The sequence below is a fragment of the Falco rusticolus genome, chromosome 4, assembly GCF_015220075.1.
Source record: "Falco rusticolus isolate bFalRus1 chromosome 4, bFalRus1.pri, whole genome shotgun sequence".
Taxonomy (NCBI): domain Eukaryota; kingdom Metazoa; phylum Chordata; class Aves; order Falconiformes; family Falconidae; genus Falco; species Falco rusticolus.
In genome coordinates, this window is record NC_051190.1 from 68193696 (window position 1) to 68254643 (window position 60948).

At 44.9% G+C, this 60948-nt stretch overlaps 1 protein-coding gene across 3 annotated transcripts; it reads left to right on the forward strand.

Moving 5' to 3' along the window:
• The first annotated feature begins 11760 nt into the window (after window positions 1-11760).
• On the forward strand, window positions 11761-60616 carry MKX (mohawk homeobox). Of its 3 annotated transcripts, XR_005104007.1 has the most exons (8): window positions 11761-11877; window positions 12122-12368; window positions 14469-14628; window positions 22395-22548; window positions 23763-24098; window positions 27791-27903; window positions 57837-57870; window positions 57983-58033. XR_005104007.1 is itself a non-coding variant. In XM_037386242.1 (7 exons), the coding sequence occupies exons 2-7, from the start codon at window positions 12187-12189 to the stop codon at window positions 57989-57991; spliced, it is 870 nt and encodes a 289-aa protein (XP_037242139.1). In that variant the 5' UTR covers window positions 11761-11877; window positions 12122-12186; the 3' UTR covers window positions 57992-58072. The 3 variants fall into 3 exon arrangements, 2 of the variants coding, with proteins under 2 accessions (XP_037242139.1, XP_037242138.1); XM_037386242.1 differs by lacking the exon at window positions 27791-27903 and having other exon boundaries at window positions 57988-58072; XM_037386241.1 differs by lacking the exons at window positions 11761-11877; window positions 27791-27903 and having other exon boundaries at window positions 12081-12368; window positions 57983-60616.
• The last annotated feature ends 332 nt before the right edge of the window (window positions 60617-60948 follow it).

Consider the following 60948-nt stretch of genomic DNA (forward strand, 5'->3'; position numbering starts at 1 on the left):
CCTCCAGCATGTCCAGACCCTGCTGCAGCGAGACCTTGAGCTTGCCAGCCCTGACAAGCAGCTGAGCCACGGGGGAAGCAAGACCACTTGAAGAATGGAAATGTGCATTTAGCTGCACGGGCTGTCTTGCCTCCAGCTCAGACTATTTCCTTCTGTCTCAGTCTGATAACTGCAGTCTCCCAAAACCTTCTCAGATGGCTGCTGTCTTGCAGATCCCAACAGAAGCAGGGTGAAAGAAAGCTTACAAAAGGCTTGATATCTCTCTGAGCAGTCTCAGTCTCTGGTAGATTAGCAATGCAAACAAACGAAGGCTTCTTGGAACTAGCCAGACACTTGGCAAACCCACGTGTTTGTGACTGCTACCTTCATTGGAGACAATTGACATGACTGTGTCCTTTCCAGGCATTTTGAGCATTTCTGTATTATCAGCCACCTGGTCCAGGGCTGCAGAGTCCATCCAAGGGAGGACTGAGGCATGAGGACTGCTTGAAGCAGCTCCATGGGCAAGAACCTTAAAAAAACCCCTGGATCTTTTGTGTAAGAAATCATATTCTTTGGCTGGTTTGTAAATGTTCATTGCAAACTATCTAGCGCTGCTGCCAGACAGAATTACCTTAACTGGGACCTTATGGCTCAATCCATGGAGAGTCTCCCACATAAACATAGGCAGGAGTTGAAGTGCCTTTTTTTATTGAGCGAACGCTTGCAGCAGGCCCAGGCGCCTCATTCACAGCCTTTCACAAGACAGTGGCTGTGACATTAAAAAGGGTTCCACAGTTGAGTTGTCTGAACTACGGGAGGCCCAGAAGCTATGCAGAGTGTCCTCAAGGGCTTCTTCAATAAAACCAGCAAGGCCAGCTGTGCACTGCAAAAGGCCATCTGTTCCCCCCAGATATCCACACCCCAGCCAACGGAGGCAGGTACTATAGGCCGCTGAGGAAGGATCAACAAATGTTGCGAAGGAGGTTGATTTTCAACTCCAGTAGTTTGTAGCCAGGTGGGTTTAGCCCTGTTATTGTCTGCAGAAAGGTGAACAGCAAAACCCTTTCCTAGGATTTGCTCCTGAAGTCCCCTCTTGATCTGAGATCCTGGAATTCACAATCCTAGACTGGATCTACAAACCCTGAACTTGATCCCGTAACAGGCCTGGCAGTTCATGGCTTGCCAGGCAGGTACCGTCACATTCCGATTCACCCATCTGGAGTAAGACACCAACACCTCGGCTGTCCTCGGGGACAGTCTCAGCTAAAAAGCAGAGGTCTCCTCTGGTTGTGCAACCATGGCCTGGCCCACCACACCTGACGGGGTGACAGCTTTCTAAAAAAGACCAAGGGTGTGAGACCTGGGCCTTTGCTGCTGCCCTGGGCAGTCTGAAGTTCTGTTCGCCTTCCCTGTGGTTGGAGACTAGTTTACAGGCAAAGTGCCTGGCTTCTCATCAGGGAAAAGCTGCCGGTGGTGGCGAGGTGCCCCTGCAGGTGCGGTGTGGACAAGCTGCTCACCATGTCCACATGTTTCTTTCCTTACTGAACCAGTGAAGAGAAAACATAGGCAAGCAAGGGATGCCCTGGTCCATTAACAGGGGCTGGGATATGCCTTGCTGCAGCCCGATGGAGAAGGTAAAGTCCCACAGGGCTTAGCTGACCTCCACAGCACCTGGGGGAGCACCCCTGTTTGGACACCCGGAAAGCCTCGCTCTGCAGAGCCCGCCATAACCCTGGCTGCTGCCACCGTGACTGGTGCAGGTGGGGTGGCTCTCTCCAGGAGGGGCCAAACCACTGTCTGGGCAGAGCACAAGGTTTGACTATTGCTCTCAAAAGAGGCAGGAACACTTCATGGCAGTGCTGTAAGTACTGCTGTGGGCACTGCCAGCACGGGGTGGGCACAGCACCAAGCTCTGCCCCGGCCCTGCCAGGGCTGTCCACCCAGGGCACATCCCACGCTGCAGGAGCAGGCTGCAGCCTTGCTTTGTGCTTGCACCTATTCCCAGAATTTACCCTGGCAGCTGAAGCAGGTAACTTTATACTGTTTTGCTACTTTGTGGAAACACGGTGAGGTGACCAGCACCTGAATCAGTTGACAGCTTTGAAGGAAACAATTTAATTATGCAAACCTGAAACTGATTCTGTCCTTAACGCCCTGGGGCACGTCCTGGCTGATGGCAGCTGTGGTCCTCCCTGAGCATCTGTGGGCAGCTTCTGTCCCAGTCCAGCGAACACTTACTGGATGCTTAATATTATACAAATGAGGAATGCTTGCAAAGCTCAAGGGACAGCCAGCAGGACAGCCAACATTTATGCGCACAATCAAATGTGCAATTTGGGTCTAAGCACTTTGTCATATTCTTGGCCTGTGTTAAAAAAAAAACAACAAAACATGAAAACCCACATATCACATTTAAGCTAACAATGATTTACTAAGAAAAAATACTGACAGATTTTTGAAGTACTGAAAGGGTTGAAATAGTCTGAATAGAATAAAAATTGACACAAATTTTTACCACAATGCAAAAGGAACTTGAACTATTCTAATAAGAGTTTGCTTTAATGTTCGTGCATGTCTTCACATCCTGCTTTTGGCAATGGCCAGAAAAGTACTACCGAAATACTGTGAGAAAAGCTGTTCTCATGTTATTTCTGGCCCTGCTGTAGTGCATGAAATCAGGACATCTCATGAGAGAGACTGATATTCAAGATTTTCAGTCTATTTTTCAGACAAAAAAGTCTGAATATATATCTAAATTTCTGGGGTTAGTCATGGCTAGATCTCAAAGCAACAAGACAAGTATCCCTGAGGTCACAAGTCAAATAGTTACAATAAAGAAGAAAAGATAATAGTTATATTCAAATAACTTGTAGGAAAAAAAGCCTGCAGAGCCAATATTCATTTATCATGCTAAGGTGGATGGCTCCTCATTCTCAGAATAACCCTTATTGCCATTGGGGAAATCCTGAAGCTCATTCATAGGGTGGATATGGGTTATGATCGAACCTAAAATGCTTGAAGACACAGGCAAGTGTCATAGGACTGGTACTGTGTATGTGTGTGGCTCTAATCTGTGCAAAAATCATTTTTGATAAACACCTTCAGGATCCAAAGAAATGAGGGCTCTATGAACTATATGGTTTCTGGTGCCCCTGCCAACTTCGAATAAATATTCTGTGTGTGTAGCCAAGGTCTTAGAGAATGATTTCCTGAAAACTACTTACTTTAGAACCAGAAGGAATTAATGAAGATGTGCCAGCTATTTCCTTCACTGGCTTGCATGCCTCTGCCTCACCAATAATAAATAGTAACAGTTTGTGCATGAGTTATGCTGCTACACCTCATGTTTTGCACCCTGTAGAACCCATCTATTCTGTACACAAGCAGGAAAGCACAGAGTATGAGTTTGTTGCCTCTCCTTGGGTATCGACATTTGAGGCTGGCAATAGCTATCAAATACAAACTGCGTTTTGAGTCTTTGGCTGTAGCCTCTGCTAAAATAGCATTTGTGTATTTTAAAACTATTTACAGAGATTTAACTTCAGTTCTACTAAAAAGGAGATAATACAGCTATCAGCACTGTTTAAACAGATTAATATGACTGGCTTGCCTTTTTAATCTCTTTGAATAAACAGATTTATTATTATCAGAATTTTTTAAGAAAACTAAATCATTAGAGATTTATGAATTATCAATTATGTAAGAGCTAGGGCAAATAAGGAGATGTTTTTATATGACTGCAAGCAATAAGGAAGGAGATTTTCAAACTCAGGCCAAAAACATTAATTGCAAGTCATCTTTAAAAAAATCTTTCTGCAGCCTTATTTTATCCTCAGATTTTCTCAGGTTTCCTCTGTGGGAAACCAACCCACTACTGGGTGACTCCCAAGCAGAGCCAGAGAGAGTGAGAGCCCACGTCTTGGAGGGAGGTATCCCCAGGCAGCTCCGGGTGCTCGACCCTGTACTGTTTTTATAGAAACTGGCATTAACTTTGAGGTTGTCCTTCAAGACACAAAATCCCTTCAATTACATCCGTGTTGCCGAGGCAACATGCTCTGACTCTGCCTGTCCTCTCTGGGACCCAACATCTACCAAAGGAGCTTCTGGACAGAAAACCATCAAAACCCTGACTCAGTTTCACAAGGTTTTATGCCGTGCAAGCAGCCAAGAGACAGGATATTTTGGAGGTTTTTTTTATGCAGTAACTGGAGGGCCATCAAACTGAAGCATGTTATGACTACTTCTCCCTGTTTAAAATCCTAAAAGTCAGCCTGAATCTTGTCTCCTCTCTGTCTTGTCTCCGGAAAATGCCTCAGATTTGGGGTTGAAAGTGAATACTCTCTGGGCTGACGTGTTGGGAGCTGCTACCCCGCACAGCGCTTTGTCAGTACAAAGGAAAGAGGAAACGTTTCTGCTGGTATTATTAACATGTCAGTAGCACTGATAGATTCCAACTGAGATCAAGCCCTCTCGTATTAGCTGTGTGCCAAAAACAGAGTAGGAAGCAGAGAAAGAGGAGGAAGCGTTATTATTGCCGTGTTACAGCTGCAGAAGAGAGGCACGGGGATTGTGAAAACCTCGAGATCACACAAAACTGCGTGTGACTCAAGTGGGGAATGGAGTCAGCCCCTCACAGCTGCCCCTTCTGTCCCCTCAGCCCATGCGCATCTCCCCACCTTGCCAGGTTCATTCACATTTTGGGGTATTTGGGGATGCTGGAGAGTTTGGGCTGGTAAAGTAAGTCCCAGGGGACAGGTCCCAGGCAGATGCCACGTGAATTGTCGTGTCCCTGTGCATTACTGCACCGCCTTTGCTCACACACAGAGGCGCATCATCTTTTCTCCCTGCCCAGAAAAGACAGACTTACTTGAGAAAAAACTCCTCATGATTTGAACCATTCTGCAGATAACTATTTAAAAATATGGGTTGACTGCATATATATATATGTATATATATATGTGTATATATATATATTGTGTATATATATCTGTAACACTGAAGAATATTGATAGTAAAAATACCTGACTTTATGCTTTCCAGTGGAGCTAGATGGGAAAACAGGAATAAATAGCAGGGAATTCAATAACAGAGTGTGCGGTGTTTATTTTTGCACTGGTGGCTGAAGAAAAATGAGAATTATAATTATTTTTATTATCAACTGTTTAATATTTATCCTTAACTTTTCAAAGCAGTGATTTCTGCAATATGACCTGCAACCATTAATGTTAAATCCAAACAAATCCACGTTCATTTTTCAAATGTAGAGCAGACATCAGCCATGCAAGATACTACATCAAATGGAACTGAATAATTCCCTGGCCAGTAAAGGCACCAAAGATGTGAATTTCCTCAGATAATATTAAATACAGATTTTAAGACTCAGTTAAAATAAACATGGTTATGAAAATAATCAAATACATAACATAGCAAAATTACTGATTTAAATTATATTGATACATTACACATAATGAAGAAAATCAGCCTATTTTGGGATGTTTCAACTCCTTTTTGTAGAGAAACAAGGGATCACGTGCATATTTAGGACTTGACTCTCTAGCTTGGTATTCCTTGGGGTGAGAATGAGCAGCAGAGGAGGGAGGATGCCGACTGGAGGAACCCACACAGCTTGGCTCCACAGAGAACTGAAGAAACCAGGTGGCCCACAAAAGCCACGAGTGGGGTGTCCTGTGGGGCACACACAGATCCCACCTGGGTCCTAAGAGCACGAAACAGAGAACGGCTCACACGTGAATGAAGCTCAGTAACAACAAAGCCTGATCTTAAGCCACCAAATCTGTCCCAGAGCAAACTGCAGAACTTCTCCTGCTAGCCACGTTTCCCCCTAATTAACACTGTGTTACATACTGTTGTCACTCCCAGGAAAAGCACACGGTCCCTTTCTGGAGCCCTTTTCCCTTGTGGCTGGTCACAGAGCCCTGACAGAGCCTAATTTAGAGGGCACTGGGAAAACACAGCTCCTGCAAACACCAGGGCCCTCCTCCTGCCTGTGTCCACTGCACCCAGCAGCTGAAGCACAGCAGAAACCCTATGGAAGATGCTTTGGATTATACAGCCCTGGGGATGGAAATCTAAAAAAGACAATAAAAAATGGAGGTGGAACAGAGCGGCAAGGAAAAATAAAGCCCCTGAGCACCAGTCAGGAGCTTGTTTTTCTGACTATTTGGTGGTGGTGGTGGGTGTCACAAGGAAGTAAAAAGAATTGATATCTAGTCCTTGGTTGGAGATCTTGCTACATTTTTGTTTCTTAATTCTTAGGATGAAGCACAACAAGAAGATGTAGAACAGAATGGGGTCCTCCACTCTCCTAGGTGAAGCAGCAGGTATGGGTTGGGGTTTTTGTTCTGGGGTTTGTCTGGGGCTTTTGCTGCCACTAATCCTACTGCTTTTCCCAGAGTTTGAGGGTGTCACCAGGGAGACCACATCACAGGGCCTTCTGCTTCTTTAACAGAATCAGGGGACAGCACTGCCTGCCTGCCACAGCTCCCAAAGAGGCACGTGTCTCCTCCCCACGTTTTCTAGCCCAGCTCTCTGCTTTCAGAGTGGCCTTGGTGTCCCCCCGCCTGACAGCCATGTGTAAGGCCAGGTTCGAGGCACAGCTTCACAGTTAATCTTTTCCTGAAGCTGAAGTCCTCTGGCCACTTCCCCTTGTCGTGCCATAACTCAGGCTCAGTGATTTCATCGCTGAGCTGAGCTAGAAGCCAGATGACAAAATATTATGTCGTAGAACATGAGTCCACTCTGCAACCCAACCTGCCACAAATAATGTGCAACCCTTGCTGTTTTGTGGAAGACAAGAACTGGACCTTCACACAAGGTCATCTCCCACTTTTGTACAGTCTGGTGCGGTTCTCAGCTTCCTCATCAGGTGAAGTCTGGTCCATCTTTCTGCAGCATTCAGCAGCCTGTAGACAGTGGACCAGGTCCCTTAAGGAACACCTTTTCTGGATGTAAATGGTAAGGATATATCTGAGTTGAGCACTGTTGTAGTGCTGAGTGCTACACTGGAGCTACGGTCTGTAATTTTTTCCTGGAAGTGACTTGAACCTGGAAGTGAAACCAGGGTTTGGTTAATGGTCACATCTGCCAGGCTTCAGGATGTCCTCTTGACAGCCTCCCCATTTCACCTCCTTGCTGTTGTTGCCCTCCTTGCTCCTCACAGTCTTTGGCCCTGTGGTTTAACAGTATTACCTGCCACAGCATCACCAGCCATCACCAGCACCACCAGCCACAGCACCACCAGCCAAGCTGCTTTAGGGGTGGTCACACATGATGTTGGTGCGTTTGCTTCCTGCATCCATGTTTCTATTTCAGCACGCCTTCTTAGCAGTTCCTCCAAACCAAATACCCATAGAGAACAGAATTAAACACACATTTTATCTTTCAGGTGCTCCTTCACTGCTATTGAGAAACCTTGCAAGGCTCATTTCTCCACAGCACGCAAAAAGGCCTGTAATTAGGTGGCAACTTCAGAGCCTATCTTTGCTTTCTAGTAGAACAGCATAATTTTCTCCCCCCTTAGATGTCATATGCCCAGTATGATGACCCCACTGCTCCCAAGGAAGGAGCACTGAGCCCCGTTTGCTCTAAGCTATTCTAGGCATTGGTCCTGTGATATGTTCAAGGGCAACAGGTCTTCCTTCCTTAGGATTATATTCAACAAAACTCCATGTAAAGAGATCTAACTTCTCCACTGCTTCATTTCACCCCAGTGCTTTGGGGGTTGCCAGACTGAGCAGGAAGAACCCCTGCTAAGCTGCAGCTCTGCCAGCTCCGGCTGCCCACAGAAGCAAAGCAAACCCCTTGAGGCACCATTGGAGCCAACCTCCTTAGGCAGGTTCATCCGTACCTACATGTGCCTCAGGACTTCGCTCACTGCTGACCCAGCTGCTGCCATGAATGGCAACAGGTCCCTGCAGCTGCTCTCCCGGCAAGGGTGGCTACTTTGCAGTGTAGATAACACCTCATTTTGCATAATCCTAAACAATTTCTCACCTACCCAACTTCTCAGGCCCTCTGACATACATGGCCATAGTTATTTAGCAGCCTAGCATTCCATAGAGCAGAGTGTACCAGGGACGTGAGGAAATTCTTTGAATTTCAAACATATATGTTTACTGTGAAGGAATCCACAGCTGGAGCGAGGAGCTGTGAGAATGCAATGCCAAGGAAATGTTTGCTGAAAGCATTTAAAAAATAACCAGAGTGCAAAATAAGGCACAAAAGCAACATTTTGCTGGGAGTGCAAACCAGAATTGAGGACTGTATTTAGGAGCATAGTTAGAACTCTACCAGAGCGGTTTTGGATTGCCCCCTGCTCTTGGGTGGAGAAGGGGGAGCAGGTAGCGCCGCGCTCCAGCCTGCCCTGGCAGTGCCAGGGGGCTGTGCGCGATGGCCGCCCACCTCAGGCAGCGCTGGGGCTGTGGCCTCTCCGCTGGCTGGAGCAGGGCTGGCACTGGGGAGCTCCATTGCTTGCAGCCTTGGGAGCAAATTCTCCTCTCAGCTGACAGCACGGTTGATTTTTTCCTGGCTCCTCCAGTGAGACAGATTAGGCCCCAGAGCACCACTTTTAGGCTCTTTCTGCACGATATCCCTTGGAAAGGTGCCTTGTTGCTGCTTACTGGCATGCCAGACCGGCCTACTGGCTGTCTGAGGCTGGGCACGTGGGCATGGACTGGCAGAGGTGCTGCGAAGACTGGCAAGGAGCTTCTTGCAGCTCCAGGCCGGCAGGTGCCCAAACTGCCCCTGCACCCTGGGCCTCCTGCCCCACTGCGGGATGCATGGGAGCCCCGGTGCTCCCGTCAGTCAGTGCTGCACCGTCCTCAGGGGAGCCGGCAGCAGGCCGCAGTATGCGGCCAGCAGCTATTGACTTATTTTTCCGTGCATGGCCGGGTAAGTAACCTTAATTAAAAACATGAAGCCCACAGTTTGTATCATATTCACGATGTTAAACAAGCTCTGGAAATAGAAACCCTGTTTTCATTTAAGCTTTTCAACTGTGATCTAAGTAATAAAATATGGAGGGGGCGGGTGTGTGTGAGATTTACATGTGATGATTTCGGAGATCTCGCTGCTTTAGAAGCTTGTAAGGCGCCATGGTGCCAACTGCTCCTGCCGCTGCCTTGCCGCGCTTGGCAGCGCCTGCCCGCACAGACTTTTGGTTTTTTCCAGAGCTGCTTTCCAAATGCTGATTTCTGCCCTCAGCTCTTGTTGCTGTGATTTATTCTGGGTGTGGGTGTGGGATCTGCCAGGCCGTCAGCAACCTGCTGCCCTGGGTGCCCATGCCCTGCCCGGCGCTGGCCAGGCGGGCATGCAGGGCAGCGCGCACCCCCACCACTCCTGGGGACCACGGATGTCCTTAAGGACAGCCACATCCCCTGCAAGTGCAGACAATGATCCCCTGAGCTCCAGCAGCACCATCATCAGAAGACACGGGAGAGGATTACCTTTGCCTTCCCAGGTTCCTCCTGAGCCACCCACAAGGCAGAGAACGAGCATCCATCCCACCACTGCGGGCAGGCAGGCAGGAAGAGAGTCTTTCCAAGGGCACCTGCTCTGTACCCTGCCGGTGCATGGGCTGACCCTGCTCCAGAGTCTGCCTCAACCTGCAGGCCCCATGGAAACCTGCCATGCCCCATCTGTGACTCCCCTCGGGAGCTGGGAGCCTGAGCCTGTGCCAGCCCAGCCAGAGGGGTTCGCCCCTGCCGTGCCAGAGGGGCTGGGAGTGGCAGATGGGGGGGGACACGGACGGACGACAACAACAGGGCAAATACTTGTCTAAGGCTGCAAATGGTTGAGATCACCTCTCCATTTATCTGGAGTGAGCGAGAGCCCTCAGGAGCTTGTTTGTGATCAAGCCTGTCACTTTCTCAGTCTACTTTTGCTGTGATATAATTATAACACCACATCCCAGGTCATAAACCGTTCCACTGGGCATGGCAATGGTTGGAGCTGCGTGTTTTGCAGCAAGCCCCTAATAAGCACGTTAGCACAGACTGGCAAGAGGCATTTGTCCCACGGTGTCCCTATGAGCCATGCAGAAGTGCTCCCGCGGTCATTTACACCCGTTTCTATCCTTTGTTTTCTCAGCCAGAGACTGGCAGCAAGTTATTTGGGGGGGATTTGCCCACCCTAGTGACAGCGGTTTTTCTCCCTGACAGGGTGCCTTCAGCACATTGCCCTTCCCCACCCTCCCTTCTGGTTCCCTTCAGCAAGCGGAGAAATCATACCCATAAGGGTGGGTGGTCCTTGACGCCAGGGTGCACTTCTTCCACGGGCCCCCTTCCCGGACATGTGTGGCTGTGTGACGTCGCAAAGAGCGGCCATGACGTCACAGAGGGGTGCAGAGAGGGGGCTAGGTCGCAGAGAGCACCCCATGGCGGGTCAGAAACGGTCTGGCAGAGCCCGGGAGGGGGGACGCGGCGGGCGGGCGGGGGTGCCCGGGGGCAGGAGCCGCCCCGCCGCAGACGGGAGCGAGCGCGCCCGCAGCAGGTACCTGCCCCCGCCGCTGCCCCGGGGCCGGGAAGGCGGCAGCCCCCAGCCCGTCTGTCCCCGCCGCTCCGGTGCCCAGGTCCGCGGAGAACCGCGTACTGCCTTCGCGGGGGCCTCCGCGGCCCAGCAGGACGGGAAGGGACGAGGCCAGGATGATGGAGAGGGGACGGGATAAAGCCCGCAGCGGCTATGCAGGCTCGGGTCCTTTGGGGTCAGGCTTGCGGGGACAAGGACGGGGACAAGCAGCCCACGGGGAAGCGAGGTGCCCTCGAGGGCGTGGGGGGGCGCTCACGGGGGTCCGCGCCGCGCACGTCCCGCCGGGCCCGCGGGCGCAGACGGCTGCTCCCCGCTCACCCGCGGCGGTCAAGTAACGTCTGAATTACATCCTTGTAAATATTGACTGTGGCCATCTTCTTCGTTTCTGCGCACAGTAACCGAAATGTTAAGCCCGGCGCTGCCGGGACTGGGCTGCTGCGCCGCAGGGCGGCGGGTGATGCGGGGCCGGGGGAGCCGGGGGGGCCAGGGCACATCCGTGGGAGCGGGCCGGGGGCGCCCGCAGACCTCGCCGGCGGCGGAGCACCGTGTGTCCGCAGGAGCGAGGATGCTAAAGCGAGCAGGCTGCCTCCGGCTCTGACTGCGGTCTGATTTATAATCCTTGTAAGGGGAGGCGAACGGGGGGACGGACGGGACACGGACACGGGACGACGACCCACAAGGGGAGACGGAGAAGAGTTGGGGGAGATGTTGCCCGGTCCAGCTTCATTAAACGCCAGCATTAATGAGCGGCTGAGGGCTGCGGCTGCCAGCACCGCCGCCGCCGCGCCGGCTCTGCCCCTCGCCCATCCCGCGCCCCCGACGGGGGTCGCTGCCGCGGGCAGCCCAACCCCAGCCGGTGCCCTCAGCTGCCTTTCCCGGGGGACCCCCCCATGCACACCGGGGACTGCCCAGCCGTGCACTGCCTCCCCCTCGGCTGCCCCTCGCCGGGCTCCTACCGCCCCTCCACGCACCGCCCCCCGATGCCGCGCTGCCCGGGCGGGGCCCGTGCCCTTGAAGGGGCTGCTGGGGTCCCCTCGCCGGCGGTGCCCCCCCCCCCCGGGGGGATGGGGAGCGGCGGTCCCGACAGTGTGAGTGGCTGCGCGGCGGCAGTGCCTCCGGGCGCCGGCTTTGCGCATTTGGTGGTCGTTAAAAACAATTTGTTTCCCTCCCCGTTTGGGGAGGGGGAAGGGGAAAATCATTCCGGGGGGAGGGGAGGGGAAGGGAAGGGAAAAGGGAAAAAAAAGGAGAGAGAGAGAGCGCAAGCGAGAGAGAAACACCAAACCAACCGAAAACCCGCGCTCCGAACTATTGCGACACGGTGCGAGCAGCGCGGCGGAGGCTGGCGGCGAGGTGCGAGTGGGAGCGGGCCGGGCCGTGGGAGCGGGCCGGGCCGAGGGGGCCGCGGGAGCGGGCTGAGGGGGGGGGGGGGCGTGGGACCGGGCCGAGCCGTGGGAGGGGCGGGCAGCCCCCCACCTCCCCCGGTGGGTGGGCAGGCGGCGCCCGGTGCCTCCGCGCTTCCCCCCCCGCCGGTCGCGCCGGGCAGGTCTCGGCGGTTCGGCGCGGCTGCCCGGTGACCGCTGCCGCCTCCCCGCAGCGCAGAGCGAGCCCCCGCACCTCGGAGCCGGCGGCCAGCCCGACGGCGGCCCCCAGCCCCCCACCATGAACACCATCGTCTTCAGCAAGCTCAGCGGCCAGGTGCTTTTCGAGGAGGACGCCAAGGAGCGGGAGCGGAGCGGCCGGCCCTACGTGGGGGTGGTGGAGGGACCGCACCACGCCGAGGTGCTGCTCCCCGACAGCCCGTCCATCAAGGAGAGCCTCAGCCTGCGCAACCGGCGGACGGGGTATGCCGTGCGCTCGTCTCCGCGCCGCGCACCGGCTCCGCGGGGCGGCCCTGCATGCCACTGCCGGCGCTCCCGGCAGCCGCGTAGCCGGTTTGGGGTTGAGAGACGGGTTTCTAGATGGGTCCTCCCCCACACCCCGGGTCCGTACTCTCTGGGACTCTTACTCCGCAGCCACGGTGGGAAATTCCGGTAATAGGTGATGCAGAGGCGTCCGATTGGGCTGGAATGTGCCAGACAAGAGCGCTCCTGTCCGGCGGTGTTTGACCTCTCCCTCTCTGCCTCGAAACACAAACAAACCGGGGAAACCGGGGCTCGTCCGGTTTGGTCGGGCGCTTCATGTAATTAAAGCCCCCAAGACGGAGGCGCGAGGCGGAACGCGTGAAACCGGGGGTCGGAGCGGCGGCGGGGCCGGGGCAGCCGGTTCGCGGCCGGGGCTGAGGCGGGCGGGCGCAGCGGGCCCCCCAGCAGTTGCCCCGCCGGCTCGGCCGGCTCGCAGCGCGCTGGGCGAGCGGCCGGGAAGACGCTGCGCTGTCGGTGCATTCCCTGGGATGGGAGTTAAAGCGGACTAGTGCGGTGCCAGGCGAGGGCCGGGCAGGGTGTTGTTAGCGTCGGTTTTGCTAAAAAGGCAGCTGAGGCAGAACCGCCTGCGTCTGATTTTTTGTGTGTGCTGGAACAGGTGAAGTAGGAGGCGGTGAGAGGACGTGTCAGCTCCGGCGCGTTGTCAGCTCGAACGGCTGAACTGGCGAGCGCGGGCCAGACATTTCGGGTCAGCTTTACAAAGCAAAGACTAAGGAGCACGGTCAGGAGGCACCGAAACCGAGGAGTCCCGAGGAGCTGTTTTTACTGCCGAATTTCCACCTTAACGATTGCATCAGCTCGTACTTTTAACGGCGGTGCTGGTTGGTAGGACGCAGGTTTATGTTTCATCGAAATGTTATCAGCAGCCGACCGCGGCGGAGCTGGGTTGCCGAGGGAGCCTTGGACGAGGCAGCGGCCGCGGTCGCTCGGCCCGGCCCGGCGCGGAACGGCATGGCTTGGCGCGGCCGGCAGGGCACGGCGCGGCTCGGCTCTTCTCGGCCCGGCGCGGCCCCGCACGGCCCGGCGCGGCTCGGCCTGGCTCGGCCCGGCCCGGCCCGTCTCGGCACGGCGCCGTGGCGCCCCCTGCCGCCGCCGCCCGGAGCCTCCGCGCCGCGCTGCCCGCCCGGCGGGTTTTCCTCCTGGTTCCTCTGGCTTCGTTCACTCGCTTTCTGTTCCGGACCGTTTTTCACAAAGAAACACCGTTTTCTTTTCCTGTTTTTTTTAGCGGGCCCCGAGCTTCACTGCCCCCGTTAACCTCTTTTCCCCGGCGGGCGTGTGGGGCTTTGGGCGCTGCTTGGTGCGGCTGCCGGCGGCGCTGGGGAGCGGGCACGCCGCCGCTGCCGGGAGCGCTCCTCGCCGCCGGCTCCTCGCTGGGAAATGAGCCGGGAGGTGCCCGATGCCGCGGGTACCGCTCAGCGTAACTGGCAAATAAATACGGCCGCGGGGCCGGGGCAGCCCGCAGCCGTAGCTCTCTGCTCCCGGCTGCGCCCGGTGCGCGGCGGGGCCGTGCGAGGCGGGCCCTGGCCCCCCGGGAAGCCCCTCTGTAAGCAGAGCGAGCACACGCCCGGCAGATGCCGAGCACCGAACGCATCGGGATACTCAGACCCCGCACCGGCGGAGCCCTTGCCCTGCTGAAACCCCCGCGGCGGATCCGGCCGGGCCGGCGCTGCGTCCTCTCCCCCAGCCCCTCCACCGGCGGTGCGGGCCAGCCGCGGGCACCGCCTTCTCCCGAGCAGCCGGCCCGGGGCGGGGGTGGCGGCCGTGGGGAGTCCCCGAGCACCCCGCGAGGATGGGGGTCAGCTCCCCCCGCGCAGGGCCAGACCCGGGCAGGGGGCACCCCGGGGCTGGGGCACCCCCCGAGCAGGGTCCCCCCCCGGGCAGGGCACGCATCCCTGCCCGCCTCCTGCACCCTCAGCGGCGGCCCCTCAGGGGAGCTCGGCGCCGTGCCCGGGGACGGGGGGGGACACCGGGGAGGTGCCCACCGCCCCGGCCGCGGCCCTCAGCGCCCCTTCTCCGCGGCAGGGCGCGGCAGAGCGGCGGGAAGGTGCGGCACAAGCGGCAGGCGCTGCAGGACATGGCGCGGCCGCTCAAGCAGTGGCTCTACAAGCACCGCGACAACCCCTACCCCACCAAGACCGAGAAGATTCTGCTGGCCCTCGGCTCCCAGATGACCCTGGTGCAGGTAAGGGAACCCCCAACCCCACCTCCGGCGGCTGCTCTCGGGCGTTTAGTGGACGGGAGGGACAGGGGCAACATCAGCCGAAGCCCCTCTGTGAGCTGAGCAAGAGGCAGCGCTGGGGGTCGGCGGAGGCATCGGTGCATCCCGCAGGGTCCTGTGCGCATCCTTCGCTCTGCCCTCCCCGGGGCTCCCCCTTCAGCAGGGCTGTGTCCCCCAAACAGGAATTCCTACATCTGGGCTATCCTGGCTGGGGAAGCGCTAAAGGCAATCGGCAAAAGTGTGTGCTTTCCCTCCTAGGAAAAGATGTCCTCATTCTTTAATCTTGCTCGTAAATACAGTGGAAAGATTTTTGCGTAGTCTTTAAAAATCTTCAGGTAAAAAAAAAATCAGTCATGGGAGATTTCAGCACAGAATAGGAATTGTTGAGGAAGTTGCAGGGAGCTACTCTTTTCGTTTTTGAAAATGGGATAGAATGGAAACGGTGACATTGTTTTGATAATAATCATCACCTGTTGCACAGACGTTCGTGTTGTGATGCCCACTGTGTGCTGTGGCTCAACGTGCAGTGACGGTGCTTCGCCATCTTGCAGAAATTATCATTATAGTGTAATTAGACATGGGGAGTAGTTGTTTTGCTCTCAGGTATAACTGCCCTGAAATGACTGGCAGTTGTGTTGCAGTAAGAGGCATAAAGCTGGCTGCAAATGTTTATAAATCTTACTTCTTTGTTCTCTTCGCCATCTGGCACTCTACTGAAATATGTGGTTAAATGCTATCGGTTGCTGAGTGATGCTATCTCAGGTCTGGATGCTGCAAAGATTTATGCATTGTGAATAATCTAATTTCCTTACTGCAAGCTACTGCTAGGTGCATAAAATGAAACACATGTGTTTGCAGGATTGAGTCCTCAGTGCTCTGCCTAACACATTATGTGTCACTTTGCAAAGGACATGAAGATATCAAAATAACATGAAGTACTAGGAAAAGAAGGTGGTAATTCAGCATTATTATTTTGAGTGCTCCTTCAAAAAAGCCTCTGCTATGAACTTTGATCCTAGTAATGGAAAAATGGGAAACTTTTACACTTTAGTACCTCGCTGTGAAACTATTGCGCTAGAAAAAACACTACAACTTTGACAAAAATAATATTAATGTCTCAGAAAATGCCAGTTGTAACTGGAAGATATAGTTAAAACAACTTCTCTTGCTTTTAAAAAATATACATGAAAGGTTTGCTCAGACTTTTAAAAATATGATTGCATAAGCACTATCCATTCAATGCCACAATTTGATAGTAGTTTATTAGACTGTGGCTTTTAGAATATTCCTGTATTTTTACATGAGATTTAAAACATACATCCAGAATATATTTTGGGATACTTTCACATTAATGAAGTCTTGAGGACTTGTCCTGTTCTTTTATAATTGCCTCAGAACGAACAGACAAGGGGAAAAAACTGGTGGATTTTTGCAGTATTTCTCTCGTGGCAGCTTTGATAAATCCTGGTGGGATATGCTGTGCTGTCCTCTATAAAAGCACCAAGTGAGACATGGCCAGTGCTCCAGAGAGTTTTACAGTCTACTTAAGGTGTAGAATAAAATTTAAAAGAATCATGCAGGGCTGCATTTATCTCTGTTAGACCCCCACGACTCCAGTAGCTTTATGCTGAAGAGGTATTTGACCAGCCTTATTTCTGTGAACTATAATATTTGAAAGAGCTGTGCAAACCAGCACATCTATCTTCATCTACAGAAGCACACCATCAAAAAGAAACCCCAGATGTTTCTTCCATCATTTGAGTGCAATGCTGTTTTAATCCACGAATATGATAGCATCTGTACGAGAGGTAAATACATAATGTCTGGCACCAGCAGTAATTCCTGAGCCTGGAAGAACAAAACAACACACACCCCACATCTACTTTTTGGATGCCCAGAAAGAACAAGACTGTAATCCAGATCAAATGAGAGTGAGAGAGAAAGCGCCAGGCTGTGATCTCAGTCACACTGGGTACATCTGAAATAGCTTCCCCAAAGGCTGAGTGGTGTAACCAAGAACAGGCTCAGGACTGGGCTGTGGTATCTGTTGGAAAGCTTTGCTTCTGTCCCAGGAGGGGCACTTTGCAAAAGCATCAGCCAGGGTCCCCTGTGACTGCTTTTCTAATCTAGTAACACCAGACATTGTTGGAGAACCAGGAATCAGTGTATGATGTTTTCTCCGGGTTACACGCCTTCATGTTCACTGACCTGTCTCGTATTTCCTACTCTTCTTCCATTTCTCAGTGCTGTCCCATGGTGTTTGCTCTTGGCGGGAATGTGCGCTTGCCCCCACAGCTTTCCACTCCTGTGGAGGCTGTTGTCTGCTGACAGCTGTTACCTCTTCTCAGCATCCCTCGTGTGCTGACGCCTTGTTGTTGGAAGCCCTAGGGAAGGCAAAAGATACTGTTGAAAATCCCTTTGAGTTTCTGCCAAAATGCTGTTTAGGGAATGAATGGTCGGGGTTGGTTTTTTTTTCACCTGACTGCTGACCTTGAAAAAGGTCTTCAGCAGCTGCCTGGAAGATGATGTTGGTCACAGTAATATTGATAATATAGCTGTAACTCTTCTCCACGTGCTTTTTTTTTTTGTCTATTGAACCTTATTCCAGCACGTACCATCTGTCCAAGGGAGCTTTTGCAGGACTGTGGCATAGATAAAACCAACCCTTCTATGAGGCAGGGAGGTGAGCCCTATTTTCTGCTGTTATTACTAGGACAGTATCTGCATGTCAGATTCTCCACAACTTTTTTTTATTAGTTTTGTTATCACCCGGTTGGCTGATTTTAAATGAATTTATTCTACCTCACTGATACTTTGGCTTCACCCCCTGTTCCTGGGTGCAGTGGGATGGCAAATCGGCAGTTCCAGCTGCACGTCCAGCAGCACTGCAGAAGGAAAGTCAAACCCTTTCAGGGAGGCAGGATTTCTCAGGAATCATAAATCATCATACTTCTTAATAAGTAGTAGCAAAACCTGGGGCAAATTCTGGGCTGACTTATTCCTGAGCAGGCCAACAAGGTCTTCGGGAGTCATCAAAGCAAATGTTATTGCAGCTTTCAGTCCAACAGTCCAAAGTTTCTTCCCCAACTGCCAAAGCAGGAAACCAAAAAAGCAATATAGTTTGAAAAGGCATTTTATGTTTTACTCCAATTAGATTCCAATTCAGAATCCAATAATTTGTCCTATTAATATGCTATTAATATGCTACATTTTCATTTGTATTATTACCACAGTGCTTGATTTATTTTATTTTAAATTTTGGTTAAGATGTTCCTGTGAAATAAAAAAGAAAAATGGTTGTATATTCCTTCCAGAAAGAAATATGAATGGCCATATTGTTGAAGAGAAGTTTTTTGCTATACTAGGATTAATATATTGGTCATGTGCTGCTATGGATTTAATAGCATTCAGATTCATAAAGGCATATCTGGATTACTGGAGGAGGAGAACCGATTGATTTTGGTTCCTTTTCTGAAATTTTGACCGCTCTTAAGCAGTGAAGCAGAACAAATTACAATAAGATTGAAGAATCTCTTCAGAAGTAAAGCCAGAGGCACAATATTTCACGATGCCGATATAAGTACTTGATGCTCTTTGGGAATGGTTGAGCTGCTGAAAAATACGAATGCTGGAGAGCACATCCATTATTGTTCTCTTTGGGTTTTGTCTTTTTACTTCTTGAAGAGCTACATGATTGTTACTTTACAAGAATAATGAGTTTCATCATGTGTTTTTTCAAGATACTTAGTTCTTTGGGGAGTTTCTGAGAAAAAAATTTTCCCCCTGGCTTGTATGTAAATCATTGTTTGGTTTTTTTTCATTGTTTTTGGAGGTCACAGTAGTGTAACTTGGGACCGTGATAAAGGATGGATGGCTTTTGGCAGCTTTCGTTGTTTATTTTTGTAATAGCTTAAGTGTGGTGGAAACCGGCACTTGTAGTGCGTGGGACACAGCAGCAGGCATGCAACTTTTTAAACACCACATGGATACACAAGGTAACATTTGGGGCTGGTTGAAATTGGTGACAAAAGCGTCCTTGGCTTTAAAGGAGCTAGGAATAGCTTGTAATAACCCAGGTTGTGGCTGGAGTTCAGGGTGAACGTGCTGTCTGGTACAGCCTGTAGCCATGCAGCCTCTTCCAGTCCACACACCTGGAGGCTGTCCAAGACTGAAGAGTGGGAGAGATGTTGAATCTCTTGATGTCTTAGAGATCAGGTTTTTCCAGCACCATACACCAGTGGCCAAGAGCAGGAAAGCACCCAGAGATACCACACCATAGATCTAGCCTAAAAATCTCTGAAGTGAATTTGTCCAACTTCTCTTCATCTTTAATGGGCCTGGTTGTAATTGCATTTGGGTAGGAGTTTCTGGAGTGAGTTGCTGCTTTGTGCTTTAGCAGGGGCTTATGTTGTAAATGCTGACTTCAGGTTCTTTCATAATCATAGAATCATAGAATTGTTTAGGTTGGAAGAGACCTGTAAGATCACCAAGTCCAACTGTTAATCTAGCACTGCCAAGTTTATGGCTTCACCAGCTTTGTTGCCCTTCTCTGGACACGCTCCACATATGTGTCTGTCTCCTAGTCAGGGCCCCAGAACTGAACACAGTATGGAGGTGCGGCCTCACCAGTGCCGAGTACAAGGGGACGATCGCTGTCCTTGTCCTGCTGGCCACGCTGTTTCAGATACAAGCCAGGATGCTCTTGGCCACCTTGGCCACCTGGGCACACTGCTGGTTCGTGTTCAGCTGGCCATCAGCCAGCACCCCCAGGGCCTTTTCTGCCCGGCAGCTTTCCAGCCGCTCTGCCCCAGCCAGTAGAACGCTGCTGGGGGTTGTGCGTGGGGTTTTTTTGACCCAAATACAGGACGCGGTACTTCTTCTTGAATCTCGTACAGTTGGCCTTGGCCTATCAGTCGGGCCTGTCCAGAGCCCCCTGCAGAGCTTGCCTGCCCTCCAGCAGATCAACATTTCCCCCAGCTTGGTATCCTCTGCAAACTGACTGAGGGTGCGCTTGATCTCCTTGTCCAGATCATTAATAAAAGTATCAAACAGAACTGGCCCCAGTACTGAGCCCTGGGGAACACCATTTCTGACTGGCCAGCAACTGGATTTGACTCCATTTTTTGGGCCAGGCTGTCCAGCCAATTTTTTACCCAGTGAACAGCATGCCCGTCCAAGCCATAAGCAGCCACTTTCTCTAGGAGGATGCTGTGGGAAATGATTTAAAAGGCTTTACTGAACTCCAGGTAGACAACATCCACAGCTTTTCCCTTATCCCCTAAGGAGGTCACCTTGTCATAGAAGGAGACTAGGTTAGTCAAGCATGACCTGCCTTTCATAAACCCACACTGACTGGGTGTCCTGTACATGCCACATGATGGCACTCAAGATGATGTGTTCCATAAAGAGCACGAAGACAGGGCGCAATACATTTATCTCATTATGAGATAATGATCAAATACTACTGTTTTCTCTTCTCATAGCAGAAGACTTAAAATATGACTCATCTTTTCGTATTGATATGCAGAAAGCAAAGCACTGGCATGGGAAGAATGAGCCCAAAATAAACCAAGAGTACCATGCAAAAATCACTCCTGCTAAATTTAATTGCTTTTATGTATGAGTCACACTTATACTACCCTATCTTTCTTTTCTGTACATGGCAATTCACTGATGAAATATTTCAATATGTAATGAAATGGAGCATAATGAAGTCTTTCTCGTGAGAGGTTAGAAAGCTGTCAGTTTTGTAAGACACTGCAGTAACTGCTGTACTGTTCAGTGGGACCCTGGACTCATCCATCTCTATCATTGCACAGTTGATTTCAGAGTTACACTAAATCATGCAGCAGCCAGGTGACTGCTGCTTCAGCTGAGCCGTCTGCAGTGCATTTGTTAATGGCATTAGAGAGTGGATGGATTCCAGCCCACCCTTTCTGGTTTACTATAATGGTTGCTCTGTCAATATGATGAATATAAACAAGTAGCCTTGGAAGAGAATGAAAACTACTCACTCTTTTCTGCCAGCTACAGTTTTGGTCTTCTAACCTGTCATAGTAAACGACATGGTTTGTAAAGTTACGTGTTTGGCGCCTGAGCGCTGATCCAGGGCTCACTGTATTTTCGGTGGAACCCTGTTTCATGTAAATGTGATTTTAAGTAAAATCAAAGTGACAGGCTTAAGGTGCTACTGCTAGGTTCTGAGTGGAATTCTGAACTGAAGTTTTGTTTTTCATTTAAGCAAATAGGGTTTATTTTTCTCATAATTGCCCTAGAAGAGATTATCGATCCAGAATAATTGGCCAAATACTATGTGATTTAAAGAACCTTAGCTACAATAGACAGTTGACAAAACTAGGGCCAAAATCCAACACTGAGGTCTACAGTTTGGCTCTTTAGTAGGTGGGGTAGCATGTACTGATAAAACATGTGTTAGCTTGCTTTGCAGGTTAGCATAAATTAAATGGTGTGATTGTTCCCAGATCTGAATATGGCTGCAGGTCTCCAGCTTCCTCACTGTGCACTCTCACAACATAAAGATGTGAGTGGGGCTATAGACTCCCGACATTCTTTACATTCTCCTTTGCAAGTAATGCTGCTCTGCCTCCTGCTTGCAGAGGTCATGTCAAAATACACTCACTCCTGCAAGAAGTAAATAGCATTTTTAAGACCTGATTTATCATTAAACAAATATTGTTAGATGTAGGTAGCTTGCCTGTGCTCTTGCTCGTAATAAGGTTATGGTAAGGTCATTCTGTCAGTATCAGTATTTCCTATTTTATGTATTTTTAAGTTATGGTAGAATCAAGGCCAGCATTTTCTCAGATGTGTTTTAATGCAAAGTTGCTGCAAGTACATACATACATAACATTTGGTGGTTTGATTAGCACTGCTGGCACAGAAGACTGTACTGTGCCCCTTCCGCTCCCTTGGTGCCTAAAGCAATGTGAATCCTTCTGTTTGAGCCTGACTTTGTGGTGACCCTGTATGCTAGAAGGGTACTAACTTGTATCCATTTTGCAATGTCAAGCTGGAAAATGCTCTGCAGCAGAGAAGGAAGATAAGCCAGCCTCCTGTTTAGTAGTCACCTGGTGAGGAGTCTGCGTCTTCACTGGTTTTTAGCATTTCCACAACAGAAAGAGTTCATAAAAGCTGCTGCTCTGTAGAGCATATGGTTGATTTCTGCAGTGACTCAAAGTACATTTCATTCTGTGTAAGACTTTCCTGATACCCACTACCTGTCAGACTTGGAGTACTGATAAAGCACGAGGGAGAATTTTGGCTTTTATATAACCAAATTCAGAATGAGTTTTTCTGTTCGGCAGCCTTATTGTAGCCTACGTAAATGTCAAAGGCAAATTACCAAACATCAGCTATTAGTTTTAATTTAGGATGTTAGTAATATATTGAAGGTTCATATTGAAAATTCAGGGCATTATCTTTAAAATAATAAAAGAAAAGATTGATCTAAAATGAGTATTTTGGGATACCTTATTAAAAACCTTGTTTATAATGAGGGTTTGCTAACACTTGTGAAACATGGGAAGCCTGAACGGGCTGCCTCGTCTGAGGTTCCTGCTCTGCTCAGTGGTAGTTTCGTGGGCTTCTGTTCATGTTTCCCTTGTTTGCCATTTTCTTAGGGCATACATAAAACTCATGAAAACTCTATGGGTTAGTTTTGTTTATTTGCATAATTTTCAAGGAAAACTAATACATTCATTTATATGCAGGTATCAAACTGGTTTGCCAATGCAAGACGTCGCCTGAAGAATACTGTCAGGCAACCAGATCTTAGCTGGGCATTACGAATAAAACTGTACAACAAATATGTTCAAGGAAATGCTGAACGACTCAGCGTGAGCAGTGATGACTCATGCTCTGAAGGTCTGTTGATGCTCTTTTTATCAGTTTTAAACCAATTAAAATATATTTTGAAAGTATCAGGCACTCTTAAGTTAGCTCTGATTTCTCACAAAACACTCAGTGGCTCTGCCTTTACTATTTTGTGAATTAGGTGCCTTTTTACAATGCAGCCTTGCAAAGCGAGATGGTGTTACTGGTGAATTGGGGTGACAGTCTGATTGCATGTTATTTGCCTAGCAAATATTTGTATAACACTGTTAGTAGAAAGATAATTGTTAGTTCATTAGATTCTATGAGACTATTCCTTTAATCTGTGTTAAAGGAAAAAATTGATTATATTTCTTGGTTTAAGGAAATAGGAGACCTCTTGACTTTTACTTTCCTTGATGGAAGGGCTATAGCAATATCGTATCATTAACAAGACAATCTGATTAACTTCAGTGGAGCTTATTATATGGTAAACAGGGTATTATTGTTATCTATTGTATGTATTTTGCCAGCAAATGTTGTCCTTAAAAGGTGCACTGAAATTCTCTTTCTTATCCAAAGTAACAAATGGAGGAATTTTTTTAATAGCACCCAATATTTTTTAATAGAACATTTGTGTTAATTATGTACATGGGTACTTTTTCTAGTCATTTTTGACAGGGAGATACATTGACAGGAACAAATGCTACAGAACATTGTCAGAAACCTGTATGACTTTTTAGAAGAATTTGTTTCAATTTGTACTCAGTTTCAATTAGCTTTGTCCCAATTTCAGTTTGTACTCAAATTTCTTTGGTATGCACTTCCCTTTAAAAGATCAGTTGCAGGACAATTAAAAGAATATAGTTTAATACACTTAAATATGCTATAGTATTCAGGGGGCCCAAATTTCAAGTTATGATAGCAAGAATTCAGTTTATTCACACGGATTTTAAAATGCTTATCATTGATCTAGGGCTCTTCTCATTTTTTTTTCTATCTGCCTTGTGTTGCTCATGAACAAATTAGACTCAGAGACTGTTTTCTACAGTTAATTAATTTGGAATAGCTGGAACATCTGAGAACCCTGGGAACTACTGTGAGAAATGTGTGAACAGAAGAAAATTAAAATCGTTGTCTAATGCTGAAGTCTAAAGTTATTGTCTAGTTTTAGTTATCTTTATAGCAATTTAAAACCTGTAGAGAAAGCCTCTTGTTCAATATTAGGTGTTCGATGTATTACGGTATCTTTGTTCTTTTGTCTTCAGATGGAGAAAATCCTCCAAGAAACCATATGAATGAAGGGGGATATAACAAACCAGTTCATCACACTGTGATTAAAACTGAAAGTTCAGTAATAAAAGCAGGAGTGAGACCAGAAACAAGTGCCAATGAGGATTATGTGTCACCCCCCAAATACAAAAGCAGCTTATTGAATCGTTACCTAAATGACTCATTGAGACATGTCATGGCTACTAATGCAGCTATGATGGAAAAAACAAGGCAAAGGAATCACTCTGGTTCATTTAGTTCCAATGAATTTGAGGAAGAATTGGTGTCTCCGTCATCATCAGAGACAGAAGGCAATTTTGTCTACCGGACAGGTAAGGGATTCTTTCTGTATCATTTCTAATACAGCCAGCTTTGGTGGAAAGTGTCACCTGATTGTGCCTTTTATGACAGTAGATAACTCCTGCCCATCGTCTCGTATGAGAGGGTAGCTCCTCTCCACCCTTTCATTCACTGAAGAAATTCTACCTTCAGTATTGAAGTTAAATGCTGTTAATGACTGCTAATGAAACTGGTTTGCTTTTTGAATGGAGTCATGGGGCTGATTTTTGAAATGACACTTACAGGCCGCTTTTGTCAGCAGTAAGACAAGCCTAAAATAGAAAGCTCTTCAGGGTAAGGGAGTTCTAGAGGGGGACTAAAGTTCTCCGTGGCCCCAGCTGGGAGGAGGAAGAGGGCTTTGAAATTTCAAGGTGGCTGTTTGTGGCACTTACATGAGCCATATGCCCTGTGATGGAGTGCACATGAACACCTTTCCCTGTTGTACCGCGTCTTTTCTGTCTTCAGTGCCTTGTCCAGCACGTGGCCCTTTGGTGCTCATGCATCCCTTAGGAATACATAGATTGTTTACACCGGTCTCTGCACTGCTCTCCAGACACAGTGCACTGAGCTAAGGAGCCACAGACTTGGCCACTAAATACCTTGGTTTAATGTTTTTTGAAGGGTTACACATAGTTTACTATTTTAATCTTCTCAATAAAAACATAAAAGCATGATTTGTATCCTCTGCTGTGTTACAGAGGAAAGCACATGGGACTGCCTGGTTCACACCAGTAAATTGCTGTAAATTGAGACAAGATCAGGACGTGCTCAGGTCCCTGTGGGGCAGGACATGCTGGAAGGCTCCTCTTACAAAGCTTGTTCTGTATTTCTTTGGGGATGTAAGGCAAAGGCAGTCCCTTATCTTTGAAAAAAATGAAGCTTTGCATTCCAAGTTCTGGACGTCTCTGCTAGCATCTCAGAGTTTCCACCCATAGCAGTCCTTTGCGTTGTCCGGGGGCCTTTCTTAGGGAGTTATTGTGCCAGGGATCACACTGAAGGCAGGCAGCATCGCTTTTGGGATGGATGAATATCGATGGAAAGTACTGGAGGGCTTTGCACTAAAGTTAATATAGATTTAGATGTAGTACTTTATTCCCCTTGGCTTCCCTGGCAGGCAGGTTCAGATGCCCCTCACTTTTGCAGCTCTCAAGTTTGCAGCCTTTGCCCTCTTTTTCCTGCCACACTTCATGTGATTTTTTTGTCCTTGTGGAGGGGACACAAGGATTTCAGGAGGCTGAAAGCTCTGGCGGGGGTTGGAGGACACTGGTGTGTGCAGGTTGTCAGGGGATAACCAAGGGGGGAGTGGGAGCCCCGTAGAGAAAGAGAATCTCCTCAGGATTAGAATAGTGCAAGCACAGTGAATAAGTTTCAAAATTTACACTCTGTTCATTCAGCTTTATTTTTTCAACATACCAAATAAATGCCTTTGGTCTGCATGATGGGCATATTGTCCTCCAAGTTTTATTTTTAAGTTATTCAAGAACAGATGCAGCAGCTCAGATATGTAAACTTCTGTACTTTTATACCATAACTTAAAAATGTACATGATGACTTTTTAAAAATTGTAACAAATTTGCTACTAGATTAAGTTCCTCTTCCCAAGTTTCAAGCTGCACTGAAAAATACAGTCTTTGATGAGAATGCTGAGACAGGCACGCTGCAACTGTGTGAGTTCACAAGCTGGGCTGGAATGACAAAACCCAGTATACTTGTCCTTAAAATTAATAACTAACATTCCTGGAACTCCTCTTAAGATCTTATTTAAGTCAGCTCTTAAATATCTTTATTAATATTTTGGAGTGCTGTGGCCTTTGATGAGAACACACCAGCAGTTCTCAGGGAAGTTTTATTCTTTTTACACTTCCAAAGCAGACAAGCAGTAGCCTGCTGATAGAAAGAAAAAGATTGTGTGCACGTACTACATTGCTTGATCGATCCTTCCTATATATGTGTGCCCATTTAGGAAATATGATGTACAAATAGGCTTTTTTCAGCTATAAGGTTACAGTCCCATTAATGATTTTCTGATGATGTTATAGCATGTGGGAATTGAGCCCTTCATGAACAAAGCAGGTATTTTCAAGTTACCATGCATTCATGCAATCTGTTTACAAATAGATGACATTATTCAAATGATTGTTAGATAGGAAGTGATAAATAAGAACTTTTTTTTTCCCTTTTTCTTTTCTCTGTAAATTGAATGCCTAGGATGGCAGTTCTCCATAGAGTTGTGTAGCAAACCTGTATCTGTGTTCTCAAAAATTTCTGTAATCCCTTTTGGTTAAGCAAAATAACAGGGTAAGGCTGACTGTAACACTCGTACCTTCCTGAAAGCAGCAAGTGTGTTTTTAAGGGAGATACCACAACTTAAAAGGAGCTCCCCGCTGCAATTTTTGTTAAGTGAAACAGCTAATTTTTAACACAAAGGGGTTGAAGCAGAATTGTGGAGTCACTCCTAGATGTTTTCGTTTATGAAGTCATTTTGAGTAGTATTTCAAAAAGCACAGAGTGAAAACTGATGACATTTTATTTCTGAGAAACATTTGGCAAGGTTGCTGTGCTCCTAGGAGCAGGCAATAATTGGTGTTGAAGCATATTCTTTGTTGTCCTTCCCTGTAAAAGCAACTTAGCAGAATGTGAGTAGAAAGTTTACTCACTGAATCTGATTTATGTTATGGGCTGGACACTGGTTTCAGGTACATCAGTGCGACTTTGCTCGCCTTGTACCTGGGGCCAGCGTGGCCACGTGCGTCTCAGCAGCCCACACCACATTAACGCGGTACGAGTGCAGTGTCCAGTGACAAAAACAAGAAATTGCAGTTTAAAGTTTATATGGAAAGTGGGTTGTACAGTTTCCTGTTTCAGTCATTAGCATGCTTATAAACACGGGACCATATGCTACTCTAGCTTCACGCAACTGGGAAATCCCATGTAAAGATCAAGGACAGGCTAATATAACCGACTGTCGGGAGAGCAGCTGAGTTTTGTACCTCCGCACGATTATTGCGAGCTTGTGGGAAGCAGCTCTGGTGCTGGGGCAGGAGCAGCAAAGCCTGAGCTGTTGCCCTGGCCGGTGCAGTGCCTGTGCTGCTGGCTGCCCCGTCCTGCCCCAGCAGCATGGCCCGGGGAGCTAGGGAGCTGCTGCGGGAGGCGGTGTGGGCGGCCGGTGCCGGGAGAATGAGTGGCCGGGAAAGGGTGCAGCTGTACTCAGATATGTCACGTACGTGTGTGTTTCTGTCGTAAGCTGATAGGCTTATGTCTATAATGTGACATACGCAAATGTGTTCACTTAAGGCAGAAAACTTCAGTTCAGATTAATTCTCATGCAGGCATAATATATAAATACATATAACTGGTCAAATACGTGTCTTCAGCTGACCACTAAAAGGCTTGGTTCAGTGTTTAGTTAGAAATCCGTGTTGGAGAACAAGTTTTCATGAATGCCTTGGCATGCTGTCATTAACAGCAGCTTCTCTGTGTGACATGATAACTGAACCCAGACTTGCCTATCTGTATTTGTTGTGCAAACACGTGCAGAAACAACAGTCCAACTGCAACAAGCACTCCAGAAACCTGTGAGGGAAAGATGTAATAATGTTTATAGTGAGACTGGATGTAAATGTAGAGCAGCAAGGTCAGTCTTTGGTTTACGGCTCACTAAAATGCTGACTTTTTCTGTAATCAGGCTGCAGTGCTCTGCGAGTGCCCTGTTGTCAGTCACCTGCAGGAACAAAATGTTCTGCGTCGTTATAGCACAAGGAAATGAAAAACTCCAACTTTCTGGGATATCGCTGCCTGGTGAGCTGCGTTTGGTGAACGAAAGCAAAAATTAAAATGAGAGAAAGAGAGATGAAATGGCAGGACAGGGAGTTTTCTAGCTTCTTTCTGTAGGCAGATTTCCCTTGATTTTACTTTGCATGTTACTTAGCACAGTAGAAAAGCCAGAACAAATAAAAACAGTGAGGAAACTAAAGACTTGCAGGCCTGGAGAGGAGGATGGCTTTTAAAAAACCTCTTGAATGACTGGTTGATTTTTGAAGATGTTTGATCCCTATTTTTAGACATTTATACTTGGGAGTGTGCTCTGTTACTGATGTTTTCATTACTACTGCCTTTTTCTTTCCTCTCACCTTCCTTTCTTTCTTCCATTTGGATCCTGCAAAGTTTGTGATTTATAAAGCATGATCCTGGGTCATTTATTGCAGCACACTGAGCACCTCTGATGAGACCCTCGGCACACTGCAGGATCAGGCCCACATTCATACAGAGCACTTAAATGTAAGGGTATAGCCGTGCACAGAAGTACTGTGGAGAGACATGTGCAAGCTGCAGAACAGTGCTGTGATTTTGTGTGGTCTTTGCCAACTTTTCCTCGCAATTTAACATTTTTAGAAATTAACATGTAATTTAAAAATGAGCTATAAAATTTAAAAGCATAATATGAACACAATGGAACCTGTTTTCAGAAACAACTCAAGGGACCCACAAAAACTGCTAGTACCAGTGACTTTTGCAAGTTTGATCTAAACGGTGCTGGAGACCTTGGGGATACTTTGAAATAAATGGTAACCTGGGAGAGCTGAAGGAGGTCCTTGTTGCAGATCCTAATGTCATCCAGAAGTGAAATGGAAAAGGGGAATGTCAAGTACAGTATTAAATGCACACAGCAGCATAACTGCAATTTGAAGGTTACACAGCTAAGATCATATTTCTGCAGGAATTTTATTATTACATGACCTGATTCGTCAACACTGAAATAGCATGGAATTGAGAACCGAGGAGAGGATTGCATTTAATTTGCTGTTCTGTTGTTTTTTTCTAAAGAACGATTAAAAGGAAACGGCTTTACTATAGGGACAGTGTCAGGTTTAATATACCAGATGTGATAGCCCAAACTTGAGAATTTTAAAGATCCTGCCCACGCCCAGCTAGTTAAGTTGGTTGTTCTCTTTTTGCATTTCTTTCTGTTTGAACAGCAAAAATCAAATAACTTGTTTTTTAATTCCCTTTAGTTTCTCAGTATTTGAGCTGCAAGGGGAATGGGTCAGGATTATTTCCACATGACCCTGGAAAACAGTGCTTCATCAAAACTGAATCTTTTTTGTGGAAAGGTAGCAGTTTCAACCTCTTAGGTGGGGGAATGGAGGAAGAGAGCACTGGGTGGGCTGGGAGCAATGACGGTGCTGGGGGCAGAGCATCCTCCCAGAAGCCTGGGCACCCAGGGGCTGCCAGCGGGCAGGAGAGGTCTTTGCCTGGAGGACAGGAGGGGAAGCGGCATTCCTGGCAGTGTTAGCTTTTCTGAGCCATTTCTCTCTGCTCCCTGCTTTTAATAGCCAGTTTTGGGGGAAAAGAGAGTACTTGTTTTCTCACAGGTGCTGCATGCAAACACTATGCATCCTTGTTTTATCTGTTTTCAAATGCAAATGGCTATGAATGTTTTGGGCTTTTTTGTTTTGTTTTTTTTTAACACAAAATATTTAAGATTCTGGAGATTGGGTGATGTGCGGGTAGGATGTGCTTCTAATAGCAGCATGTACGTGGATATAATTCAGGTATAATTGCCCTGGAGACCTCATGGAGCAGAGGAGGTGCGTGTGCACCTCTGCTGGTTTTGCTTCTGTTGATGTCATGGTAAATTTTCTGCGTACTTCAGTAAAAACTGGCTCGAGGCAGTTGTTTGGCCACAGAGGATTTTCTTCAAGTCAGCTTGCTTCAGGGCAGCACGTCTCAGGCCTCCTGACAGCTTTATCGTCACAGAGAATGAGATGTTCTTGCATGAATTATTTGAAATGGAAAAGATGACAACATCTGACCAAAAAATCAGAGACACCAAAAAAAATCAGGGGATCAGCCATGTTTCCATGGCCACAGGTTGCTACTGCCCATGCTGGTGTAGCAGCCTGCCTCCGTTTCTCTGAGACCATTAAAATTTCCCCAATGCAAATATTCGCAGCAGCGGCCAAAAAAGCAGCAGACCCCTGCACTTGCCCAAGACCTCTCTCAGACACAGCAGGAAAAATGTATGGTGCTGTCACCAATGGCTAACAACTATATATTTTAATACTCCTCTTTAGAGTCTGCCAGTTCTCCAGGCCTCAGCGAGCTGTTCCCTGGCAAGCCTTGGGCCTCATTCATTTAGCAAAGGTGTGTGTTCAAAAAGAAAGTAATGTTTATCCACGTTTTTCTATTGTTCAGAACGTCTTCAGAATTATGCTCAGTCTTAAAATCTGGGGCCAGCCCAAATGTGAATGTTTCAGGAAATTATGTGCATGGAAAAGCACATGATCGTAAATCAGACTGTTTTCCAGTTTTAGCTGTAGACTGCATGGCTAGTAATGAATATAATAGGGAAATTAGTAAGAAAATTAGCAGTTAATTTAAGGAGTATTTAAAGAGTGTGTGAAACTACAGCTTGGGAAAACTGATTTAGTGAAATGGATGGGATTCCTTCTCCCCTTCCACTGCCTGAGCAGGATTTTCCCCAGTAGCCAAATTTCTGTGCAGGTCTCTTACAGCAGAAATGGTAGGCTTCCATGCTGCCTTACACCAGTGTCAGCTGCCATGGCTTTTGCACTGATTCAGGGGATCCTCAGCCTTGCAAATGCCAGCCAGCTGCAGCCACTGCTACTGTGAGCAGTTGTGTGTGTTGCAAAAGGAAGCACTACTCAAACTAGGAGAGCAGAAGGGGGCTCAGGGGGGAGATAATGAGATGAGACAATAGGGAATTGCAGCAGCCCAAACAGAGAAGCAGAAAGCCCTGGGCACTGCAGCCCTGGTGCCACAGCCAGGGATGGCGAGGTGCAGCATTGGGCAGGAGAGTAGGTGTGCATCCCTTGGGTTGTCTCTGTAGCCTGGCCACCCTGTGCTGCGTTGACATGCATGCAGAAGGGCCCTGCCACTGCAGCTTGCCCCTAATATGCTTCTGGGGGCACAGAGGAGGGTATGTCTGCTCTCTCTCCCACCCGGGGAACACGGCAGCAAAATGTGATTATCAGCTTGTGCCAGAAAGGGGATGTAGGCCAATGAACATGAAAAATATGGCACAATTTTAAACATGGAAGAGAGAAAAGGAGGAACAAAACAGAAGAGGAGTGTTTGCAAAGACAGAAAGGCAGAGATGCGTGCTGTCAGCCCATCAGGAGTGGCTTTGAAATCACACACTTAACTTTCTTTATCACTGATTGGAAAGTATTTTTGAGTGCAGAGCCGTGGCTGGAGGCAGATCGCCCTGGTGCTGGGTTGTGAGCAAGACTTGTGCAGGCTCTGATGCCAAAATGTGCCCATTCTGCTCCTCAGGGCTCATGCTGGCTCTGCCCCAGCACCAGGACAACTACCCGTGGCACCTGCGTGGAGAAGAAAGAGAAATTACTGGGACTAAACCCTTCCTTTTTGTCCAGTGAATTACTTTTACATATGAAATCTATCATCTCCTTCATGAATAACTGCTGTCTTTGGTCACACTTATTAACACACTATTCTGTGTGCCATGCAGCAGAGTGTGAGCAGGAGGGGATGGGGTGCAGGAAAGTCGGTGCAGGTGGGATGGAGTAGTAGCAGGAGGGGGACGAGGGCTGGACTTCTCACTGTCTGGGGCAGTAAATTTCAAGGAATGGTGAGCCCATAAAAGTTTCACTTTTTTCTGGAGAAACATCTGAATTGAAACTTCATACCTAGTGTGGGGTTCCCACGTGTCCCAGCCTCCTTCCGCTGCTGGGGAGAAATAACGTGACTTTGTGTAACATCCTGGTAGATTCTTCTTGTAGCGCACTGTCCCCTGCACAGTGTTACAGTGCTGCTGTTCATGTTGCTGTAGTTAAGGCTGTGTCTGTGTTTCCATTAGAACCTTTTTAATCCGCAAATTTATGACCCAGCTGTAAAAATTCAATCCAGACTGAAACTTGGCATGGGCAGTGTTCGTTCTCCCATCTGTGGAAGGGATTTAAGCAGGTACATCCCAGTAATAACCATCCGAGTTAGGCTTGTAAATTTGGAGCATGGTGACTGCTGAATAAAACTGTGAGCTTCTCAGTCATCCTGGAGCTTGAAATATTTTATGCCCATGGTGAGACTATTGAAAAGCAGCTTGTTTGTATTCAGTCATACAGCTGTATATAAAGAAAATGTTTGGGGGTTTTCTGCATTTGTTTATATGCACAAGTGCATGCATTTTCCTTACCGTGGAAATATTCTGATGTGGGTGGCTAATGCTTGAAACCTGCAGGGTCTTGCTCCAAAGCAAGGTTTGATCACTCCCAGGTAGTGTAAGAAATTGTATTCATGCAGGTGTGAACAGGACGATTTATCTATTGATCGTAATAGAAAAAAAACGGGGGTATAAAAAGACCAGATTGTTTTCTTTTGAGTAGGATTTTTGATTGGATTATTCTTAAAGTATCTTCAAAACCGATTCAGGATTGAACTGCAAAATTACTTTATTCACCATCACTTCCTCCCATTTTGATTTTCTTTTCTAAAAAGCTACACACTGAACGTGCCTGACCAGATAGACAAGTAATCTTATCTGATCCAGCAAATCCTATTTCCCTTTGCAGGTTTGTGGTTTTTGAAAGTCATTCTATAATTTAAAAAACTCCTTTATGTGTTTAACTGAAATTTTTTAGATCATTTGTCCATAATGTGAATACCAGAAACATAATGATGAAAGCAGTTTAGCGAGACCAGACTTCTGATCTTCCATGTGTATTCATGGAGAAGCTTTCGGGAGGGTTTTGGCACAATCTGAGAAGTGGATTGAAGGGGTCTCTACACTGACTAGCGTTAGGCTGCGGATGAGTTTATACCCAGTATTTGGAAAATATGGGGAGCTTGTGGGTTTTGTTTGTGTATGATATTTTTGCCATCTTGATGGAGGAAAGTGAATGCTCGTAAAAACACCTGTTCCAGAAAAACATATCTCAACTTCATCTGTGAAGTTCAATTTCTAATTATCTAAAACCAGAAGAGCAGAGCTGGATTCAGTTTTATTTAATCCACTTCACTCCAAACCTAAAAATTTGGGTATGAGATACAAGGGGTAGATGTGGAAATTATCAGTGATTACTAAAGACAGTTTGGGGTCTTTTATGCTTTATGGCATTACATTGGCATCAGATAGACACTTCAGATCTGTTAAAGGAGAAATATGTCCTAACAGTCAAAGCACGCAGAAGGCTTGTAGGCTTGTATAATATAAATGAGTTTTATTGAGCTACAAAAAAAAAAAAAAAAAAAAAAAAAAAGAGAGAAAAAAGAAAAAAAAAGAAAAAAAAAGAGCAGGAGTTCAAAGCAGGAAAGTAAGTTGGAGAAGTAAACTGCATTGTAGAAAATCTGGAAAAAGTAAAAACAATTCAAACAGAAAGGGATCAGATAAACAGCTAAAGCTGGAACAGCTGAAAAGGAACACACAAAAATAGGTAAAGTGAAATTCCAACGAGCCATGAAATGTGTTTTCCTTAATTTTTCACAGTGGCCTTGAAACCTGATGTTGGAGACTCTATCTCTGTTCTTTCACTGATGGCCAGAAGTTGAGGTTATGATGACCAGATCGTTTGGTATGGCACTGACATTTCAAGTTAAAAGGGATTGCCAAGACTCTCAGTTATGACACTGAAATATACCGCTATTTCTAGGGCCAATTTTCAGTCCCTCCCTCATGCCTCCACATTGATTTAGGCAACAGATGCATGAAAAGCAAAGCAACATTCAAAATAATCCCTTAGCTGAAGCTGGGGGAAGGCTGGCTAGTGGGCTGTAGCCAAAATTCCTTAAATGTTACAATGTTTTACATTTCTAAATGTAAAAACTTTCTTTCCAATGTGAGGTACCAGCCAAATGTCTTAGTTACGGTATCTCGGAGTAAAAACTGGCGTATGGCCTTGTGGTCATTTGTGGGTATTGACAGATTTACACCGTTGAAGATCAAGTTAAATGTTGTCGGTTTCTCCATCTCCCCTTTACTTTGTCAGGCTTCTTTTTTTTTTTTTTTTTTTTTTTTTTTTCTTCTCTCAGTTACTATTTGTCAACTTAAATCCAGTTTGCTGGAAAAATGAAGGCTCTGCACGACCTGGCTCTTCAGGAGCAAATTGCCTCAAATTCTTTCTGCTAGCCAAGGTATTTTGTAATGCATTGCAAAACAGCAGCAGGATTGCTCTCCTTCGCACTAGATGTACTTTGTGGGCTAGACACTGTGGGCAGTTTTAATGAGATCTTGGTGTGCTGGAGAATTTCTCTCGGCTGTTGACTTCAGGGAAACTTTCATCCCAGGTCCTTGCTCTTCTAATTGCTCTTCCCACCCCAAGGAGCAGAATCTGCCTCTGCCCTGTTGTGGGCTAAGCCATGGGGAGCCTGGGCTGGTGGCTGCTCGGGGGGCAGGTCCTGGAGCTGGTGTGCAAATTAAACAGTCTGCTCCTGACATGGCAGCTCTGCACAGGAGAGGCGGTGGGTTGCCTGTTACACAAACACACTAAAATGCATTGTGCGACTTTTCTCCCTCTCATGCTGTCTAGCTGGTGTAGCTGTTGGTTACTACATCGCTAATTCATTTCCCCAAGATCATCTTCAAATAGGAGTTTCCTCCAGGAGGTGACGGCCTTTGTTCCTTGATCAGGGAAAGCCCAGGGTAGCTGTAGCACTGTTTGTGCTGGCAGTGACAGCAGTGTCTGTCACAGCCCAGAGCCCCGTGTAGCCTGTGAGACTAATCTCAGCAGGGGGACCATGGGTGCTGGGTGAAGTCTGGGGTCCTTCCTTGACCACAATATTAGAATTGCAGTTGTTATGGGCTTCTAAGTACTGAACCTCAGTAGTATGTTTAGTTTAGCATGAATGTTTAGAGACATTTACTGAAGTGGGAAGAACTCTGTCTCTCTGCACCCCCCCCCCACCCCTGCCCCACCCCCCACCCCCGTTCCTTGGTGCTCTGTTACCTATATATCATCTATTATGATGATATCTGTGGAATTCAAGCCTGCTGCCTTGCTGTTTTGCTGTGCTTACTCCTTCAGCTCAGAGTTGTGCAGTAGTTCACTGTGGCAGTGAACTTTGAAAAGATAAAAGGAAAGACGCTCCCAACTGTGTTATCCACAAATGATGAGCTATCTCCCTTTCAAATCCCAGACCTCACTGAGGTGCTTGCTCCAGCTTGCCCAGCAAAGTCCAAAATCCTATTCTCTGAGGTCAGCAGAGAAGAACGGGACTGATCTGCAAGTATCAATCCCTGTGATCCTTTGTTTTATGCAAAGGCCTTAACAGTTGCTTAAACATCTTAAATGAATAAAAATGTCAGGTGTTTATGTAAACCTGTTTCCTTTTCAGTACTGCCTCCCAGCATTTTTGCTGATGTTTTCACTCCTCGTCTAGTAAGACTGTGAGCGGTAATTTCTCCTGCCTACAAGTGCACATAAGCATTAATTTGTGTTTGTTACATTTGCTGTGGATCTATATAGGGAAGAAGTCATTAATATTTCTCAGTCCTCTATCCTTAACTCACAGATTCACATCCCTGATTCTCTGCCCTCCTGTTTCAAAAGGGGCTAATAATTACATCTGATGTCTGACTCAAAGTGCCTTTAGTTTCACCTGATAACTGATAGACAGGCACTCAGATATGTTTTAAAACCAAGCCTTTAGAAGTGCTTTATGTTGGACAAAGCAAGAATCCAGTGTGCCAAGATCTGGTCTGTTTTTTGAGTGTTTTGGCCCCAAAGCACACTACATGGTTTGACACACAATGTTCATGTGTTTGCAAAGCTTTCCAAACTTCATTTGGTGAACTGCAGCTGCTTTCAGTGGGATCTTTGCTCACAGATCAAAGACTGTGACCCCCGGAGAATGTAAATGCTCATATTTGGGTACTGCTCTTCCTTCATTCCTTGAACAAAATAGGAAAAATAAAGGCTGAGCCTTTATTCAGCACCATGGTACTGCTGCACTTGCTGAGGTTTGAGGAGCTCTGTCATCTCTCTGCGGGTGTTGTGACTGCTTGGAGACACCCCTTCCCTGCCCAGAGCAGCAGCAACACCCACCCCAGTGTAAGCCCACCAAAACCCTCTCCTGCCTCATGGCCATGTCCTTTTTCCATCCCGTCCCAACAGCCTCCAGGTAGCTGCTCCATGCTCCCCACAGGACCAAAAAACCTTTAACAGGGAGTGTGGGACATGGCTTTGCTGGGGCAGACTTGGCACGAGGTGCCAGCTCCTGCCCACCCTCACCCAGGGAGAGCCTGTGTCCCACCACCGAACACCTCCTGCATATGGAAAACCAGCTTGTGGCCCCAGCTGGGGGCAGGAGGTCTCGGCAAAAAGCCACGTTGAGCTGGGCGAAGGGCAGCAGAGGAGGGTTGGAACAAGGTGTCTGAAGGGGGTAGTGGGGAGAGGTGGGTTTGCGCTGCCCCTTGAAGTGTGAGGGACATGCACGCCATAGGTTACCTGATAACAGGGCTCACCTGCATCCTTGGCAAGCTCTGTTTCATCTGAGGGTTTTGGTCTCTTGGCCTCTGCATATCTTTACAGCTGGAATATGGGTTTAGGGAAGTCAAATGCCCTGAGATGACAGATGCAGGGTAACTGTTTGTAGAGGAGAGGAGGAGGGAGAAAATCAACGAATTCATGTGATATATTGTATGTCATCTGTACGTGACACTCTGAAACCTTCAAATGCTTAAACTAAAGACCTAAATATAATTTAGTTAGTAAAAATATACCTTAGTTATAATAAAATGATAATAGTGGAACTTGGCAACAGAGCAGCTAATAAATACTACACTTCTGAAATGTGCCTGGGATCCAAGTACGTACTCTTTTACTGTGTAGTTAAAGCATGTGGCAGGACATGCTAAACCAAGATTTTCTTTTTGTCTTTCCAGTGGAAAACTAAAGTTCTTTGTTTAAGTGAAGTCTGTTGGGAATTTTTCTTAAGTAAAACAAGGAGCTAAAGAATTCCATTTCTTTTTGCCAATTTTTTTTTCTCCTTCAAGCCAAATTATCGATTAATGGGGCATTAAATATCAAATACTGCCTAGTTATAGTCTTACCCTTTTTTATTTAGGCACCTTAAATACTTTGTTGTTGGTGCTTCAAACACAGCTGAATTAAAAGATGAGGCAATTACCGGGAAAATTCTAACCCTTTTGGGCCTTATAAAAATAAAGGTCAGTAATCTGAAAGCCATTAGATTTGCACACTTAACCCTATTTCTGATTTTTTAAAAGAAAAAAGTATCTGTGCTCCTTTAAGATCTTCTTCTTTCTGAGCTTCATTCTTTGCCTTCCTCATTAGCTGTCTCCATTTCGGTACCCTATCGTTTTGCCAGCAGAGCAGCCAAGTGAATGCTTGACCATATTTTTGTCTGGCTCTAGCAAAACCGTGATCTGACAATAGAATACTTTTCTCTGGGTTTTCCTTCTTCCCCTGGGGAACCATACTTCAAGGGCAACCTGCTTGTCCAGCATATGAACATGTGGAAAATCCACTGCTATGCACTAATGATTTTCAGATGGGCAATTGTTGCTGAAAATCATCCCAAGAGCAGCAGCTTCTCCATTGTAGCACCTAACCACTTTGGGATCACATTGCTCGTAGCTGATCTGGAACAAACCCTTTGCACTTATCTACAGGGTGGTGACATTTGCTGCATCACACGTATGTAGCACCAAAATTTAGGGAGAAGGGAGGGAAAAGTTGCAGTTGTGGTTCTTTTTTGGCCATTGCAATGTGCATCAAAATCTGATGCTTATTTTAGCTTGAAAGTATAAGGGTAGGAAAAAGTTGAACTATGCCAAAAATCCACGACAGCAAGGCAGAAGCTCCCTAAATATTGTTCACAAATTAATCGCTTTCAAACTTTTGTTTTAAATATTTACGAGGAGACTTGTCACATGCTGGGAGAGAGAAGAACGAGTTTTAAATTTAAAATCATTTCTATTACTGTTCTTCTCAAAATATGCATTCTTTTTAAACAACTTTCACTTTTAATCTGTAATTAAAGCCGACGTTTTCTTTTAATTTTAAAAGCTTGTCCTTGGACTAAAATAACATGGAACATTTTTAAACATTGATCCAAGCTGCTGTAGATACATTTTATTTAAACCACAGAGCCTGCAGTTGGATTCCTCGCCTTGCCAGATCGGCTACGAACTGTAAGTGTGGCAGTAGTGACTGCGGAGTCCTGGATGCTGTGCTACCAGCAAGCAGGGTTGTTTTTCTGGAGTTGTTCCTACCTTTGGGCCCTATTCATGAATGACTTAATCTCTGTGTATGATCAAATGTTGTGCAAGTTACTGTGCACAGAAAAATCAAGGAATGCTTCTCTTCCCCACGTTCCTTACATGGAATTGCTGTGCCTGCCCGGCAAGCAGCTGGAGAATGGTAAGGGTGGGAAGTGAGCAGCAGCAAACACACACACGCACACCAGAAGCAATATAAAAGAAGTGAGACAAAGAAATCAGAAAATATTTTGAAGGATTGGGTGCGCAAGTGGGATTGGGCTGTGGATAGGCAGCTGTAGCTTGCCCAGGCAGCACCAGCTGGAAGGGGGAAGCCAGGCTTTCAGATGGGAGGGTGTTACGGGGGCGTTACGTTCACCATGAAAAACAGAAGTGTTCCCCAGTATTTTCTCTGCAGCAGTGGCTTTAAACATGAATTCCAGTGCATGTTTCTAGTAGCTTGTTTCGTCTTGGAAAGCAAGCAGATGTCAAGAAGTTCAGGGAATCAGGGCTTCTTATCCTCTTGACCTAATTGCTTATGTGGTGTAATTCTGTCCACTCACAGGATGTTAAACCACTGCACTTGAAGCCAAGACAGAGATTTTTGTTAGCTGTGATATTAATTACACGATGCATGCCATACAAGGAACTTTTCTTGTGATGTTTTGGTATTTTCTTAGAGATCCATCAGAATCGGAGATCTGTTCAGGGGGTGAAGCAGAGTGCAGCTGTCTCCATATTTACACAGACCTCTTCCTTAGTCTTTTAAGTTTCAACAAAGTTTTTGCCTGTGTTTAGGTGTCATTCTTAGTTCAGGGCAAGGAAAGGACTTACATTATCTAAAGTGTTTTTCTCATCACCAACACCCGGTGGCCACTGCATGAAATTCTGTCTGTCTCTCCATGCCTTGGTGTGGGGACGGGTCACTCTTAGCAGGACTCCTGTGCCAAACAGTGACTGGTGGCAAATGGGGAATAACTTGACTCAAGCACTGAACTCCTCCAGCTGTCAATGGGAGTTACACTTGTTTGTCCAGGACAGTGACTGGAATAGTCATTTAGCTCTTTTTGAGACACTTTCCATCCCTTTAGTACTGACAATGGGCTTAAAAGATGTACCTCACTTTTCGGGGGGGCTATGGCTGGAGTGTCAATTTAACTCCAGGAGGCAAAAGATAGAAGAAAGGATGGGGAACGAAGGGAAAAAGCAAAACTGACAGCCAGGAAATAAATACAGGTGGGAAAATAAAGAACAGAAACTTTTGGAAGATGGTAAAGAGAGGAGAGTGCTGGGAGAGGGCGAGGAAGGGGGTATGCAGAGATGAGGACAGGAACAAAAAGGAAAAGGAAAGGGGAGGGCAATGGAGGGGAAGGAAGAGGAAAGAAAAGACATCAAAGGGATGAGGTAAGAAGAGAAAGTACTGGGGAAGCACATATGATGGAAATACTGGTAGGAACCTGGAGTGCAACGAGGAAGGGCTCTAGATTAGAGAAGCATAGGAGATACTAGCAAGCGAGAAGTTTGACATTTTTCTTTTCAAAGTGTTTGAGAAACAAGGGTAGATAAGTTTTAAGATACTGCCATTCTTCTTGGAAGGCAGGTTTGAATCTAATTACTATGTCTTGGCATTTTTTTCCACGTTACACTGTGTAAGAGCAAATACACTTCTAGGAAAGGGTATAACCTTGCTTACAATACAAAGCAAATTAATCCAAACCATTGCTCACAACTCGGGGAAAAAACCCAGAATTTAGGCTGGGACTGGGAAATGCTCTCGTTCTGATGGCAGTGGTGGTAGTGGTGGGGCTGTCTGTTTTAGGGGCGTGGTTATGAATTTCCCAGTTTCCCAGTGCATCCACAATCCTTGACTAAGCTGGACACAAAAGTATAGAAGACTTTTCATACCTTGGCTTAATCACACCCAAACGAGAGTTTGGCGAATCCCACCAAGACCTGTTTTGAAAACTATTAAGTAGTTTTCAGGCTACTGTAAGACAGTTTGGCCAAGTATGGAGGCTTCTTGGACCCTATGTTCCTGAAAGTTTGAACTTATCCCAAGTCTACCCCTTTCTGTAAATTTTTCAGATCAGGTATTCAGTTTGAAAATTTTTCAAGTCACCATCTATAAGTTGCAGGCAGAAAATTTTCATAACCTATTGCATAGCTGGCTGAGGACAATGTCTTTGTGCTCCTCTGAGATCAGCATCGGTTAGCAGCGTAGAAAGGACATCACTCAGGATGGAACGATAGTTTGATCCTGCACAGCAAATCATGCATTCCTATATAGTTCATGATATATATGAACCTAAAATATGTCATGCCAAATCAGATTATACATACAATTTTCGAGTTCAGCGAAAGGTTTTGTTTCTTTTTCCCCCATCATTTTTTAAAGAAACAGAATTTATCTGAATTAAAAACATGATTGGTGATGACGAGTGGGTGGTTCTATTTACCCTGCCACATTATATAGTACCACTTTTACTCCTTGTTTGGATAGCAGTCACAAGACCCAGATATCAAGCTGTGAAAGTATTTTTCTTGCAGCAGCCTTTCTTTTTTTGGCAGGCAGTGGCTTTGGAGATGCCTTGCGTTTTGTCATGTGATTGGACTGCTGATGAGGTTTCTGTGCTGCCTCCTTTTCCTGGATTCCATCTGAATTAACTCTTCTTTGGGTCACGATCTTTAGCGCACTTCTGAATGAGTGGGCCTTTGCACTGTAGTGTAATGAGCTCCTAATGCTCAGTTCCTGTAAGGAAACAGCCCGTAAAGAAGGAATTCGCTGTGTTTGTTCCACGTGACAGAAATCTGTTTTCTGTACCTCCGGCTGTCAACATCGAAAACACATTCCTTCTTCACAGTAATATTCCATCCTAAAAAAAGGGAAAATGAGGGGAAATTACTAGTATATAATCGTTCCATCTAAAAACTTTCAGCTTAGTCTTGTAAACGCATAAACTAGTTCTTTGTAAACAAATGTGTTAATTTTCTTTAAACTGAACATTTAGATGTCAAAGATAGAGAAGCTCAATATGTCAAACATATGGTTCTTATTGCATCAGAGGCTTTCTTAATTTTGGTATTCTAATTGAAAAGACATGCTATCTTTCTAATTGAAAGCATGCTAACTTCAAGAGAAACTAAACTATCTGACTCTGTCGGGTCTACGTTTTATTCTTACATCTATCACCGCATTCTGGAAACATTTTCCACTTTAAATGTACAGCAGTAACAATATCCCTTATGGACTTTCAGTTGCCCTCAGTGCTTGACGTGGAGGCATGGTTTGGGGTGGCGGATGCTGGGGAGCTGACAGGGGCTTAAAGGGGAGAGAATCAGGAAGAGTCATCAGGGAAAGAATGGGAGTAGGGACTATAATTTATTCATAAGTTTTTGCCTTATTCCTGGACAATTTATAATACAGAATGCCCTAGGCTACGTAATACCTTTAACTGGACAAAATTTCTATCCACATTGGAGAAATACTGCAGGTCTGCCTTAAAATATAAGCTATTTTATAAAGGTCATGAAACAACTACCTGTCTCGGTTAAAGCAAAATTTCAGTTTGGCATCCAATATATATTCATTTTCCTCCTACACATAATAGGCAGAAAACTATTAACTTTACATCGGAAATAGGAACATTTGAAATAAAAAACACATTATTATCTCAGGCACTGCCATTAGGCTTTCCGCTAGTGCGGGCTTTAACTGCAGGTGCATGCTCTGCAGAGAGCTGAGCAGTGTACGTGTGCTTGCGGATTTTGATGGGGTGGGATGTCTTGTGGAGCTGAGTTAGAGCCCCCTCTCAGCAGCACCCTGAGCCCTTTGCAGCGCAGGTGCTGGGCTCTGACCTGCTGCACTGAGTGCACCAGCTGTGCCACTGGCTTTGGTCTGAATACTGTACAAATCCATCTTTCCTAATCATACAGAAAATTTAACAATACGTTACCTTTTTTTAATCCACTAACATGGACAATAGAAAGTCCACAAAGGTCACTGAGGCAAATTTATTTATTAAATGGAAATACTTGGGTCCAAAAAACATTATGAATCATTTTGGTGTTTCAAGTTCAGGATGCAGAGTAAATTATTCCAAAAATAATGGTAGCCAAATGTCATTCCCTCCAAACATTTGTGTAATATCTATTTATCTGTGGGCAGATGACTCCTATGTATAATCAGAGGCAGACTTTTGTCAAATTGAGACTAAGTAAACACAGCTGAACACAAGCAAGTTGGACTACAATTTTCAGTTTTGCCAGCACTGTTATGACCTTGAAAATGAGCGTTTCTTCAGAGCCATCTGCTTTCAATACGGGAGGATTTTTAGTGTTTCGAATTAACAAGTGTTGATTGGAAATTTGTTCTGTTTAATTTTAGGTTTTTTTTTTGTCCGCATAAATGAAAAGTGTGTCTTTGCCCGAAGGAGGGCATCCTTTCTGCTGCTTAGAAAGTAGGAATGTTTTGTAAAGGAACGTTTCTTGCACGTATCTATGAGAACAGGAACAACAGTTTGAGAAAGAGCTGTGAACTCATCTGAAGCTTCATTATATGAGAGAAAATTTTCTGTTGTTTTCTTGAGCTATAATTTTTTTGTTATTGTTGTTGTTGTTATTATTATTATTAAATGTGCTGTGCAAGTAAACGTAGCATTTAAGAAGTAGATTTTACACCACTACATATCTAGATACTATTTTCATCATCCTTTGAAAAGTAGTACTTCTATTTATAAATTTTGACCTTTTTTCCAAAACAGTCTCCTACTAAACATTTTCAACAGATCTTGTTTTCCTCTGAGACACAAAAAGAAACTAGTCTGATTTTATTGACAAACAGGAGTACAATTTAAACGTGCTTTAATATGAAATTTTTCTGCTTTTACATTACCAATAATTTAAAAAGAAAACATTTTGCTCCCTTGATTTTAAAGGGCACAGCATTTGGAGTCTGGAGGAGGCTTTGGACAGAAGTCAAATAGGAGTCTTGCTCAAAACTTGGTCTTTCAGTAATTACAACAAGTGAGTCTCATCCATTGCCAATCTCTGTTTCAAGGTGCTTCTTTCAAAGGGATACTTTTTTCTATTTAAGTGCTGTATACAAACCCAGCTTATGCACCAAATTCAGGGGTAGACATGTGTGCACCGCATTGTGGCCAGGGGAAACCTTCCCACAGTCCTTGTGCCTCATATCCACAAGTCATGCTTCCCAGTCTGCCTTTTTTGGGGGCAGTGATTACTATTTTCAAATTTCTAACAAATTTTTACAGTAACAACAGTTTAATGCCAGCAGCCAAGCATACACAGCACCTTGTATTTGATGCGTTTCTACAGTATGGCTTTGACTTTGCAAGCTAAGCACCGTCTCAGCAGGTACTTTTTTTCTCAGCAGGTAGTCTTGGATTTTTTTGAAAGAATGGCAGCAGAAGTCTCTTCTTGCTTCCGTTTTCTTTTCCCCAGTCATAGTAGCAAAAGAAAAATGAGGATGCAGTTGGAAATGGGGAGGAGGTGGAAAAGGAAGAAGATGATAGAAAACAACATGACTGAGAAGCTATTTTAATTGAGAATTGCAAACAATGGATATGCCTGTACATTCCTATACATCCTTATATTTGGTACTGAAATGCAGATTTCAGAAACAAAGCAGGAGACGCTGCTCCAAGGCCTGGCTGAGCAATGCGGCTTCTTAACATTAACCAAATCATCTGGAAAAGGCCTTGATGCTATGATTTTTAGACACTTCGTTGTTTCCCATGGGCAGCTGCCTCTTGGGGACTGGGGGTGCAGGACACTGTTGGCATCCTGCTCCTTGTTTTGTTATTTCTACTTCACCACAAAGGCTAATGAGGCTTGTAAAAATAAAAGTAAAACCAGAATGTGCCAGGTGTCATCTAAGGCCACAAAGTGAGCCTCTGGGTGTTCGGAGGGTGCAAGGCAAGTACTAATTACAAAGCTTGGGACCATCAGGCAGAGCTTGCCTTGAGCTATAAGAGCTTGTGGCAGCTGGCTGTGCTTGAGGTGCCAGAGGAGGGGGAGAGCCTCGATGCAGGCAGGGGCTGGGGGTGTAGCAGCCTTCAGGGCACATGGAGCAGCCCTCTAGATGCTCCTGCCTGAGATGGTAGTCACCTAGGAAGTGCTATCAGAAGAGTATTTTTAAAAAGATATGCTTAACCTGGAGTTGCAGCGGGGGTTGGTGGTGTGTGCCGGCGCCAGCTGTGTCCTGCCTGCAGGCAGGGTCGGCCATTCGCTCAGCTGTGCTCCGGGGGGCTGCTTTTGCCAGTAGCTTGCTAGTTTGTTCATCTGAAGTAAAGTGGTTGGTGGCAGCCGACTAGGTAGGTTGTATGAGGGCTTTGTGTGCCCTGATGAATCTGTACGCTCAAATATAACATTTTCTGGTGGTGCATGGTGTGTTTGGCCACTGTTGCAGGAGGTTGGGGATGAAAGCAGGCGTTGTCCACACATGGGATTTGCTGTGTCTGCTTTGCAGACCCTTTGCAGATCTCCATAAACATCGCAAACTGTGATATAGGCTTTTCTATGGAAAAGCTTTGGCTTACAGGCCAAAGTAAAAACTCTTTCAAAATGAAAGAAAAAAGCTTTTATTGTTTTAAAAGTGGAAACAGAAGTGCTACTAGTAATAGCAGGAGTTAATTAGAGAACATGCAACACTTCAATTCACAGAGCTTAAAGCCATTGTGTGGTAGCTGCCTGGCTTCCATGGCTGCTGAGAGGCTTCCTCTCATCCTCCACCCAAAGGCTCAAAGCCTAGAGTTGGCCTATGTTGGAGGGGTCAAAGGATCTCAGGTTTTTTCATCATAATTTTTCCCCAAAACAGTATGAATGTTGTATAAGTCTGGAACCATGGCTTCCTGTCTCATTGCTTTTCTCTATAGAAGTGGAAATTCAGAATCTTAATTGTTAAAAGGGAGGTGAAGATGCAAGGCTATCTATACAAAATATGTGATTGTTGCAGATGCTGCTTACCCTTAGGAAAACATCTAAGCAAGTCAGGGAAGACACATAAGGAAATTACGGAAGTGTGAGTTACTCTGAAGTAAAGTTAATTTGGTTGCTTCTTGAGCAACAAGTCCACAGCAATTTCCAATTGCATGTGTGTGAGGAATTGCGTTCTGTGAATGCAGATATTTTCTGTATTTTTATGCATATATATGTAGCCCAGTTTTCCCTGATTGCACACCCTGCTGGATGAAGGGGTTTTTTTTGATTTCTGGTAACAGGAGGGAAAGGGTTTTTTTGATTTCTGGTAACAGGAGGGAAAACTGGTTATTTATACACGCTGATAAAGCTTTGGAGTTGTTTTTGATCTACAGATCTTTCAAATTATTCAAAACTCATATTTTTTGAAGTATGTCAGTTGATTTAACCTTAAATACCATATAGCTTTGCCATAAATATGTATGTGTGTTTTAAGTCTGATATAGCAAACTGTTGCAGGAGAGAAGTCACTAACAGAAATCTCGTGACTTCCAGGAGACCATGTATGATCTAATGTAAAATATGTAGTAAATATGACATTATTGCCTTCTGCACCTGTCTTACATATTTTTGAAACACCCTGTCTCTGCACCAACCTGACATTTTTAAACAAACGGTGTTCATCCTATTTGCAGGGAAAATGTTACAAGGGGCTGCTTTAGATACCATTGTGTTTGATCTTGGAGGCTAATAGCCGGCAATGCATTTAGGTTTTAGGGCGCTGCTGTTAGATCATGGTGGCTATTGCAACTTGGGCTACACTGGTCACAGTAGTCAGTACCTTTTGGGGAGAAATAAGTTCAACATTCTGCATAATAGATTTCTCCCCTGTGGTAATAATACATTGTGCTTCAATAATTTGTCATTTTTTGAGCACAGAGGCACAGATTACTTTTTATCACTCGTATTTAAAAGATACATGTTATTACTGTCACAGTTATTGTTGCTACTATTTTGGTGTAGTTGCTCTTTAGGTCCAATTTCCAGTGGCCGGTGTAGCTTTTTGAGGTGAGAACTGTTTGCAGTGATCTCAGAGAATCGGCATCTTCACTCAGAGAAACAGCCTGGGCATATTGCCCGTGGTTTGGATACTCTCTGTTGGAAAGCAAACCTGTTTGGCTTGAAATGTTGTAGTTTAGGGTCCTTTACAGCTCAGCAATTGCATCTTTACGAACAGCTCTTCCTGGGATGAATGGCAGAGGGTTTGAATGTGCTCGTTGTTACGCAACGTGGCCTACCGTTCGAGGAGCCAAATGGAACAGTAATAGTCTCTGCAACCTCATGGAGTGTGTTTTACACAGGCCCCCAAATTCATGCAATTGTGCTGTACCAAGAACTGCAAGCAGTACATCAAGGTCAGGGTGAGCTAGCAAGCCCTGTCACTCCACAACAATCTTTGCTATGGTATAGGTCCGTTAATGTGGTGTAGCATTGCTGGCACGGCTGGGGCAGTATGCGGTGCCATGTGGATACACGATGCCCCCGCTACGTGGTGCACATTGACTCAGGCGTGCCTCAGTGTCTGAGGCCCTGAGTGCTGAGAAGATTGAATTCAGTCCTGTGTTGTTATCAGTTGACGATGCTTCCCTGCTGGTTTCTTGAAAATCACTGTCTCCAAAAGCAGCAGTGTGTGTTGAATAACAACCCCCTTCACATTCAGACACTTCAAGCTTGGGAATGGAGCCAACATTCTTGAAGAATGATTTAGGGGCCAATAAACATCTGCAAAGTCTGTAAGACTGTCAGAAGCAGTAACATTGAAAGTAAAGATCATATCAGTAGCAATTCCACTGTCCTGACAAGGCATTCAGTGCAAATATTTGTTCAGTCATCCTTGCTCTCATTCGAGTTATCACAGACAGTTTCACATGTTTTGCCAAAAGATTCCATCTTCTTCCCCAGAGCTGTTCACATCCAAGGCCTTTGCAATGTTAAATACCGGCCTACTACTGTTTCAGGACCTCCCACACATGCTCCTTTGGAGCGCAGGAGCCTCATCTGTCTTACACAAAGACTCTGCTGTGAAGGGCTCTTACAACATTCAATTAGTGAGCATCTGCCATGTTAAGGTTTTGCTGCTCCTTTAGGATTCAAGCTCAGTTTGGGTGATCTATTACACTGCACCGATCTCCGTGATAGCTAGGATAGTCTTTGAGTTCTTTGAAGTACAGTTCTCCTGAAGAGTCATTGAAATTGCACTGCTCTAGGACTCAAACCGTGTTAAACATGAGATGGTATTTGGAGAGGAAGGAGGTGTTTCTTCTTCAAAACCTATTGGCATATAGGTACATCTTCCTGAATCATTCCAGGTATGCGATTCTTCTGCTCCAAGAGCCTTCTCCCTTTTGCCTGGTTTGCTGCACAGCCTCTCACTCGCTCGATGAATAGGGAAAGTGAAAACACAGCCCTTCTTGAGATACCTCCCAGTTTACTAGAATCTCTGAGGGCCTGTTCAGAAGGTGTCTGGGAATACTTAGGTTTGGGAAGAAATCCTGTAATGGAAATAATAACAGCGCAAGCTGTGGTGAGTGAGAGCATGAAGACTGCAATCACTTCACAAGGGAAAGCAAAGGGAGAGGAACTAAGAACTGTACTCAGAAATAATGCAGTGAAACACTAAAATAATTTGTGTGCAACTGGAGGTGAGAATAATCCACAGGCAGCTATTCCCCCTGTGGCTCCCTCAGCAATGTTTCTTTCTGCTGGTTATTCTGCATATGGTCAGGGGTGTGTGTGACTGCAGCTTTCTGTGTAGGTTCATGTAATTCCTCGGGATGATGAATAAAGGGGTTCCCATCACATTTGTAGCTAGATGAGATAAGAAGTACTTTTCTGAAATCCACGAGCTGGCCCAGTTTGAAAGAAGCCTCAAAACCCAGCTCACATCCTCAGAGGATGCTTGTTGCTGCTTCTCTTCTGGCAAAGCACTAACATGAATGCAGCTGAGCATCTCTGAGGACAGGATCGTTAATTTCATGATGTGTTGTTCAGTGCCATTTGATACATTACATCTGGTCCTTTGCAAACTTCACTAAAGTTGTTTGCGAAAGGTGCCTGTTGGATTTCACAAACGGGGAACTGAGGCACCAAACAATTACAATCTGAAGTAATTTTAGATACCTAAGACCTTGTGGATGCTCATGATTTCATGCGCAGCTCTTGTTGACCTCATTTGCACCTGCAGGTGCTCAGCACTGCTGAAGATGAGAGCCCAGACTCTCGAGTTGGAGTCCAGAGACTGGGGAATGTAGCGCAGCATCTGTGAAAAGGTCGAAGACAAACCTGTACCATAAGCAGAGAGACTGTCAGTCACCAGTATGTTTTACTTGGCGTTGTTAAATCTATCTGACCATCTTCTTGTGTTTCCCTCCCACAACAGCCTCGATGCTGCTGTGCCGTGGCACGGAGGTTGCGCAGGGCAAGGTCTCACCTACTGCTCCATGTTCAGCCCTGGAGCAGGTCTGTCCTGCACCTTTGGGGAGGCAGTGACCACAGAAAATACCGCTTGTGATTGTACTGCTGTGTCTCACAGTACACTTAGCAGGAGGGCAGACTGCTTAAGTATTCCTATTCCTGTTTTTATGCGCACATAATATAGAAGCAGATACAGATATGTATATATGTGAATATGTCTGTATCTCCTTATAGATCTATTTTTTTAAACGTCATGTGTAATACCTTGATTTGTAGGATCTGTTGTGCAACAGTTGTCTGAAATTACCATGAGGTTCTTCTGCAGCTTGTAGCCATTTTTACAGCTGTTTGACTGTTGGAGCCCTTATGTGTTTATGCACTTCCTTACAAGCTGCTTGAATTTTTATACTTGTGATAAGTTTGGGATGTAACTTATGTACCTGGGGTTTAGTATTTGGACATAAGTATTGCGCACATCCCAGTACCCCATGCTGTGGGTGGAAGTAGCTATGTTTAAAAGGGTCATACTTGTCAGTCTTTTTATCTTACAGGAGAGTGAGTGAAAGAAACAGTGAATTTCCTCTCTCTGACAGACTTACACATTCTTTACTCCATGCTTCTGGCTAAACACACCCTGGAAATCAGTTCTGGCATTCACTTAGAAGTTCCTCCACTTGCCTGAAAATGCAGCACCTTGTAATTTAAATTGCCTTTGTGCAGCATATGCCATGTCTGAGCCCGCCTAGCTCCCAGGGGCAGGAGAGGAGCTGGCTCCTGCGAGTGGGGCCGCAGGAACAGGGGGCACGTTTCTCCGAATTCTGCAGGAGGCTTCTGAAAATATCCTTGTGCATGCATTCATATCATAACGTTACACCGCATATGTAGGGTCTGCTCCCAAACCCACAGCCAACTAGCATAACAAAATCAGATTTTACTGCTGTAGTGTCAGCCTTGGGTTGAAATACGGCTTTGAAACCCTCCCTTTCACCCTGCTTTTTTAATGAAAAACAATCGGGCTGGAGTGTAATAGTGCTTACCCTGGCTGCATTTGACTTTAGCTTTTTACTTTTAAAGCCTTATTTTAGGCTTTAAGAGCTCCCAGTTAAACTTTTTAGATCCAGAGTGAAAGCCTGAACGTGCCTGCCTGCACAACAGTGAGATTCCTGGGTGGGAAAAAGATATTTTAATATTAAAAATAAAGAAAATTAACATAGTGGTATGTTTTCTCCCTTCATATTCCTTACTCTTTTTTTCCCTAATGAATCTTCGTATGCCATTTTCTCATTATTTTTTTTAACTTCTCCCATACCCTTTCTTTTATTTTTTTTCTTCCTCTTCTCCTTTCTTCTTTTTTCTTTATTTCACCCTCCCCCTTTCCTGCTGTCTAACTTGGTTTTCACTGTTAACCCATAACAGTTTGCAACAGGAGGGCTAACTACTTCATCCTTCCAGTCAGTACAGCACGTGCTGTAAATCCCTTTCTAAATAAAACAAAACAAAACAAAACAAAAAAAAGAAGCCTACGTTAGATATTTGTTTATCCATTATGAAATACATGTGGGAGACTATCACCAAGGAATCTGACAACATTACACTATTAATTACATGCCAACTTAATGAGGAAAGATTTGATTTCAGTCAGCTTTGCAGCAAACTTGAAAAGAAAATAATACCCTATAACCATCAGTTCGTTAACAGCTCGCCTCCAACACTACACAGCCCTGACTCTCATTATAAGCTCTACTGAAGTCTGGCTAAGAAAACAAGTCTCACACAGTGCCCTGCATCTTACCAAGGAGAACACACTGTCACTGGTCATGGGAAATTTAGAGCCAGCCGAGACAGCCCAAACAATGAAGTGATTTACACCAGGTTTGTATCTAGTTTGCTAACTCATAAATTCTTACGTGCAGGTGCATAGCCCAAGACTGTAAGACCGTTTGCACCGTGCCTACTATTATGTGAGGCTTTCAGTGCACTTATTAATGCAAATATTAATATAGAGTTGCAAACTCAATTCTCTTTTATGGTTTATAAAATACACCTATCCCAGTCTCTGTGGGCATGTACACTCATTTTATAAAAATCACATGTATTAAAATGTAACTAGATGCCTACTCCCACTTCAGCAGGCTCCAGGCTGCACAGGGAAAAAAAGCCTTCAAGTTTCCAGGTATTCAGGGAAAAAAACCCTTGAGTGGTACCAATCACTCCCAGTTAAAGCTTATATCTGCTGTTTCGGTGCAAGAAGCAAATTTCAGAGATTTCCCTGAAGAGGCTTGATCCGAGACTTGATGGCAAAGGAGTATTTCCAATACTGGCAAGACCCAACCTGTGGGTCTTAATAGAAGAGGTCAGACCAGGGCTAAAGCTGTTCCTGGAAAAAAACAAACCAAACAAACAACCCAAAAAACAAACAACGCTGGGAGAACAGGGAAAGATATTCACTGTAGCTGTCACTGTGAACATAAACTGTCATTATGCAGTTTGTTCATCTGAAAGGACGTAACAGCTGATGACAGGTCTGTTGTTGCACTTGGTGTCACCTTGAAGCCAAAGGAGTGAGGTAATGGGGTTGTGGGGGTGACTTCATTACAAGCTGCTCCATAACCTCCTCCTGGAAGAAAGAGAGAGCAGTGGTAAATGAAAGCTTTGCTGAAAAGGTGTTTTCTCTAGGGCCTGGACCCAGAGCTCGTTCCTGCAGGTTTCTGACAGCTTTCCTCCTCCCACCCAGCAAAAGGACACAGTAATAAATCTTTGTCAGTAGAAATCCAGTACCCTCCTGAGATCAGACCAGCTGCGACTGGTATCGTGCACACTCCCAGGTCACACTGCCTTCCCGTGCCTGCAGCCACAGGTCATCTGAAACTCCAGCGGGGACTGTCATCCCTCTGCTGCACTAGCACCGCCAGCCCTGGCCAGACGGTTTCACACGGGCCAGGAGCTGCTCTGGGCAGGAGTGCCTTCACAGTGCAACACTGAGCGGAGACCCTCTGGAGGTGGCCCAGGGTCTATGGGAGGTCAGCCACCGGCATGGGTTTGAGGAACATTTCTGTAGAAGACTTTGTGGTTTGGAGTCTCTTCCAGTGTGAGCTTTCCTGTCTGCACTTCTCCATAATTCATCCTTGATAGGTCTGATGTCCCTGAGCAAACCTGGGAGGATGGTGCAAAAGGAAGAGGGTTTTAAGTGTTTCTGTGCTGGATCAGATGAGTCCTGTCTGTGTGTAGAAAGCCTTTGGTAGCGTGGGTTCTGGCTGAGCAGTATCCATGTTCAGAAACCCATTTGTCTGTTCACATCAGGCTCAAGATGGGAGCCCTGCAGGTATAAGCACGGGAAGGCCAGCTCCTGCTTCCTCCAATTTAAGCTAGAGGAGCTGAAGTTTACCGTGCTGGATTTTTTGAAAAGATGCTACAGTCTTTGTACCAAGGTAAAATGACATTTTTTACAAGAGCAGAGGGCCTGCCTGGTGTTTTGGGCTACAGTTTTATATACTGTGGAAAATTCTGGTCTTACATGCTCCCTTGCACTGCTGAGCAGCCTGGACTAAGCCACCTTCCCTCCCCAGGTGGGGGTGAATGTAAGTGATGTTGTGTGATCCATGGTTTACTTTGGGGTCCTTCAGGAGGAAAGGAGCTGTGTCAATGCAGAAAAGTGCAAGAATATTAACTCCAGTTCACCCAGGTTTTTTTTCTTGGAGAGCCAGAGATCTGAAAGTTGTATGTGCCATGAAATTGTGGCTTGGAAAATAGTTACTAGAGTCAAGGTGTATGTGTGACCTACAGAAATACCTCATCTCACCACTAATTTACTCACACATGTAAACTTCATTTTTCATTCAGCTGCCCCAATTTATTTCCTGTTTCTCCCTCTTTTTCCTCTTCTTGCTTGTTTTGAAAATGCTGGTCAACACATGTTAAGCCAGAGTCTCCAAAACCAACAAAAGAAAGTTCAGGAAAGGCAGTGAGAGAAACAGCTGAGTAACATTGCCAATTTTAAAATGAAGATAAGTTATACAGCACCTTTTATTGAACCAACAAATATTTTATAGTGTTCACCATTTGAGGCCAGCAGTTCTTTTTTCCCCTCTGCTTTGAGCTAGAGTAGAAGGTGTGTAAATTCGTCAGGAACAGTCATGCGGGACTGACCTACTGTGTCTTGACTTCCATGTCCATTTTTTCCCCACTACATAATGTTCCGTACCCTTTCCTCTCTGTCTTGTTCCCTCATTCACACGTTCTTTCCCCTGTTGGTTTCAAGCCATCTTTGCTTTGTCAGTGTTACCTGATAACACAAAGCCGGGGTTTAAGCCAGTTGTTGCAGTTCGGCTTGAGCCGTGTGTAACACCAAGCGGGGGAGCAGCACGGATGCTTCTTGGTCCTACGTAAGTGGTTGGTCTTTCCTTTGCTCTTCCCAGCAGGGCCTTTAGGTGAAGTCAGTTCACCACCACACATGTGTGATATTCTTAGGTCAGAATTCTTAGATCCAAAGAATAAAATGTAACTGTAATTAACACTACTTAGCACGCCCCTGAAGTCATCCAAGTATATAAATGTTATTAGCCTGGACTCGGCCAACGGTAAGGGTCTGAACTGAATGTGCCACAAGCACCACATAGCCAGAGAGCCTTTGCATGGTGTATACTGGTGTAGGCCTGTGTGCTATGGCATTTATGTACTGGCTTTCTTCTCTGATAGCAGCTGCGGTGTGTAAAAGAGCACTGTGTATGTACTTAGATGTGTATCTTCCTGTGAATTATTTCTGTCCTGTTTTGACAACAGCCAGGTGTAATGACAATGTACTGGAGGTAAGTGATGCTGTTGTCCAGTTTAAGGATGGTTGCCTGCAAGAACCCTGGTGTTTTGGTTTTTTCTTTGGGTGGGCCTTTCTGATAGTAGAAGAACAAAAGAAAACATTTTAAATATAGGCGAAATCCTGGAAAATTCTGCTCTTAAATGCTTTTGAAATGGTCAGAGTATTGCCTAGGCATGTTGTCTTTGGACTTCTGAGACTCATTTCCATCTCTGCTAAAATGGGACTGCAGGCTACCTTGTAAGAGAGCTGTCAGGATCAGCCAGTGAATATTTATGAAGAATTTTTGTGGTGAAAAAAAATATATATGCCACATATATTATTAATAATTATGTGAGTCCTGAAAAATACCATACTGTATCACAAAGCTGGTATTGTCTGATGACTACACTCTTGGCACTGCATGCTACAGTAAACTGTATACTGAAAACTCATACTAATGGAAAGGTATACAGGATTCCATTGGTAAGTGATTTATAGTGACTTCCTATTATAAACAAGAGGGAACAAATATCCCGTCTTGCTGGTTTCTTTGGGCGGATGGTGAGAGCAGAAGGAGACATTCCTGGCCAGGCAAAAGCTGATTCTCTGGATGCTTACAACTGGAAGCAGAATGAAGCACCAGAAAGTGAGGTATAAATGACAATCCCTAATTATAAATGATTGAGTTTCCACTTTCATAGTGCTTAGAACTTTCCAGTTGTAGAGCAAACGACCACTATTTTAAATGATTTCCAAACTTGTACCAGGAAGATATTTAATATTAAGTAGACTAACTACAGGATCTCAATATCTGCTTACCTTCAGCAGGTAAAAAAAACTTTTTTTGGGGTTTCAGTTAATAAATATGCTTTTGAGCACAACTGTAATTTGTTTAGGAAAGTTATTTGTGCTGGCCAGTGGTTGCTGTTGATACAGCTACATTCAGCGTACACCCTATCAAATAAGTCTTCGGAACAGTGGGGAGTATAATAACGCGTGAGCATTGGCTTTCTCTGGAGACACTTGACACATTGATCTGAGGTTGACTAGTCTGTAGGGGTTTAAGTTTGTGTGACAGCCTGCCTTGATCCAACTTGTGAGAGGACCACACTTTTTCAGGAGAGACAGGTGGCTGCCACCTAAAGCACGTTAAATTGAAGTTAACCACAGTGCTTTTTTCCATTCCTTCCATCACCATTTGCAGAGATGTTACCCAGTCCCAGTGCCATTTCCTCATTGCCTCAGAGAAGAAATCTAGGAACATGTTGTCTGATGATCAAGAAACTAAACATGTGCCATATGGAGAATGCAGTTCTTTGATTATGTTCATGAAATTGTCTCATTCAATGTCATCAAGTCTCATTGAAATATAGTTTGCAATTGCTGTGCAGATAGGTCAAATATAAAAAGTATTAATTATCAAAAGCTTTAATTAGTAATCCGGAGTTGAGCAGGTAGATTGTAAAAGATGAAGAAAAAGCAAAATTTGGGCAAGATTCACCTTTTTTTATTATTATTATTTGATAAAATTTTGTCATCTGTGTTCCCTCTCTGGTTAGTGAAGAGCCGGACGTGGCCAGACTGCTTTTCTTCCAAGCTGAGCTAAGCAGTTAAGGCTGTAGTTATGCCACCAGTTCAGTTTCCAAAGGGGAGATATGGTCCTCCCTTCATCCAGCTCTCAGCATATCCGCATGGATGGTAATGCTGCCCAAAGGGGAACAGTGGGAGGAGATGGCCATAGAAGAGGGCTTTGCAAACTGGTTTTGCAACAGCACTCGGACGTTGAATTGCCATGTTAGGTGGGCTGAAACCATTTCTTAGAAGACATCTCTTGTTTGTGAATGGAGGCTGGATGGCTAGCCTGGATAAAGATACATGGCTTAGATGGCAGGTTCATGGCAAGTGAGGTGAACCCTGCTCTTCCTTTTCAGTTGGATCAAGTTGGTTTGACTGGCAAGACATCAAGGAGACCAGGAGAATGGTCTTCGTCTCTCTCAATGTGGTTATCCCCATTCAAAAAAATGATGGTAATACTTACCTCCTTCACTAAGGGCTGTTCAGACAGATGTAAACTGCTTGGATGCTATGGTAGTGCGAACTGGGATATGCTGTCAGAGGTTTGGTGTAGCAGAAAAGGACTTTTGGCCAGAAAAAGGGGGCCTATGCTTTGAAATGATGGATTTTCAGGCTTCATTGTATTAACATGCTTTTGCAGCAGTTATTAGCAAGAGCTTTGCAAATTATCAATGATGGTTTTCTTGTAACCCAGTTTCGAGTTTCTTTGACATAAATTATTTGTTTGAAAAACCATAAAATCTGAATGGTATAAAAAAAAGACTTGTAATTCAGGAAAAATCTTCAGCAAAGTTGAAGAATGAGTAGCTCTTTGCTCCTGGGTTTTATTTTTTTGCTTTGCTACTGCTTTTATGTACTATGGGCAAGCCTTTTTCTTTTAGAGCTGGCTAAACACCAGTAAAAAATATTTGCAAATACTCCTTCAAATAAACGCTGGAATTGGAATGTGTGTCACCATTCACACCTACTTCCCTCAGAAGTTTGTACAAGCAATTTTTTTGTTCATAGGAAATATTTTCCAACAGCAAAAGAAACTGACAGATGCTTGAGAAAGGTGTATTTATATCCAGGTTTGCTCTGGCAACGACGTTCTCTATTACTTGTCGTTTCCATTTCTATACCTACTGACCTATTCAGTCTTAACCCTCTTCCTTAAAATTGTCTCTATTAAAAAAAAAAAAAAAGAAGCGGGGCTGAAAAATTATTTGTAGCCAAGTACAGCATGAAGAAGGAGACTTTTGGTGTCATTCAGTACCTCTCTCTGGATCACATGTTTCTTTTTTCCCTGGTTTCCTCTCCTTTGCATAGGTTGAACTTTCCTCTATTGAATCCCATTCAAGCACTGATCTAGGAGAGCTTAAGAGATACTGATTTAAGATGTGCTCTTTTGGAACCAAATTTAAACCTCAGTCACTTGTGGAAATTTATTTATAAAGCTGTTTTGCAAAAGGATGGAGGCCTGCTAAATCAGACATCTTGGCAAACACCTGACCTCTGAAATTACAGCTGGTCTCCCTGCATTTCTTTGGTGAGACTGTGGTCTTCAGTGATTGCCTCCACGTGCTGGGGAGCGTGGCTGGGCTGAGTTGTTTGACGTGGGTTGGCTGTATGAGAAGATGGGCTGCTGGTTGGTGGTGGGCAAAGTCACTCCTAAATGGTGACCTACCAAGGGCTGCAATGTGCTTTGAGACCTATTTTGCTGGAAGCTCTGTTTAAAGAAAAGATCAACTTTTAATTAATAATCTGATGGAAATCTAGCAATAAGGTTGATTTGTAGTTGGGAATCCAGCCTCATATAGACTTTATGAGATTCATGCTGCATTTAGGGGCTTTGTGTAGCCTTTAATGCTTACGCAGTCGCTGTTTCTTTTATTTGACTTGTTCTCCATAGGTATTGCAGTTAGGCATCAGCTTCTTGCTCCTCTATAATGTGTTTCTGTGTCAGGATAGCAAGCCACTGAATAAAGCTTATACATTTCTGCCTGGCAAATACTTCTGGCTTCTCTGCGATGTGAGGACTTAATGAATGAACAAATGTGACTCTTGATGGGGAAGTGTAGCTTACGCCTGTGATGCAATTTCACCTTTGAAGGCTGTTAACCAGGTGTGCTTGTTACTTGTATCCTTCTCAGCCTGCCTCTGTGACTGAGTCGCAGCCTGGCCAAGGGGCACATTAAAAGCCACACACATCATATGTGCATGGGTGAAAGTCCTATTTTTAGTGCATACAAGAAGGCATTCACTGAAGGGCAATGAAGCTGATTTTTATTTTTAGGTTTTGCAATTCCTTATGTCCTTGGGACTGATGTTTTGAAAAACTAGCTCTGTCACCCTGCAAAATGTCGGTGAACCTCCAAGGCCAGCTTTGTTCTTACTGTTGCCAGGAGAACCTTTCCCCAGACAAAGGCTGGTGTGGGATGCGCTGAGCAGGCTTCGCACCAGTTCTGCCAGTGAGGTTCTGGTAAGGCTCAGTAAGGTTCTGCCTCACCAAAGCCTATTTCTGTAAGGTCATGTCTCAAGAGCCTCCCCACAGCATTTTATTTTTCTGTGCCCTGCTCCAGGCTTAGGCTAGATTTCACCAGGCAAATGCTTGCATGAAGCCAGGCCTTTTTATGTGTTGAAACAAAGATTTTATTTGGAAATCTGGTATCGATTTTGGAATTAATTTTGGGTTATTTTTCCATATGCATATTCCATAAACTTGCTTGTTTTAAAAACCATTACAAGAAAACAGACATCTTTCTCTTCTGTTTTCAGAAACTCTGGAGAATGGACCAAGTAAGTGTGAAAGGTGAGTAAGGGACTTAACCATTTTCCAAAATTACTGTTATTATTACAATTTCCCTGACATCGCGTAGCTATGTAAGCTGTACATGTAAATATTTGTTATTGCTTGAATCTAGCGCAGCTAACAGAAAAGGAACCAGCAAAGATGAAACATACTGGAAGGAGATCAACGCAGCTATGGCCCTAACAAACCTTGCCCAGGGGAAGGATAAACTGCAGGGAACCACCAGCTGCATCATTCAGAAATCATCACATATATCAGAAGTAAAGACTGTTAAAGTGCCATTAGTTCAGCAGTTTTAAAAGATGGGTCCTTTTTCTTTTTCCTGTCAAATGGACATTTTCCTTGCAGGATTGGTTTTCAGCAAAATCAGATTCACAGATAAGAGGCAAATGTGGAAAATAGGCCCCCTTTCACAGTATGGTCAGTTGAAAAAAATAAGGTTCCTTCTGACTCAGATGTTTTCATTGTATTAAATGAAATGTTCAATTGCTTCTATAAAAGGCATGTAAATTATAAAAAATCTGGTTTTATCAAAACATTAACTTATTTTATGTTAATCAAAGTGCGCATAGGACGTTTGCAATGCTATTACAGTAAGTGCCTTGCTTTCAAAAAATAAGCTATAACGTGGGCATAGTACAACAGTATTATGCCTCAAAATGACAATGCCATAATGCTTAAACTTTGTATATTATTCCAAGTGGGCTTAAGCAGCCTAGGGCTAAACACATTACTGCTGGAGGCCCTGGAGAGTTGTGCTTATTTGACTTGTACAAATTGACGAGTCTTAATGAAATTGTTACATCATTTTCTCTCTCTTTTTTTGATGAACAGTGTTATAAAAATTGTACAGTATGTTTTGTCAAAGTGACGATGAGGTTGTTATGCATGTTTCTTACCTGTATATGCAGTATATTAAAATACCAAAATCATTCCTTTGAAAAGTGCAATACTCTAGAACACACAAATTTAGGAAATAAGTTAATTGTTCAGATTATTTTGAACTTATATGTATGCTCCCAGCTGTGTTGCTTATTAAAGATTTCTAGTTGAGAAGGTTAGCCAGACTAGCTGTAAATTCAAGTTGAATTTCTATAATTTTGAAGCTTTGCTAGTGACTTACTGAGGTTTTCATAGAAGTGAAATTGATTTCTTCTTGTACAAAACTAAATCTATAGTGCCATTTATGATTTGCAATGGAGCTCAAAAAGTTTCCATGGTGGAACTTACTACTTTAATGTGGTTTAAACATTTTTATTTTGTAGGTACTGCATAAATGAAGGCAGTTGATTGACAGTTCACATTTCAATGAGAAAAAGTTATAATATAAACTATCAAAGTCCAAAGTAGAAACACAAATAGGAAATGAAACATTGAAAAATCTCAGCATTTAAGGTGGGAGGGTTTTAAGTAGATACTGAACAATGTATGAGATGTTATGTCTCTAAACTTGACTGCTATTGAGTGTAATAACTAGCATAAAACCGGGTTTATTTTTAAGTTTTATTGGGAGGTGTACAAGTTATTCTTAAGTCATATAACAATAGTCTAATGAGGTTTACAGCGCTTGAATCAACAGTGGCAAAGCCAAAACCGATTGATACTGAATCAGTTACAGAAAACTGGAAGAGAGCTGATTGTTGCTAGGATTTGGATTTTTTCCTGTGGGTATCCTGTCAGGTTTTTTCCTACTTATCCCTTTCCTTGTTTCTCTTTTTGGTGAGCCATCAATGAACAACACGGGACTTCAGTCCTGCTCCCACTGAGTTTAATGGCAGAACTCCCACTTCAATGGAAGCAGGGCTGTGCCAATGATGAAACTAACTTGCAAGTAGAGGCTGTTTCAGTTGCACTAAAATAGTCAAGATACATTGCAAATTATCAGCCTTGGTGTGACTCCTTAGGAAACTTTTTGATGTAACATAACATGTTGTTGGGTTTATTTAGTGTACAATGAAAATGATTTGATATGAAAATATTTTGTACATATATATTTTTACTTTGTTTTCTAAATTGCTGATTTGCATTGACTTAAAGTGCCAAGCAAGAAATGTATGTCATGACTGTATGAACAGTTGAAGTATATGTTTTACTGACTTGCATCATTATATGTCTAAGATTCCATGACATTAATTTTTGATACTTTACTGGATTTTGACATAATAATGTGAGTTTATAACTAATAGCAGAGTTAATACTTCACTTTTGTTCATACTATTATAAGTTATTCTGGTATTAAATATTTTGTGACAATAAATTGATGGTTTTGACAAACTTTTCTGTTAGAAATATTCATAGTGTTTCTGTCTGTATAAATGACAACAAAATTTGTCATGTAAAAAAGGTACTTTTGGGGACTTCTCTGGAGTAAAACTAGAGAAGACAAGCCATTGTGTAAACAACTTGTTCATGGTTCTTTTTTTAAATGATCAAAGCACAAAGAATAATCTGTAGAACACATCAAGTGGGTTTTACATTTAAAAAATACTTGGCATAATTTCTTGTTACTATTTCCTTTAATTTATTTTTTTCTACTGCTGCTTTAGAGTTTTCTGAAAACACAAATTCTAATGAATTATGTGTGTGTCTTTTTTTAAATAACAAAAATCACGATCAATGCTGAGCCAACAGCTAATGAAGACTCAATAATTATTTATGATATCGGAAAAACAAACATTATTACTATTGCTCTTCTTTGTTTCAATATATGTAACCATTTTAGTAAAATAAATAACTGCAAACAACATCTTGCTGGTCTGAATTAAATATTCATTTATCTGTCCTTAGTCATTTGCATTTCTGGTTTCCCGCTGTAGTCAGGGTTTCTCTATACTGGGATGCAAGTATGGGATAGTCAAAGACAAAACAGGAGTGCTACTCTTTTGATTAATAAACCTTGCGCTGCATGGTTATGTGAAGTAGTTTCACACGTCCCTGATGAAAATGGCTGTTCAGCAAGATTATGCTAATGACTGCTGGTGGCAACATGGCACGATGCTTATAAATCCTTCACACTGGAGGAGCGCAGCAGGAAGCCATAGCTAATGTCCTGAGGCACTGGAGAAGGTCCCTAAGCTG

Coding starts and splice junctions, on each gene's coding strand:
- MKX (XM_037386241.1), top strand. CDS start 12,187: ATGAACACCATCGTCTTCAGCAAGCTCAGCGGCCAGGTGCTTTTCGAG. Junction 14,629..22,394: donor CCCAGATGACCCTGGTGCAG/GTAAGGGAACCC, acceptor ATTTATATGCAG/GTATCAAACTGGTTTGCCAA. Junction 22,549..23,762: donor TGATGACTCATGCTCTGAAG/GTCTGTTGATGC, acceptor TTTTGTCTTCAG/ATGGAGAAAATCCTCCAAGA.